Source organism: Myodes glareolus, chromosome 1, assembly GCF_982192425.1.
Source record: "Myodes glareolus chromosome 1, mMyoGla1.1, whole genome shotgun sequence".
NCBI lineage: Eukaryota > Metazoa > Chordata > Mammalia > Rodentia > Cricetidae > Myodes > Myodes glareolus.
This window is the reverse complement of record NC_142026.1, coordinates 50,467,349-50,538,316: the sequence shown is the minus strand read 5'-3', so window position 1 is coordinate 50,538,316 and position 70,968 is coordinate 50,467,349. Positions and strand designations below refer to the sequence as shown.

Here is a 70,968-nt window from a genome sequence, read left to right as displayed (position 1 = left end):
CTGGGGCTGCATGTGGTCGGCCAACATGGCGAGGCCTGCTGCTCCTTGAGCAATGAGGTGACAGGGTGCCTACTTCCCCAGCAGTCTAGAGGCGGGCGCATGCCAAACCGTCGAGATCGTTTCCGCCTGGGTGTGGTGGAGACACCGCGGTGGCCCAGACCCCTGGCCCACAGCGCTGCTCCCTGGACAGCCCCTCCTCCGTTTCTTCGCTCCTTTCTTCTCCCCGAGACATGCAGAACCCCCTTTCAGAGGCGACGCCCAATGCATTGGGCTCCTACCCTTCTGCCCCAAAGGGCCTCCCTTCTCTCCTCTCCTCGTCCTCCTCCTCTCCCATCTGTGCCGCGTGACCGGGGGGAGGCGCCGTACAAGGCGCAGTCCAGGCGTGGGGCCCAGCCAAGCTGTCATCCCGAACTGGCAGGCCTGAGGAGGCCTAAAAGGGGGACCCGAGTACTCGGGACTGGTAGGAAGCGTGCTCCAGGCAGAAAGGTTGAGTTGCCAAGAGTCCTGGGAGGAATGAGCGCCCCCTGCAGGCTTAGGCTGCTAGGTCCTGCGGTCTTGAAAACCCGTACCTGAGCCCCTTCCCAATTTTGGGTTTGGGGGTTCAGGAACTTTTAAATAGGACATTCCATTAATCCGGCCGAGGCTCCCAGGCAGCTCAAGGTAGCAGCAGGCCCTGAAGCCAGGCTCACTGTCTGACCTTGGACAAATTGCTGAACCTCCCTTATTTTCTTAGTTTCTCCAGATTCATTTACCCATATACCAGCCTCTGTATATCTCTTTCTGACGATGCCTTTGTCTTTCCTTGTCCTCTGACCAGCACCCCTACACATTCAGCCACGTGTCTTCTCGCTGTGCCTCCCGAACAGCCATGGGGTGTTGGACTCATCCCGTGGAGTTTGCTCCATGGCGCACAAAGGCTTTCGGTAGAGAAATCCTAGCTTGCAGATTTGGCTAGGGAAGATCCTCCCGGCCTGTCTCTCCTGAGTGAAGTTGAGGAAGAGGAATATGGAAGCCAAAAACAGTGGGAGCCCCAAGACACAGCAAAAAGGAAGAACCTTGCTGGGATGTACCCAGCGCTGAGACTAGGGGGTGGACAGGCTTTTCCCCCAGTCCAGTCTGAGACCAGCATAATGGAGCTGTAACTCCTGGGGAATGAATGGGTGACTATGGCTTCCCAGCTACAGCAGTGAAATGCGGGATGCAGCTGTTCACAGGTTCATCACCGCTGCTGCTCAGGCCTTAACCAGGTTCTGTGCTATTTCTGTATTTGCTGCTTTTGCCAGCCCGCTGACAGCCCTCCACCCCACCCCCCACCCCCTGTGGAATCAGGTAGTTCTGATGGGCTGACTCCAGCTCTGCCCCAGGGACTGATGCATGCCACAGGCCTGTCCAACCCCAGCTCTGCATTCCTTGGCCACAGTGATTAGGGACCCTTCAGCTAGAGATTCTGAGAAGGAAGTTCTGGCTGGCAGGAATGTCAGCCTTAAAGATAATGGAAAATACCAAGTGGAGAATGAAGTCGGCAGAGAACAAAGCCAGGCTGGACAAGGGGGACCACCTCTCAACACTCAGATGGAGCCGTTCCTGAAACTATTTTGAATTATACCTCGGCTATTTCTCATAATTCATTCATTTCTAATTTCTCCTCCTGGCAGTTGTTACACTTTAATTTTATCTCATCTGACTCTTTAAAGACCAAAGACCCCAACTACCACTTCTGAATGAAATTTGTTTGGTGTTTCAGGTCACATGGTCCACCAGAATTGAGACTGTCTGCATGTACAGGGCAAGGCTCTTGCCTGCTCTGACTTTTCCCGATCTCTTGATCAGTGATGACCCTGAGAGACTCTTGCTCTCTGGGCTTCTGTCTGGGTCTGTCTTGATCCATAGCTATAATCTTGGGGCTTAGAACCTTTGTTCTCAACTAAGGGAAAGTGAACACGGCTAGCTGGGATTTGGTGTGTCATCCCCCCACCCCCACTCTTGGCATGCACTAGCCTAAATGGCAGTTCCTTCTCTACTTCAGTTGGTCATCTAACCCATTCTAACCATTCTGCCTTTCCCTTCGGCCCTCACATAGATACCATATGACCAATCTTGGGTATTGAATGAGAGGAGCATTTTCAACTCTTAACTTTACCCCTCTAGATCCCGAATCCCACACAAAGGCTCAGACACTCCGGGTACTTCTAAAAGCACGTCCAAAGGCCACAGCTGTTACCCACCAGCAAGCCAGAGGGTGGGAAGTGTGAACACACAGGAGGGGAGAGGATGCAGTGTGGTGGTACAGACGGTGCGCCTCCCAAAATGTGCTGCCGCACATCTGCCCAGAGAAAAAGGGAGGCTCAGAATCACCAGCTTTTTGTTATTTTTACTTTTTGGTGCGAGGGGCCATCTGTGCAGGTTTGAGCTTGTCTGGAGGCAACCGGGGTTGCAGATGAAATTCAGATACAGGCTTACTTCGCAGGCTGTCATGCAGAGACTTCCTCCAGGAGCTGGGGTAGCAGTGCTGGGATTTTTTTAATAGCCTCAGAGCATGCCAGGGTCCGGCAGCTGTGCACATGGAGCCTTCCACCAGCACACCAGCCACCCCAGCCACAGTCATCTCACCAAAGGCTCGGAAAGCCTCTGGTCACCAGTCCAGTGGAGGGAGCAGGCTGGCAATACCAGAGATGGGGTGGGGAAAGATCTGATGCCCCACCCTGGCACCATGGAGCGTCAAAAAAGCCTCCATGAACTGTGCTTTTGTGGCCTTGGGCTCGTCACGTGCCTATGATCTTTGCTTTCCCCTCCTTCTGTCCCTCTCTGTCTTCCTTTTTTGTGCTACTAAAAAAACTGAACCAAGGACCTTCATGCATGCTACACAGTTTACTGAGTTACAGCCCAGCCCTCTTTTTACTTTTTATTTTGAGACTTGCTAGGCTACCCAGGCTGTCCTTGAACTTTCAGTCTTCCTGAGGACTTGGGATTACAGGCTATGCCATCAAGCCCTCAGGACCCTAATTTAATTGCTGCATACTGCCTGGCACTTGGACCCCAACCCCCCATCACCCATTGCTGATGAAGTTCATATTCACTTAATAACACAGTCTCTTGTTGCTCTCGTTTAGAACACAAAGTGCTAGATGTTGGATGGATGCTTCCTTGAGGCCTCTCCCCTGCCCTGACTCTCTTTTGGGGTTCTGCCCATCTGGGAAGGAAGAGAAGCACAGGCAAGTTTGGAAGGTCTTCCATAACATTCCTGATACCACATCCTGGAGCCTGGGGTGAGAGGGCAGTGATAGGTAGCCAAATACAAATTCCTTGTAATAACAACCAAGACCAGGAGAATTAAAACTTTCTTTCCTCTTTCCCTTTCCCTTCTTCCTTCCTTCCTTTCTTCCTCCCTCCCTTCCTTCTTTCTTTCTTTCTTTCTTTCTCTCTCTCTCGTTCTCTTTCTCTCTCTCTCTCTCTCTCTGTTCTTTCTTAATCTATCTTTCCTCCTTTCTTCTTCTCCCCCTTGTACTTCCCTCCTGCTCACTTTTCTCTCTTCCTTCATAAGGAGCCCTTGCTGGCTGTGTTGGGTGCACACATTTAATTCTATCTCTCAGGAAGCAAAGGCAAGCAGATTGCTGTGAATTCAAGGACAACTGGTCTACATCGTGAGTTCTAGGAACACGTAATAAGACTCTATCTCCAATAAAAGTCCTTTCATGAGAACTAGGATTGGAGGATCGCAGAGATCTCTACCTCCTAAATGATGTTCTCTCTCTCTCTCTCTCTCTCTCTCTCTCTCTCTCTCTCTCTCTCACGCACACACGCACACACCTGCAGTTGCTCCCAGAGACAAGGCTAGATCCCAGTGTTGGAGGATTTCCATGTGGACCAGGAAACATTGCTACCTTCATTCCTAGGGTACAAACATGGCAGGGTAGAGGCATAGACAAGAGCTTCTAGGGCCTCACTGAGCTCAGGGGCCACATGGTGCTGACTAGCTGGGCAGGCAGACTTTTTCCCCAGCCAAAACAAAGATAAATCATTAGTATCAACTGGGCATGTTCAAAGTTAATTACTGAATACCATTCTTAAGAAGATAAAAGAAATATAATTGATAAGACCCACCCACCCACTTTTGTGCTTGCTTGAACTCTTACTGATGTCTGCATCTGTCACATCCTGCAGGTGGGATGCCACTTCCAGCTGCCCTGGACCATGTTGAAATGCACCCACATGGAGTTAGTCACTCTAGGTTCTAGAAGCAAGCCTCTGACACCACACCTCATTCCTAGCCTTGCAGGCTCATCTCAGATGCATTTGGCCTTCCGCTATGAGACAGAATTAAGAAGAGGGTGGTTCTCCTGCAGTCCAATACAGGATCCAGTCCAGGCAAAACAAAGCCAGCCCCAGGGTAAAGGATTTCTTCAAGAGCCCCTTCTGCCTAGGATTCTTTTACATGACCACCCGTCAGGGCAGCCAGAGGTATTAAGCTTCAGCCTTTCTGCAAAGCAGGCACCATTTTGGGGAACAGCTGTGAAGTCTGGTCTTGACATACCTTAGATGGGCTGAGGGTCAAAGATGGCTCCAAAGATCTTAAGGAGACCAAAAAGGCCAGGGAACGGTGGGGTTCACCTGCTTGCCTGGGTGACTTCTGCGCTTTGCACTGTTGTGGGCCTCAGCCCCACTCACCATGAGCTCTCTGGAGAAATGAAACTAACTTTGCATGAGAGGAAGCAGGGGAGTTCCCTGAAGTGTGATAGTAACCCCAAAATGTCCCAAACTAGTCCTTCATCACCATCTGGAAGAAGATCCCACAGGAAACAGAAATCAAGCCCTTACCACTGACCCTGAACTTCAGCTCTGGGTAATGTGCAAGAACATGCTGGGCCTGTGGAGAAACTGAGACTCAGAGCTGTCAAACAGGAGCCAAATGACAGTGGAGCCAGCTCTCCCATGAAACAGGAACTTGCAAGCTCAGGTGTTTTTTGAAAGGCAAGTAAAAGAAAGTGTCTGTCTTTTTCTGTGATGGTGTGTGTGTGTATGTGTGTGTGTGTGTGAGTGTAAGTAACTGTAAGGTTTCTCTATGTAGCTCATACTGGCCTTGAATTTGAAGCAGTCTTCTTGCCTCTGCTTCACCAATGCTGGAATCATAGACAGCTTGGATTAAATATCAGCAATGGTCGAATATGTGCATTTCTGGGAAGAAATGTATATACTTCCATTTCTTTAAAGAAAAGTTTTCTTAAATGTATTTTATGTATATGAGTGTTTTGCTTGCATGTATGGGCACCACATGTGTGTAAAGCTAACAGGAATCAGAAAAGGGTATCAGATCCAGTTTCAGGGTACAGTTGTGAGCTAGCATGTGGATGCCGAGAGTTGAACCCAGGTCCTCTGGAGGAGAGACAGAGCTCTTAACCACTGAACCACCTCTCCAGCCTGTTTTCTGTTCTATTTTTTAAGTCTCCCCCCTTCTGCTGTTTTCATTTTGAAGTCAAATTGTTTTCTCAAGGCGAGGTCTCACTATCTTCCTTAAACTCCCTGCTTCAGTGTCCAAGGTGCTGGGCTTCCAGGTGTGCAGCAGCCCACCCAGTTTGTGTTCTTTTTGAGACTCGTGATACCTGGGACATTTGTGTGTTCTAAGAAGACATGTGTGAAGATGGACAGTATTGGACCTGAGGCCACAAGTGGAGTGCGGTTGGGCTGAATTTGGGGAGGTGCTGGCACCCTGGCACAGTGCTTCCAGGATCACACACACACACACACACACACACACACACACAGAGAGAGAGAGAGCTCAGAAACCATGTCTGAATGAACACCAGCGCTCTCGTTTCTAATGGATTCTGTAGCCCGTGTTGGTCTTGAACACCTGGTCCCCTGTGGTTTCCAATAGTTAAAAGGTGATTTTAAACCCCTTAGCAGCTTAGACCCAGCAGAACCTCTAGCTACACTGCTCTGCACCGCCTGGAGGAGCAATATCAAATGCAGGACTTGAGAGACCCTAGATCAGGGGGTCACTTGCTTGGGGACTTAAGAATGGCAGAGCTTTCAGGATGGCACTGTGACTGCTGACATCTATTAACTCCGGATAGGTTTCTCCTATCTCTGCCCCAAAGCAAATGGCTTGTATATGGTGGTGTAGACTGGGTTCTTGCACCTCATCAAACCTTTGCAGCCTTTCCCAGATTTGGGGTCGCTGAGGAGTGGCTGCTTTGCTCAGCTGAAAAAGAACTAGAACCAGGGGCTTGGCTTGGCTTCTTCCATTCTGTTCATGTCTTGCTTTGCTTTCCTTCTCTCTCTCTCTCTCTCTCTCTCTCTCTCTCTCTCTCTCTCTCTCTCTCTCTCTCTCTCTCTCCTTCCCTCCTTCCCTCCCTCCCTCCCTCTTTCTTTCCAGGGTTTCTTGGGTAATAGTCCTAGCTGTCCTGAACTAGCTCTTGTAGATCTGCCTGGCCTTAAACTCACAGAGATCCACCTGCCTCTGCCTGCCTCCTTAGTGCTGGGATTAAAGGTGTGCGGACCGCCCACCTTCATGTCTTGCTTTTCAATCTTCATGGAAGAATTGTGGTGTGGAAACCAATCCATCTATCTGTCCATCTCTGGGAGCAAACTTTCAATGACTACCTATTTTGTACCAGATCCCCAGCCTGGGCAAAGAAATTAACTGCAGATGATCACTGAAAAGTAAAAACAAAAGAGAGTGCCTTAGGGTGTGTGTGTGTGTGTGTGTGTGTGTGTGTGTGTGTGTGTGTGTGTGTGGTGTGAACGTGAGCATGCATGCACACTAACACACTGAATTTCATCTATTTTTGAGACAGCCTTATTGCTTAGGGTGGCCTTGAATACCTGAACTTAAGGTATCCTCCTGCCTCAGCGTCCTGAGTAGTTGGGGCAATAAAGACCCACAGCTATGTCTACATAAACTTTTAAAACTACTTAGATGGTAACACAATAGAATGAAACAGCCTTGAAGAAAAACAGCAAATATTTTCCTTTATTAGTTTGGAATAAAATTTTGGGCCAAGGTAAAAAAAAAAAATTGGTGTTTTTTGTTTGTTTGTTTTGTCTCACTATATAGCCGTAGCTAGCCTGAAACTTGCTATGTAGACAGACTGGCCTCAGACTCGAAGAGGTCCACCTGCCTCTGCCTCAGGAGGACTGGGAATAAAGGTGTGTGCCACTTGGTGTGTGCCAAGGTGATATTTTAGCACTGCTAGAATGGCATTTCTGAGGGATTGGCACTATGTTTTCCATATTTACAATATTCTAACCTATAATGAGCACACTTTATTTTGGTAATCAGAGTAAAACCAATAAAGTCAAATAACAGGAATCTGATTTTTATTTACTTAGGCTTTTCAAGAGATGATTTTACTTTGTAGCTGAGCCTGACCTCAAATGTAGGATCCTCCTGCCTCTGCCTCTCAAGTGCTGGGGTTACAGGCAGGCACCACCACACCTAGCAAAAGAATAGTAGTTTTAATGGGAAGAGAAGTAGGTGATGTGATGCTCAGGAATGGATGTGAGGAGGTGGGAGCTTTCCCTCCTCCCTGGCTCAGAGTGTGCATTGAGATGTTGTGGAGAAGGCGTTGGTGACAGCTGGGGAAGGTTGAGGGACTTGTATCCTTTGGTGTGGCAATCCCACAAGTAGCAATGTGACCTCAAGAAACACTCAACTAATGAGTCCCATCTGAGCTCCTTACCGGGAGAGCCGAAGCAAAGACTGTACTGCAGAGCCACACTCCCAACCCATTTTCCCATGTATTCCCTGACCAGCCCTGGTTCAGTGGTCATCATTCTCAGTGCTCATGACAGAGCAGAACACTAAACTGGAAGACAGTAAGCATGGATCACTTCAGGAAGTGGCAGAGCCGGGTCCTAGCTCAAGGTGTCTGCTTCCAGAGACCAGTAGAAACATTCTTTGAGTGGAAGTCAGAAAAAGGGTGGCTTCACACAGGCAGCAAGGTACAAGCTGACTTAGAAGGGTGAGTAGGCAGACATATGTGGCAGAAATAGCTCTGGCTAGGGAGAGATGCAGGCAGTCACTTAATGCTTGTGTATAATCGTAGAGCCTAGAAAGATGGGGCAGGAGGATTATGGACTAGCCTGGAGTATATAGTAGCCCCTCCCCCCCCAGTTTTATAGGCAGGGAGCCATAGATTAGTGCATTAATGCTAGGGTGATGGCATATACCTATAGTCCTAGCTACTTGGGAGGCAGAAATAGGCAGGAACATGAATTTGAGGCCAACCTGAGCAATTTAGCAAGATCAAATTGAAAGGGGTACAGAGGACTGGGATATTGTTCAGTGGACAAAGCACTTAACGTGCGAATCTGAAGGCTGGGTTTGGAACCCTCGAAGCAATGTGAAACTCAGTGCTGTATCACACATGTGTGATCCCTGCTCTCCTACAGTGAGACGGGAGGCAGAGACTCCTGGGAAGCTTGCGGGCCAGCTAGCCCAGAGCATGCACTAGTGGCCTAGAGACCCTGTCTCAAGAAGGAAGATGAGGACTGACACCCAGGTTGTCTTCTGACCTACACACTTGCACTGTGTATATGCCCATACTTCCACACAGTACACACACACAAAAGGGGAAGTTGACAGTAAGTACTTGTAGAGCTTTCACAGCACCCTAAGACCAGAATAAAGTAAAGTGGGGCCTGCAGGTTGATCCCTGAAACCCACATGGTGGACGGAGAGAAGCGACTCAGTTGTTCTTTGATCTTCACACGCTCACCATGGTACACACTTAGATGCACACACACCAAATAAATATAGTAAGTGTGGGAGCTGTTGGTTATGAGATGTCCTGTTGCCTTCCCTTTATGGCCCTCAAATACTGCAGCTGCTTTTTTTTATTGTAGCGCAGAACCATAACTGAGCTGCTTCCCTCAATGTCTGCCTTCAAGCCTGCTCTGAGCATGTCAGTCGTCACCCTGTCCCTCCTTACTAACCCCAGCTTCCTGCAGCCCAGGCCACCACACCTATCTTCAGTTTGATGTGCAGTCTCTGTCAGGTTTTTTTTCTCATCTTCCTCCACCCCATGTTAGGAACAGTTTTTGCTGCAGACTGCCAGATAGAATTCAACAACCTAGCCTGGTACGGCGGGGCATACCTGTAACCCCAATATGTGAAACTGAAGAGAAGCATTGCTAGTTTCAGGCTGGCGTGGACTATACAGCAAAACTGTCTCAAATGACAAAACCTCAACAGCAATAGGAACAACTGTTCTGGCCTTGTCCCTGGAGGACACCCTACTCCTGGGTTGCTGTTTTTTCTGGACCTAGTCTCTATCATGGGTGATGCCCAGCACACAGTTGAGGACCCACCAGAAAGTACCTCATTCATTCAAGTGAGAAAAGCCAGCGTTAGATTTGAACCTCTTGGGCCAGTCTGATGCTACGCTTTTTAGAATTGGGATTGATGAGAAGAATGACTTAAAGGGGCTGTTTATTTAATTAGAGACATTGTCCTCCCCCTCCGAGGCTCCTCGGAAATAGTACAAGGTAAGCCAGTGAAACTGAGCACATTAGAGTTTTCTGGAGTTAAAATAGGAATTAGGACAAGGTAGGAAAAATCTATGCTCATTGAATAGGAAATGCAATTGTGTGTCAACGCAGGAACTGAGTGTCTGCAGCAAATTATATTTAGGACTCTATTGTCGCGGGTAGATTGGCTAATGCCTGGTTTTAAGTGTGGGCTTCTAATGCTGTTACTCCTGGTTAACTCTGCCTGCTAGGTAACCTTGTGGAACAAATGACTGCATTGCTTGAATAACATATTTGATCAAATAGGACAATTCTTTCAAAAATTGAGTTCTCTGTGGCAATTTGAGACCTGTAATCAGCAAATTAGATGATTACAGCAGGGATAAAAATAGTCTTCTAACAATGTCCAAGGTATAAATGTGATTTGAATTTCAAACTGCTGAACATGTGGTAGGAAAATGCACGGTTGGATAAATAGGACGAGACATTATCAGATCTGATTCCCTTTCCATCCCTGCTCTGAGCTATAGCCTAATTTTGTCCAAATGTCTTGCAGTCTCCTACGCAGTTGAGTTCGAAGGGAGGCAAGAGGTGGATCAGACACTGTGTTCGTGTCTTAAAGGGCACACCTATCTGCCTCAGAAACACAGTTCACATGACCTTATCATCGCTCATCTGTCTACTTAGCATGAAATGACCTCTATAAACCAATAAGCTGTTTTACCCCCGCGGAAGATGTCACTGGAAAGCTTTCCATGCCAACAGCCAAGGACCAATGCTTTAGGCGGTGGTTAGAGAAATGACCGAGACTCTGGTGAACTGTGAGCTGGGGAAGAGACTGTGGTGTGCTGAACCAATAGGCTACTGTGTCCCCATGTCAGATGCAAGACCCATGCTCGGTCTGCTCTTGATTCTTCAACCAGTGACTTTCCCGATGGTCACATGGCCTCAGCTGCTTTTGGCTGAATGGTAGAACTGAAAGAATGCTACCACCAGGTCTATAGAGCCAAGCCATAAGAGCAACATCTGCCACAAACTGTTACCGGAGATGGGAGCTTTGCTGAGGGATCTGTCACTCACTAGTGCTTCCCAGGATTTCATGATGGAGCCACAGGAATTATCAAGTATTATGGATCTTATTCACTCATTAGGCATTGTCCTTTGTTAGCACAGATGATGGGTTTGCTATGACAGTACCACTGTTTGATGAGCTCCATGCTAGGCATGATGGTATATACCTGCAATCCCAACACTACAGAGGCTGAGACAAGTCGGGAGTGTTGTTTGAGGCCAGTGGGGTTACACAGTGAGACCCTGTATTAAACAAATCACAAAACTACTTTTTTGTGTTGTAATATAGGGTCTTTTTAAGTAGCCCAGGCTGCCCTTGGACTTTGTCCTGCCTCAGCATCCTGGGTGCTAGGATTACAGATGCAGGCTACCATGGTAACCACTACTTTTTAAAACAGCATCTCTGCTTGAGACATTGAAATAGTTATAACACCTTTAATCTCAGCACTCAGGAGGCAGAAGCAGGTGAATCTCTATAAATTTGAGGTGAGCCTCAATTGCAAAGTGAGTTCCAGGACACCCAGGGCTATTACAAAGAGAAACCATCTCAAATAACAAAACAACAATAGAAAACTAGTTAGGAATAGTATTGTTTGGACAGATGATATTAGAGGTAGCCTTAATGTAGTCTTACATTAAGGCTGAAATGATAGCCTTAATTTAGAGTTAGCCTTAATGTAGCCTTACATTAAGGCTGTAAATGGTAGCCTTAATTTTAAAAGTCTATACAAATGTTTTGCCTGCATGTATGCCTATGCACCACACGTGTACAGAACCAAAAGAAGCCAGAAAAGGAATTAGATTTCCTGAAACTGGGATTAGAGGTGAGCTGAGAATCAAATCCAAGCCCTCTGGAAGAACAGCCAGTGCTGTTAACCATTGAGCCATCTCTCCAGTCCCAGGTGTTGGTTTCTGATACACTTAACTAGAAGACTTAAAAATGTTCAGTATTGGGGCTGGAGAGATGGCTCAGAGGTTAAGAGCATTGCCTGCTCTTCCAAAGGTCCTGAGTTCAATTCCCAGCAACCACATGGTGGCTCACAACCATCTGCAATGGGGTCTGGTGCCCTCTTCTGGACTGCAGGCATACACACAGACAGAATATTGTATACACAATAAATAAATAAATATTAAAAATAAATAAATAAAATGACCTTTGTTTCTAAAAAAAAAATTTTCAGTATTTTTTTTTAATTTTTGAGCTATATATTTTTTCTGCTCTCTTCCCTTCCTCTCCCCTCCCCCTTTCCCCTCTCTCATTACCCCCACACTCCCAATTTACTCAGATCTTGTCTTTTTCTACATCCCATGTAGATTAGATCCATGTATGTCTTTCTTAGGGTCCTCTTTGTTGTCTAGGTTCTCCTTCCAGAACTATAAAAGCAGTGTCAAAGAAATAGAATGCCTCTAACTTCATATAGATACACTATAAATCTAAAATGATCGCCTCATTTTAAGTTTTTGAAAACCAGGTTCAAAAAACAAGTTGAAAGAAAGTGGTAATTACTTGATGAATCATTGTCCCGTGTGTATACACAAACTGAAGCACCATGAAAGTGAAATATAATGACCAAGATGACAGAAATGTACAGTAGGTCTAACGTGAACAGTGACCCAGTGATCAGCACAGGGCTCCGAGTGTTTCTATACAGCCCATCATCTGATACACTGCACTAATGCCCTCTCCTTCACTTTAGCTGCCATCTAACTTCGCACCCCACCACACTCCCTTTCTGTCTTGAGGCAGGGCCTTCCTAAGTGGCTTAGGGTAATGAAAATCTTCGGATTCTCCCACGTTGGCTCTACAGGTGTACACCAGTGTGCCTAGGTTTTCTTAGAAGCAGTTTTGTTAAGCATACTAAATTGTTTAAACAAAATCTCTCACATTCTTTAATTTGGGTAAGGGTGAAGAACATGAATTACAGCTCTGTAATGACCTTTAACTAGCCTGGAGAGTAGGTGACACTAGTGAAATTCCCTGGGTGTGGAAGGGCTTCACTAGCACAGCCTAGCACAACTGATGACTTGGGTGTGAATGCCCGCCTATGTAGGGCGCTGTGGGAGAAGAATCTCATGGAGGACTAGGCAGGTATGAGTTACACTGCAAGACTGTCTCAAAAATCATGAAACCAAGAGAACTTGGTCAAGCCATTCTGAAAGATAACTGTTAGCTTCTATTACCAGACAGAGTAATAACAGCTGCTCCAAAGATATTATCTTTATTAAAAATTGATAGACATAGCAGCACTTACAAGAGTTCATAAAAGGCAGGACATGCTGTCAGCTGACAGTGGAAAAGGGCGGCCTAGTCCGGGTTGTGGGCTCTGCATCCCATGCTTGCTCACAACTACCTGTCCCACCCAACACAACAGCAACCCAGAACACCCGAGCAGAGGCCAGCAACAGCCGTGGCCTCCTTAATTTCAAGCTTTTGTCATGTGTGAAGAGTCCAGTGAGTCAAGTAGCACCTTCCTTAGCAGCTTCTGGAGCACTCAGTGGTGTTCTGGAGGTGGCTGGTGTACCTGACCCTATGGTTAAAATGCCTAGCATTCAATAAAAGCACTTCTGTCTGAGGCCACTGTGTAGACCCCTGCTGCTTTGGAAGAGATGCACACTTTTCCGCAGGGCACCTGCAGGGGCTTCCAACCTCCAAGGCAGCACAAGGAGCTCCAGGCAGCTGCTTCCACACCACTGTCTTTGGAGGCGATGGCAGGTTTGGTCATTCTGTCTCCTGCTCACTGCTCTGCTTCTTACTGCTGTGTGGGGGTGTCAAGACCCCACTGGGAGGAGGAGAAATCCTGTTTTGTTCTGACAATATGGCTTTCTTTGCTTGGGCTTTGTCCTACATGGAATAAAAGGGAAAGTTGTCAACATTAAAGACTTGTTTCACTTTGATATACCTTCTTAATACGAAGGCAAGAGGGAAAAATAACATAAATAAAAGTAAAAGCTAATGAATGTAAAGTTAGGCATGGTGGCAAACTTGTAATCTTACTACTTGAGAGAAGAGGCCAAAGACTTGAGTTCTAGGTCAGCCTGGGCTATCTAGTAAAACAACCCCTTCCACCTAAAGTCTATGGTCTGTAGTCACCCAGACACAGGATCTGTGCACCAAAACCATTCATAATGGAATTGGAACTGGCTTTTCCTAGACTCCCTGGGGCCAGTCTGAAGAAAAGTGAGCTTGTTTAGGAAGCGCTGGTTAAGTACTTATCTGATGACCATCACTGACCAGCAAATCCAAGCTGTTGGTGTGGGTCTGGATGTTGTGAGAGTCTTCCATGGGAACTCCCCGGAAGTGCTTGAGCTTAGAACTTCCCATCTCCCGGATAACCATGGCAAACGGAACCATCCACTTGACACACTTCTCTATGTCGCACCACTGATATCCTGCCAGTAAAGGAGGTAGAGGCTCAGCCTGCAGCTGATACCTTGACAGGATACCTTGTCTACGAACTCACAGGAAAAACCAACATACCTGAGACCTTCTGCATCAGTTCTGATGAGGAGAAATGGTATAAGGCAGAAGCAGCAAGGACACCATAAGGAAATTCTAAGCAGCCAACATCCAGGACACACAGATCTAAAAGCTAAGGGGAGACAGGGTTGCTAAGACAGATGCCACGTGAAGCTTCTAGAAGCCCCTGGTGAGCTGTGGTGTGCACCCCCTCCCACACACACACGGTGGGGAAGCAGAAAGTCCACATACCTCTGCAATCTGCACAAAGACCTGCTGTGGGTATTGAGGCATCAGCACTTCACTTGTATCATTGACATATGCCACTTGGACATAAACATTCAGCCAGGACACAATGGTCATAGGGCTTAAACGCCACTTAAGGGCCTGAAGGGAAAGAGATGGTAGTTGTGAAAAGTGGTCCCTGCCACATGTCTAGCAGAGAAGACTCACTTGGTGCACCCATACCTCACATGGGAAAGATAGTTGTGTACTTAGTTGAAGTCTCTCTTACACACACACACACACACACACACACACAGAGAGAGAGAGAGAGAGAGAGAGAGAGAGAGAGAGAGAGATTAATGTGTAACCTGCCTGCATCATCATTAATTCCATGGTAAGAATTTCATCTCCAGAGCAAGCGCCATCTGTAACGTAAGCAAACTGGTGCAGCTTTGGAGGGTAGATTTCCTGAAAGGGAACAGAAGGAAGGTGCTGTTACAAAGAAACCATTCCCGGGAAGTGCATCCAAAATGATTCCAGCATGCTGAACAGAAAGGGTATACTGAAAGGCTCCACACAGGTTCACTTCACCAACCCCAAACAGTTGCAAGCTGGAGCTACACAGAGACCCTGTCTCAAAAAGGGGTGGGGGAGGGGCACTCCACAAATAAACAGACCCATGGATAAATAAACAGAACCTTAAATTTTTTGATCCACTCTATATAATCACACCAAAACAACCTTTTTGTGTTGTTTTGAGGGTCTTACCATCTAGCTATGCTGGTCACAAACTCCCCATCCTACCTCAGCTGTACAAATGCTAGGACTAGAGATGGAACCCACTATGCTACAATTTCAGTTTTTCGGTACCAAGCAACTACATTAATCCAAATGGTCTATGTAATTGCTCCTTGTCTTTACTCTTGATTGGTTCATGTTTGTCCTCCCCCCTCCCTGCCACTTTAACTTTAGAAGCCTTTGACTCAGAATTCAGGATACAATTGACCAATAGTTGACAGTTTCCCATAGAAGGGGCAGAACTTAAGACATAATGTTGATTGCATAAAGAACATTAAAGAGTTGTTTACCTCAAGTTTAGAAGCAATAAATAAGGCTGAAATCCCAATAAGCTGTAAAAGCGTTTTTATGATATTCTGTTGTGACGCCATGTAACGATCAAAGAAGTCCTGCGCCAAGTAGAACGTCTCCCTGTGAAGCTTATAGACTTCGCACACCTGGAAGAGGGTTCCATGTTAGTCCATGTTAGAACAGCTTGTTGGGCGCAGCAGAAGCAAACTTCGGAGAGTTCTGACATAGTAAGACGCTAACTGCTTTTCTGACGGAGAGCGCTACACAACAGCGAGAGCAAATCAGACAGGCTCAGTCTGCTTAAGTGGCAATTCCACAGACCAGTCCCCACCCAGCAAAGCCCACGCTAATCAAAGAATGTATCCCCTTTACAGGTGCCACTGTGACTCAGAAAGAACCTGTGTATTTCTTCACAGCTGGGCAGTACCAGTTACATTTCCTTTTTAGACAGGGAAGGTCTCACTATGTAGCCCTGGCTTGAAATGGAACTCACCATGTAGACCAGGCTGGCCTGGAACTCAGAGATCCATCTGCCTGTGCGTTCAATGTGCTGGGTTTAAGAGTGTGTGCCACCACATGCATGCAGCAGCTTATATTTCTTTTTGCAATGGTGGGGACGAAGTCATAGGATTACAGGCTTGTGTCATGAACCTGGCTTATACAGTGTTTCCAACCTGTACAACTCTACATGCAAAACATTTCTAGAAGACACTAGAAACAAGCTAGCAGATTCTGGGGCTGGAGAAACAGCCCAGTGGTTAAGAGCACTTGCCTCTTATCTACGACCCAAGTTTGGTTCCCAGCACCCGCAGTGATCGGCTCACAACTGCCTATAACTCTAGCTGAGACCCTCTTCTTACCACTGTGGGCACCAAACATAAGCGGCACACACAGAGATACATATAAATCTTAAAAACAACAACAACAACAAAAAACAAAAACCATGGTGGCAGACATCTGTAATCCTACTACTTGGGAAGTAGAGGTAGGTTACCTTTGACACCATAGCAAGTTCAAGGTCAGCCTGGGCTACAGGAGAGAGAACCTGTCTAAAATAAAACTGAGACTTAGATGTAACCAACTTGTCTGATTCCAGCACCCCTGGATGTCCACGTCAGCAGAGAACAATTCTAAGTCTGGAACCACCAGCATGCATATAAACTAGGAACACTGGGTTTTATTTTGTTAGTCTGTCATACTTTTTGTTTGTTTGTTTTGTTTTGTTTCGAGACATGGTTTCTCTGAAGCTTTGAAGCCTGTCCTGGAACTAGCTCTTGTAGACCAGGCTGGCCTCGAACTCACAGAGATCCACCTGCTTCTGCCTCTGCCTCCCGAGTGCTGGGATTAAAGGCGTGCACCACCACCCAGCAAGTCTGTCATACTTTTAAAAATCTAGAATTTTGTTTGTTTGCTGCCTGGGATGAACTCAAGGCCTGGAGTACGGAGTCAAGCTCCACTCCGGCCTCATGTACTTGCTTCTTGATCAACAACAGCACAGAAGTAGGGAAATGATTCTCAGTACAGTTAAATTAGAACAAGACAGCCTATTAAGAAATCCTTCTGGAAGCATGGCGGTAGTGGCACACACCTTTAATCCCAGCACTCAGGAGGCAGATGCAGGCAGATCTGTGAGTTCAAGGCAAGTCTGGTCTACAGAGCTAGTTTCAGGACACCAGAGCTGTTACAGAGAAACGTTGTCTTGAAATGCCCCTCCCTCCTCTCCCAAAATCCTTCTGGGAGGAAAGAATAGACCCAAGGAATTTAAAGTGATCTGTGAGATCTGACTGCTGCAGAAACCTGTTCATGTGTGCCTACAATTAATGACAGTGACCACTGCACAGCTAATATGTGAATTCCAGGAGCTATCCTTAGGAAAAACAATGAGATGCCAATTTCAAAATGTCCAAGGAACAAAATGACTTCAAAAATTTCAAGAACTCAGAGAAAAGAAAGATCATCACATTACTTATACCAGGTAGTTTCAGAGAAGCAGAATGTGCCAATGCCAATGAGCACACGCAGAGACTGCAGTAGCCCAGAAAGATCTAGCAATGGTGGTGACTGGGACAGTCAGGCTCACCTCCATTAGCCAATCCAGAAGAACTGCTCGCATCCTTGCCTGCAGGAGAGGATGGCGCTGCAGAAAGTGCTCATCTCTTAGGTAAGTCTTTTCCTTGTTTAACATGATCCTCCAAACCTCTTCTCTATTGCCCCAGCTATAAAAAGAAAAAAAAACAAGAAACGCACAAACCTCAGACAGATGTCTGTCTGCATTCATACTAAATGTAGACCAGAAAGACCATACCCAGCAGCTATGGATCAAAGTCAACACCTACTTCAAGACTGGAAGTGGGGAGGCTCTGGGCGGTCTGATTTTCCGAGGCTGGAATGCAGTCTTGGGGTACTCAAGCTCATCGTCTTCTTCTTTGTTAGGGGTGGGGATGAAAGAACAGGGGTCCTCACATGCTGAATTATCATCCCAAGGCTGCCAATAAAACACATCACAATGGGTTGGGTGCAACCCAGCACCTTGTCCATTCACGAACTGGTAGATTAGCTGGCCTTGGTACACTGCCTTTAAACTAGTTCAGGACACATGGACATCAAATGATGTATTTGGGTGGCCAGCTGGACACAAGAGAGGTCAGCTTATATTACAAAAAGACTGGTTATATACATACATACATAATTCAACAGGAACTTTCTACCTAACTCAAAACAAGATAAAGTTACTACATCATTAGAGCCAAATCAAGTTGTAATCACAGGTCAACAAACTAATGAGTCTATGGAAACGATTTTCATTTCCTAATAAGAAGCCCTTATTTTGATCTCTAATGTCATAAAACAGAGACTAGGGATTGGAGAGATGGCTCAGAGGTTTAGAATACTGGCAGCTCTGGCAGAGGATCTGCATTTGGTTCCCAGCATCCACATGGTGCTTATAATTGTCGGTAACTCTAGTTCCAGGGTTCTAGATCCAGCACCCTCTTCTGGCCTTCTCAGGCACCAACTATACACATGAAGGTGTAGTGTACAGGCATAAGATACAGGCAAGATGCTCACACAAATAAAAATAAATCTTAAAAAAATGAGAGAACAAGGGTATTAAGCAGGTAATGAATCTGTGACTGTGGACGCCCCCAATCTAAGACTTGCACCATTTTATGTACTGATTCGTTTACTGACAGGCTGTGCAGTATGGGTTGGTCTCTGATTCATGATCTTCCTGCCGCATCCTTTTAAATGCTGATCGGAAGAGCAAACCACCTACCTGGCACTAGCAAGGTACCTTATTTTAAGCAAAGGTCACTAATGTGAACCAGAGAACAAAACAGGTAACTGAGATGTCTGAGTGAACTGAATGCCCCTGGAAGCTCTTGCAGCAGCCAGGCCACTTTTGGAGGAAGACCAGATTTCCAACCAGTGGGAAGAGAGAGCAAAGTTGCATATAGCTCCTCTCTGCTCAGTGTACAAAGAGTCAGGCATGCAAATTATCCACAACAGCTCCTGACAGCTGTTCGAGAAAGGCAGCTTCCTTTCAGTTCTAGCTTTGCGTGTTTGGTAGCATCTCCGGTGCTGACTCAAAAGGTTCACATTACCACTATAGAACGCTGCTCTCCATTCAAGAAAAAGTTCTTCTGAAGGTACAAGCTAGGTGCCACCCTCCACAGCCAGATGGCTGGCACATCTGGGAGCAGGCCTTTAGAGATGAATGTAGTAGTTTCCAACCTGCAGTTCACAGACAAATTAGGGAAGCCTGCAGCAGACAAATGGGCTCCAAAGTTGCCTTTTTTAGAAGCCAGTGGATAAGGCTAAATAAGTGGATAATTAAGTCGGTTTTTGAGTGTCTATCAAGTTTCACAAGATGCCAGATCAGCCCGACTTTGAGACCGACTGCAACTATGGCTCATCACCTTTTATCCTTGCACTCCATTTCTTTTCCTTATGCAAAACAATTAGAGAAGTCTAACTTTTCTGCAGCTTCAAATAAGAAAGTTCTACCTTGCCTGGCAGTGGTAGTATCTACCTTAATCCCAGTACTCAGGAGGCAGAGGCAGGAGGATCTCCATGAGTTAGAGGTCAGTCTGGTCTACAGAGTTAAGTTCCAGGACATCTAAGGCTACACAGAGAAACCTTGTCTCAAAAAAAAAAAAAAAAAAAAAAAAACCACAAAGGGGAAAAAATATTACATTTTGCTGGGTGTAGTGGCTCATGCATGTAATCGCAACACTCAGGAGGCAGAGGCAGGCAATCTATAAACCTAAGGACAAACTGTACACAGTGAGCTCCAGGCCTTTCAAGGCCACATTGTAGGACCCTGTCTCGAAAAATGGATATGCAAAATAGATCCCCTGCCCCCCATGCCCAGACAGGATTTCTCTATAGCTTTGGAGCCTGTCCTGGAACTCACTTTGTAGATCAGGCTGCCCTCGAACTCAGAGATCCACCTGTCTCTGGGCCTCCTAAGTGCTGGGATGAAAGGCGTGTGTCACCACAGCCCGGTGCAAAATAGATTTTATCATAACGGCATTCTGTTCATTTAGATTAACTCAGGTAGTAGGGTACATGCTTCTAATCTCAGGACTCTGGAGGCTGAGGCAGGAGATCACCGAGTTTGAAGTCAGACTGGGTCACATATAGGAACTCTTGTCTCAAAAACAAAAATAGTCACTGAAGAATCAAAGAGCTTTGTGGATGTTCAATATCAGTGAATTTAATGTGACTGCTCTCACTGGCTCAAAGTTGTTGCACTGGGCTGAATGCAACTCCACAGAAACATCCTATTCAAGTAAAACAGACTAACCCCCCCACACAAAATCACCTACACCCCAAATTCTAACTTCATAAATCTTTACAGAAAAGGAGAAAACTGTGCATTAACAGTTGTTTCTAAGCTGTCTACTCTACAAACTCATGTCTAAAGAAGCGTGAAGATGCCCTTTCCCGGGGAATGATGGGACAGTCACAACTGGATTCTCGCTACTGCCCCATTCCCATGCCTCAGCTATCGTCTACGTCTCCACAGCTCAAACAAGGAGTCAGACCTTTGGTGGATACCCTAAGCACTGCTGCAGTTATTCCTGAGGGCAAAAGTGAGTCGGGATCTCCACAAAGCCAGTAAGGAGGGCTTTAGCCTCATTTTCACTTGGAAATTTCTGTCAAAAACACAGTTGGTGACATGAACAATCCTGAACTCTCCCAAGCATGGTTTATCTTATACTACTACTACTACTAATAATAATACCCAACTCTCTGAAGGCTTTAAGGGGCTATTCTTTTGTAACAGGAAGATAAACTGGCCTTTTTAATGGCTAGTGGGGTCCTCTCTGGAAATACACATTACTGCAGTTCTAGGTGGCAGGACACCATTGCTCGGAAGGCATTATTCAGAACCAGCTGCCTCTCCCTGCTCTCCAAGTCACAGCTAACCTCTTTGGGACAAGAGATGAGGTCAACAAGAATACTGTCCCTGCTCAGCTTTATCTGTGATGAAGGCTGAAGGTCTCACCAGCCACTTTGGAGATAGGCTGTTTCCCCCACTGGAGCCATAACTATAGTCTCCAGTCATTTCTGGAGGCAAAGAGATAATACAAGCTCTCTCTGCTGATATTATACCATGCTGCATTCGAAAGATCTGGCAGGCACTACACAGGAGGGACAGAAGAAATGGAGCAGCCAGTGAAATAGTGGTTGAGACATATGTCATTATAGACCCTTGGCTGAGGCCAGGCAAAGGCCAGACAGCAGTGACCAATTGAAGTTAAGTGATGGTGGAACATTCTGGGCCACAAAGACGAGAAAAGTTTTGATTTTTGTTTTTGCAACATAATCTCACTATATGGTCTGGGCTGGCCTAGAACTCAGAATGCCTGCCTTTGCTTCCCTACTGCCGGAATTAAAGGACTGTGCCATCATACTTGGCAAGAGGATAAAAGTTTGAAATCTGACCTAAAGGGATGCAAAAAGTCCATATTTGACACAATAAAAGCCTTGCATGTGGATGAGGGAGTAGTTGGGAGCCCTAGTCCCCAAGTCACTAGCCTTTGGCAATAAGGCTACAGGCCCAGCTCTGTCACGGGCTTGCAATGGGATCTGGGTTGCCTTATGAGTCTCAGTTTCCTCCTGGGTTGAGAGAGGCCCCAATTATATGATGCTCACTCTGGTCCCTTCAGGTCTCAGTACCTGTAACCTCAGAGATGCTACTCTGAGAAACATAAACCCACAACCCCAGGCCCAGCAGAAGCCAGGCCACACTGACAGGCTCCCGTGGTTCAGCCATGTGGCCTGCGGCTCTGGTTTGGGAAACTTGGAAGAAAGAAAGCATGGAACTCAAGGGACAGAACGCTCCCTAGGCCAGCCGACCTACCTGACTGCTATCCTGGCTTTTCACAGTCTTGTCAATCTTGGCAATTTCTTCATCTGGATCTTGCAAAAACTAATGAAAACAAAAAAATACCAATCCACCAAGGGAACACACGGAGCAACGCAGAGACAAAAACACGGAGAGAAAAGGGGGGAAAAAGTTTGTTAGGTTCTGAGTTACATTTAACTAAAGGAAACCTCGTCAAACTAATTCTCTTTCATTAGTAGAAGAGAAGACCCAAATTTGGTACCCAGGTATGATGGAATGGTGGGGGGGGTCCTTCCCAACCTGTGTCCTTTGTACTCACAACGGCCACATTCGCCTTCCTTTTTCTGGAGCGGACAGAGAGGTCAGGGCCACCCTCTTCTTTCATGCTGCCGTGGTCCTTCGCATCTCTGCAGAGGCATGGTGTCACGGAGGTGGGGCTCCCCAAAATCTCAGGCCGCCCCTCCCCCACCGCTACTCACCATTCCCCTCCCGCAGCAGCGAGGCCACTCACCTCTCCTTCCTTTCCCTTGGCATGGCGCAGTGCTTGGGCTCCGAACTCAGACCTGGGGGGAACATCAAACAGGCATCGTGGTGAGCACAGCCCGCAGAAGGGACCCGAGTCCGCCGGTCCGTCTCGGGCACCCCTCCCCCCTCCCGCGCGGGCGGCGGCGGCGGGAGCCTCCCGGGCCCGGAGGCCGGCCGGGAAAATGGCCGATGGGCCCGGGTGGCTTGTCACCCGCGGGCGCTGCTGGAAGTCTGAGATCCCGGGTCCGAACCTGAGGTTGGGGATGGAGGCCCAGACGCCCTCCGAGAGGACCCCTCGATCCATCACCGCCCTCGGGACTGAGGCTGCCTGTGTCCCCTTCAACACCTCTCCGTGACCCGTCTCTCACAACCACCCCGGCGGGGCAACCTGAGCCGACACCACCGGGGACCGGGCCACCCGGCCTCGCCCCACCCCCACCCTGGCCCGGTCCGGTCCGGTCCGACCCGGTCGGGACGCTCTGAAGTCGCGGGAGTCCCGGGAGTCCCGGGAGTCTAGGCAGCCCGTACCCGAAGCTGTGTTCGCCGCAGGCAGGCGCGCTCGAGCGGGCAGGCCGACGGCGGGCGGGAAGCAGGAGGCGGGAGGCGGCGGCCGAGCGCGCGGCGCTGGCGGGATCCGCGCCTGCCCCCTACACCGCGCTGGCTGCCGAGCCGGCTGCTCCTGCGCCCGGCTTCGAGCGGGACATTTAAAAATCCCAGCGCGCGGCACCGGCCCCGGCCCGCCCTCGAGCCCCGCCCCGCGGGCTGCGAGCCCCTCAGCGGCCGCAGCAAGCCCGGGGCCCGCCCCGTCGCTGCGCGGGCCAGCTAGGCGCTCTGACAGGGGCGTGGCCGGAGGGTGGGCGTGGATGGACGGTGGGCGTGGTCCTAGGAAGGGGGCAGGAGTAAATGACAAGGCCCGCGCGCCAGAGGGGCGTGGCGCGGACGTGGTGGGCGGGGCCTGCGCGGGGCGGGACGCGGGAGAGTCGGCTGGCGCGCGCGGCTGCGGTGACGCGGGAGAATCTTGGCGCGAGCGCTCTAGGTGTTCAAAGTGTGCGGGGCCACGAGAAGCCCGTGGGCCGCGCGAGTGGAATGTCATCACTGCAGATCGCAATGATCCTCTGCTGGGCTTGGCTGGAGGGATGCTCGGGAGGGTCGGGCGCAAAGAACCAGCCGTCCGCCGGTCTCCCGCGCGCGCGCACTGTCTCTCCTGGCGCGTCCTCCCCGCCCCTGAGACGCTGAGTTCCGGGCCCTGAGTCGGGGCGTGAGTGTCCCCAAGGTCATAACGGCGCGTGGCGCCTGGGACCAGAACCAGGATTCAGGTTCTGGTGTGAGGTCTCCAGTGAACCAGCAAGTCCTTTAATCTGTCAGTGCCTCTCGGTTCATTCATTCATTCATTCATTCATTCAGCTATGCAGGCACCTTCCTGTGCCTCTAGCACACATTCGCCCAACCCGCATGCAATCAGGCCTCTTTGACCCTCAGGTCCACGTGCGGTGAGACGGCTTCTAGTCTAAAACCTTACTCCAAGTGTTTTCATTGATCCAAGAATAAGCTCAAGGCTCAGAGCGTGAAGTGACCCTCACCCTCTCAGACCTGACCTTCAGTCAACCTTCCTTCCGCCTGTACTGCTGGATCCAGTGCTCTTTCTCACCCCAGGCCCTTGGAACTTTCTGTGTGTACTTTCTCCTGACCCTTACCAGCGGTTTGTGCTTCCAGGAAAACTTTGGAAAGTCTTGGGTGACCACTTCATCTCCAGTACACCTTTTCCCAGGACCTTTTCCCAGCACACCTTTTGCCAGGACCTTTTCCCAGCACACCTTTTCTCCAGTGTCTTTGCCTTGCTGTGGCAAAGTGCTTTTGTTTCCTTGAGCCTCTTGTTCACTGATCTCATGTCCCCTTCCCCCTCGTCTATTTTGTTCAATGTTGACCTCTAGACAGTGTCTAGACCAAGAGGGACACTTGCCTCATGTTAGAGAAAAACATGCTGACCCAAATCTGTGGAGCATACAGGATAGAGAGAACATTGAACAATGACTGTCAGGTGGCAAAGACCTTCCCTCCTCAACTTGTAGCACGTGTAATACCTCTGTGGCCCTTCCTTAGAGTAAGCCTGCCTGTCTCCTCTCCTTCAGTGGCTGTTGTCTGGAAGTCAAGCAGGGTGTACCCTTCCCACGGGTCCTGACTAGCACATTGGTGATGTTGCAGGCTTCTGAGATGATCTGGTCATATGCAAGCGGAGGCCAAAACCCTAGATTCTCCCAGCCCTGTTGATAACAACAGCAGAAGGCAAGCTTAACAAGATACAATTTTGCATTGAGCTCTTTAAAGTTAAAGCCCATCCTCATGAATCTAACAATCAGCCTTTCATGTTGGATCCACAACGACCCTAGTTTACAGACCACCGCTATCTACTGTCTACACTCGCTGTGCCGACTAAGGGAAGCAGATGAATCAGTACCAGGTCTGGCACACAGTAAATGCTCAATAAAGGCTGTATTGTAGCCGCAATAGTTTCTTTACGGTTTCATCAACAAAAGATGAGAGTGCCAGATACTTCATGTCCTAACAATAAAATAGATGAGTTAAAGACTACACAGTAAAAATCACAACTCACTGACCCTTCTGACAGCATACAAGCATCCCACACTCAAGAAGGCAAAATACAAGTTGGACGTGGTAGCACACACCTTTAATCCCAGCACTGGAGAGGTAGAGACTGAGGTAGGCAGATCTCTGAGAGTTCAAGCCTGCTCTACAGATCAAGTTCCAGGACAGCTGGTGCTACACAGAGAAACCCTGTCTCAAGGGGGAAAAATTTTTTGAGCCTAAACCTGCATAGTGGTGCATGCCTTTAATTCCATCACGGGGGAGGCAGAGGCAGGTAGACTTCTGTGAGTTTGAAGCCAGCCTGGTCTACAGACTGAGCCTATCCTGAGCTATGTAATTTTTTTCTGTCTTAAGAAAACAAAAATTAGCCAGGTGGTGGTGGTCTACACCGTTAGTCCTAATACTTGGGAGGTAGAGGCAGGTGACTCTCTGAGTTCAAGGCCAACCTGGTCTACAGAACAAGTTCCAGGAAAGCCCAGGACTACATAGAGAAACCCTGTCTCAAATAATAAATAATAAATCAATATGAAAAAGAAAAACCAGGAAAGGCAGGTGGTCGAATACATATGATTATGGACACAGGCCCTGGGTCCAGTTCTCAGCACTCCACAGTGGAGGACAGCAATGGTCACGGAGTAGAGAAAATAGGAGTTATGTCTGCAGTAAAGGATAATAACCAGGGAAGGGTTCGGGGAAAGTTCTGGGATCCAGACACACTTTACCTCATGATTTCAAGAAACAAGCAAAAAACTGAAACAAAACGAAATTTGTTTTATCCTCCTTGCCCAGCACTTTCTACAGCTTAGCCCAACCTTCCTAGAGCATTCTGAACATTCATATGAACTCAGTGGGACACAGTGCTCTAACATTGGCTTATTTTTATTAAGATTTTATTTTTATTTGTGTGTGTGTGTGTGTGTGTGTGTGTGAGAGAGAGAGAGAGAGAGAGAGAGAGAGAGAGAATGTACGCCACACTCGGTGTCAATGGAGGCCAGAAGAAGGCGTTGGATCCCCTAAAATTTAGTTCCAGGTGGTTATTAACTGCTCAACTTGGATCTTAACCAAATCGTCTCTTCAGTCCCTGAAAGGTTCATTTTACAGCAACATATTGCAGTGGTATGCGTTTGCATTGTGAAGTCAAGCAGTCCGCTGTGTAAGATCCAGTCAGTGACACCTATCTACCATCAGTGAGTTTTTATGATACAAATTCAAGTAGTTGTGAGCCGCTATGTGGGCAATAGGAATGAAATCAGCAGCTAGTCCTTTTAACCGCTGAACCATCTTTCCAACCCCAGTAATTGTTTTTTTTGTTTGTTTGTTTGTTTTTTTGTTTCTCTGTCTCTTTTAAGCCTGACCTGGAACTAGCTCTTGTAGACCAGGCTGGCCTCTCAAACTCACAGAGATCCGCCTGTCTCTGCCTCTGGAGTGCTGGGATTAAAGGCGTGCGCCTCCACTGGTAATTGTTTTTCAAAGATCGAAACCAAGAAAAGCCAGATTTGAATTTCAGTTTATTTAGGAAGAGAGGCAGTCATGTGGATTGGCAGTTGCTATTCAGAGCAGTAAAGACTGAGATGAGAAAATTCTGGGGGCTATGACTTCAAATGGGGACGAATGCCTAGAGGGCTTTACGGAAGAATAAACAGCCAGTGAGCGGCCCAGGGCTAGGAAAAGCAAGCCTTTAGAACTCACTGATGGCCATTCCATCCTGGGATGGTTGGCTCTGAGGTATACAAGCTCATTTCCTTTTGTCCCTACATGGGGTCCAGAGCACGTGACAGAACACAGTCTTGAGGGAGACTCTGGAAAAAGCATGGAGCCCACAGCCCTCACACACTGCCTTTGAGACAAGATCCAGCTGCTACGTAGAGTAGGTAGCACCTCTCCTCTTTCGGGAGTCTTCTGGATTGTTCACGGACTCCCTGGGCTCCCGTTATCTGCAAATGGATGTGATTCTAACTGTCCAGTCTTCCAGAGTTACTGTGAGGATCCAGATACCCATGTCTTCTAAGCTCTTCCAACAGAGTCTGACAACAGGGGCCCAGACATGATCACTATTCACAAGGCAAGCCCGAGGTCTGGGGTTTAGCTTCATATGTGGCCCAGGCCCTGATTATGGTGGAGAGGTAGAAGCAGGAGCCAGGATATGAAATTTACAGAGAAGGAAGTTCAGAAAAATATGCTATTCTAACATGGGGGCCTTGGACAGACTTCAGAGATGAAACCTTCACCAGCTCCTAAAAGGAATCTCTCTCTCAGTGTGTGTGGGGGTGTGTGTGTGAGTGGTGGGTGTGTGTGGTTGGTGTGTGGGTGTGTGTGGTGTGTGGAGGGTGTATGGTGTATGTGTGTGTGGTTGGTGGGTGTGTGTGTCTGTGGGGGGGTGGGATATGTGGTGTGTGTGTGGTTGTGTTTGTGGGGGTGTGGTGTGTGTATGTGTGGTTGGTGTGTGTCTGTGTATGTGTGAGGGTGTAGTGGTGTGGTGTATGTATGTGTGGTTGGGGTGTGTGTGGTATGTATCTGTGTGTGTACGGTGTGTGGTGTGTGTGAGAGTGTGGTGGTGGGGTGTGGTATGTGTGAGGGTGTAGTGGTGGGGTTGGGTGTGTGTGAGAGTGTGGTGGTGGGGTTGGGTGTGTGTGGGAGTGTGGTGGTGGAGTGGGGTGTGTGTACGTGTGGTTGGTGTGAGTGTGGTGTATGTCTGTGTGTGTGTGTGGTGTGTTTATGCATGCGTGTATTTCAGTACTTGGGCTGGAACTCAGAGTCTCACATATGCAAAGTAATCTCACTACTGAGGTAGTCCCCAGCCTATCTTAAATGTGTTTAAATAGAAAATTAAGAGGCTCTGCTAGTTGGAGAAGTTTACCCAGGGAAAGTGAGGCCCCAAATCTGTGATCCCCAAGGCTTCCTTGCTGTGCCTACCCAGCTCATACTGCCACACTTGAGCCTCACAGTGGGGAGACTACAGAGGTGGTCCTAGCTCTGTCCTAACTCTCTATCAGGGCGCACAGCCAGCCAATGCTGCTCTAAGGAGGACGCTAGGATCAATGAAAAATTAAATTAAAATCACCCTTTCGGCCTAGTGTAGCATAGAAGAGAGGTGACAGCTGATGCATATGGATTCTGAGCCAAGCTCTGGTTTGCGAGGATCAGAGGCTAATTTGCAGATACTTTGAGAAGTGAGGCTGTGCTAGCATGCTGAGTGTTGGGGGGCATATATGCAGCAAACCTTTACTGCCTCAGCCCAGGCAAAGGCACAAGGGTGCTTTGTTCTGTATCCGAAGTCCATATCCCCAGCTTTCAGTTAAATCTCCTCATTTTGGGCTGTCTGAAGACAGACACAGCTGCAAAGTGGAGGTGGGGCTTGAGGGAGAAGGCTCGACTCTCAGTTCTGGTCAGAGATCAACATTTTTCTCTAAGCACCACCCTCTGAGACACTTTGGTGGGAGACAGAGCCTTGGCCAATCAGAGCACCACATTCCTGGTTGTGCGATTGGTTTTTGCACAGGCCTATGGCCCAAGCTGAGCCAATGACATTCCTCAGGAGTTGCTAGGCTGGCTGGAAGTGGGCTTGCAGCCACGAGGCCATCTTGCCACATAAGTTGACCTGCTTTGGAGGAAACTCTTCCTGGAGAGCAGAGCAGGGGGAGTGCTGGGAGGCAGGTTTCCGATTTGTTGAGTCCCTGTGTCCAATCAAGCTTAAGGCTGGATTACTAGGAACTTCCTGGATGCTGGAACCAATCAATTATTTTCATGTATTGACTTAGCTAGTTGGGATTGGGTTTCTTATCTTATGCCACTAAAAATCAGGGTTGTCACGAGTGAGTGAGAGAGTGGGGAACGGTCAGGTGTTGCCGTGAGCCTCAGAGTCCCCAAGGCCGTGGTCCTCCCCGACAAGGCCCGCAAAGCCATAGACACTTTGCTTTGTGGGTGCCAGGCCTAGGTACAAAACATCCCTCGGTCACGTTGGAATCCATTTACAATCAGCCTGGCAACCGACAGAAGTCACACACAGACAGGTGCTGGCAGCCCACTGAAAAATAGCAAAATTTTGAATTCCTGTATGCATGGAAGGTTTCTGAGCCGTAGAACAATGGAATAACTTGGCAAAGTTGAGCCCACATCTGTGCAGAACAACTGCAGGAAGCCCCCCGTGTGAAAAGTTCCTTCTCTTCACATCGTTATTATTATTAATATCATCATCATCTTTTTTTCCTAATTTAGGGATCAACCTGGGCTCCTTGCTCATGTGGCTTTGAAACCCCACCTAGGAAGGAATTCAGGCTGACTCAGAGCCTGGAGGGCTGAGATTAAAGGGAGGAAGCCTGGAGGAGGAGGAGGCAGCTAGGCCTGTCCCTGAGCGCCAGTAGAGGCCATCCCAGACTCTGGAAGCCTGCCTTTGCTGTGTAAATAAATGGGTGGAAGAACAGATAGAGGACAAAGGGATGCTCTTCAGGACACCGGTCCAGGAGGTGATAGGAAGCCCAGGGAAGTCGAGCGAGCCTGTGGAGTCCAGTGCCCAGCACATTCTTTTGCTGTTATTAGAGACACAAAAGTCTATTCCACTCGTGAGGGCAGGCTTCCCCCTCCCTCCTCCACCGTTCTGGGTTCCGAGGGCCTCTCCACCTTCGACCTCTCATTACAAATTATTTTTCCCACTTCAGCCCACATGTTTGCAAAGGGAAACCTCCTGTCTCTGCCCTAAATGGAAAGCCAGCATCCCTAGACACAAGGAAAGGGAAGTAACAAGATAGTTGTGGCTGAAGTGGACACATCCAGGCAGAGCCTGCTGCCTGCCCCGGGCTGTTTAAAGCAGGAGATGATTGTGAGACGTCACTGACACAAGGTTCCTGGAATAGTCAAACTCACAGGGACAGAGAGTTGAGTGCTGGCTGCCAGTGCCTGGGGAGAGGAGAGAGGAGAGTCATTGTTTAGTGGGGATCAAATTCCAGCGGGGCAAGATGAAAAGAGATGTGGATGGACAGAGATAATAATGACTGTACAGGAACATTAAGGCCATTTAAAGACTGTGAGGGTGGCGCTGGAGAGATGGCCAGGTGGTTAAGAGCAGGTTCTGCTCCTGAAAAGGATCTGAGTTCAATTCCCAGCATCCATGCAGCGCAGCTCCCAAAAGTCAAAATGTCAGCTACAGGGACACTAGATACCTCTGGCATCTGTGGGCAGTGGCTCTCACCTGCATGAGCCTCAACACAGACCTATATACATGCACATAATTTAAAATGTGAAAATCTAGAGTCGGCTAGTCCAGGCAGTGGTGGTGCATACCTTTACTGCAAGCACTCAGGAGCCAGAGGATAGGTGAATCTCTGTGAGTTTGAGGCCAGCCTGGTCTACAAGAGCTAGTTCCAGGACAGCTAGGGCTGTTATACAGAGAAACTTTGTCTTGAAAAACAAACAAACAAAAAACGTAGGCCAGGCATGGTGGCACAAATGCCACTACTTGTGAAACAGAGATAGACTGCTATGAGTTCAAGGCCAACCTGCTTTATATAGTGAGTTCCAGGACAGCTAGGGATATATATGGGAGTATGTAGACCCTATTTCAAAATAAACAAGCAAAATTTGAAGGGGCAGGGGGCATGGCTCGGCAGCAGAGTGCTTGCTTAGCTGGGGTTCCATCCCTGACACCACATGTGATCCTGAACAACAAGCACCCCCAAACAAGCAGTAATGTGAACTTGTATGTCTACAACCTCAGCATTCAGGATTCTGAAACTGGAGGGTCAAGAGTTCAAGGCTGGCCTGGGTTACATATTGAGACCTTGTCTCAAAGGGAAACAAATCAAACATCACAAAATTGGTTATTCTGGGTTGGGTCTAAGGGAAAGGACCCGATGGTGAGTGGGGGACAAAGGGTGGGGATTCCAGAGACAGCCTGTGGCTCTGGAGAAGGTGTCCTACAGGAATGGCAGAAGAGGCTGGTGAATCCACACAGAACTGTCCCTTTGCTGTAGAGGAATGCCCCGATGTGAGCCTCAGCTCCTGCATTCCTGTTTTGTTGTGGCCTGGGGAATCACTTCACCTTTGGGGGCCTTCAATAGTTAGGAGGTGGATATTCTTCAGGGAAGCTGGGAGGAGACATCTTTAGAGTCTGTTTCTTCTGCCTACAAGGAATCTTTTCCTAGACTTGCTCTGTTCAAAATTTGTGAATTTATTTATTTTACATGTTTTGCCTGCATGTGTATCTCTACATTTCATGCATGTCTAGTACCTACAGAACCCAGAAGAAGGGATTAGAATCCTCTGGAGCTGGAGTTATAGATGGTTGTGAACTGCCTTGTAGATGCTAGGAATTGAACCCAGGTCCTCTGGAAGATCAGCCAATGCTATTAAATGCTGTTATGTCTTTTTTGGGGGCGGGGGATGAGTTTCGAGACAAAGTTTCTCTGTAGCTTTGGAGCCTGTCCTGGAGCTAGCTCTTGTAGACCAGGCTGGCCTCGAACTCACAGAGATCTGCCTGCCTTTGCCTCCCGAGTGCTGGGATTAAAGGCATGTGCCACCACCACCTGGCAAAGGCTGTTATGTCTTTAGCCAGTTGTCTGATTAATTTCTGGAGGGGAGATAGAAGATTTTATTTCTTATTTTGGGGCTAGCTAACTACATTCCTTGTAATCGTGTCCTTCACACTACTGGATTAACAGAAGGGACTTGGTGATTGTGTCCTTGCTCTGGGACACAAGTGGTCTTGCACACAGTGTTTATTTAACACATTGAGTTCTGTCCTGAGGACAGGAAGGTGATCCAGTCATCCTGCTCTCAAGATGCTATGGCAAGGCAAAGAGTCTACCATTCATGACAAGACACATACAAGACTGGCTATGGTGGTATGTGCCTATCACCCCAGCACTCAGACTTCGATGTGAGTATCATGAATGCTTGGCTAGCCTGGACTACATAGTGATACCCCGTTAACAAAACGAAACACCTGGCGCTCGAGAGATGGTTTGCTCAGTGATTAAGAGCAATTGCTGCTCTTGCAGAGGATTTGGGTTTGGTTACAAGCACCCCATCAGGTGGCTCATGCCATCTGTAACTACAGTTCTAGAAGAACACTGTTTACAAAAACAAAAAAGATGCTATTTTGACAGAGTCTCATTATGTATCTCCTTTAACCCCAGATCCTGTTGCCTCAGCCTCCCCAGCGTTAAGGTTTGGGGTATATTTCACCACACTCGGTGCTCTCTATCCCCCCCCTTTTTTTTAAGACAGGATTTTTCTGTGTAGCTCGGCTGTCCTGGAACTCTGTAGACCAGGCTGGCCTCAGACCTTAGTGCCCATAACTCCCTCTGCAGGAGCTCCTGATGCCTGAACCTCCGCCTCAGCCATGCCCACTACACATCTCCACTCACCTCTAAGCAAATCCAATATAAGATGCCCAATGATGAATGTCCTCACTACCCTGTCCCTACTCCCTCATCCGTATCCAGCGAAAGCCCTCTGCTAGCGTTCACCCAGCTGCTCAAAGCCCAAACCTGACCTTTCACCTTGGTTTGGTTTTCCCTTTCCCCAGCCCCTACACGGTATACATCAGCGTGCCCCAATGGTTCTCGGTCTCCCGAATATTTCTAGTCTGTTGGTTTTTCCCTTTCTTTGCTGCCATCATAGACCAAAGCTGCCATTCATTACCTGGAAAGCCACGTTGCCTTCCTGGCTTCGTGGCCATCCCTGCCGCCAGCTGCAATGCTGTTACCCAGCCTTTAGGATCATCCTTTTCGGAAGTAACCCACACTAGATCTGCCCCTCTCAAAACCGAGGGACAGCTCCCAGCTGTTGTAGAGCAATCACGTTCCTCCCTGGGGAGGCAGGCCTGGCGGGCAGAGCCCTCTCCTCCCGGAATCCCTCGGCTTTATTCTCCCTGACTGGCTCCCTGCCCCTTCCTTAAGCCTGTAGCTGCCTGGGGAGGTTTGCACCTGCTCTTCACTGCTACCCTCCCACTCCCTGCCTTCCCAGAGACTGGCCCCTTCTGATGGGGGCCATTCATACTTGGCTATATTTTCTGAAATTGTCTGTCTCTACCTCGGGCTGTTAGTTTTTTTTTTTTTTCACCTGTCACCAATTTTCTTGCAACACCCTACTTTTTCAATTATAAAACATTCCAAAGTGCAGGAGTAGAGAGATTGAGATAACACGATGAACCTTGCGTTAGCCTTCCTCGCGCCGTTTCCTTTTTTTTTTTTAATTTTTAAATTTTTTTTTTTTTGAGACAGGGTTTTGCTGTAGTTTTAGAGCCTGTCCTGGAACTAGCTCTTGTAGCCCAGGCTGGCCTTGAACTCACAGAGATCCGCCTGCCTCTGCCTCCCAAGTGCTGGGATTAAAGGTGTGCGCCACCACCACCCAGCTCACCCCATTTCCTTAGTAATTAAAATCTCAATTGTTTGCTGGGCAGTGGTGGTGGCACACACCTTTAATACCGGAACCTGGTAGGCAGAGGCAGGTGGATCTCTGTGAGTCTGAGGCCAGCCTGGTCTACATTTGTGTTCTGGGACAACCAGAGCTACATAGTGAGACCTTGTCTTGAAGAAAAAAAAAAGCAAAACAACTGAAAAATTGCTTGCCTATCTCTTTGAGTCAGCGCCCTATTCCCTTGTGTTAAGTATTTTAAGGCAAATTCCAAACGTGACATCATTTGACTTTCACACACTTGAGCAGGCATTCATTTAAAAGTGGGGGTGTTTGTACAAGTAAAATACCTAATAAAGCCAGGCGTGTGATCACAGGACTTGAGAGGCTGAAGCGGGAGGATCTTCAGTTCAAAAATGTAGCCTGGTATACAATGAGATCCTGTCTCAAGAAAGAAGGTGAAGACACAGGTATTGATTAGTTGAACGATTCTGGGACTGGAACTCGGGATCATGTGTATGCTAGGTGAGTGCTCTACTACTGAGCCATATCGGCCGCCTCTCACTGGTGCGTGCTGGGCAGGTGCTCTACAGCTGATTCACACCGACAGCTCTGGTGGATCCTAGGCAAGTGCTCTGCAGCTCTGCAGCTGAATTGGGCCCCTACTCCTTACCCATACATTCTAGTCAAGGACTATATGGCTGAGCTAAATCTTCAGTTCCTCCCTCTCTCCTTCCCTCTCTCCTTTCCTCCCTTCTCCCCCCTTTCTCTCTCTATCACCTTATAGATATTGCATTTCAATTTTCTTTTTCTTCCTTCCTTTTTCTTTTCTATATGTTGTGTGTGTTTGAGTGTGCATATATATGTAGTTGCAAGTAGAAGCCAGTGGTTGACATCAGGTGTCTCCATCTACCTTATTTTTATGTGTATACATACCACGGGCATGCCTGGTGTCCATGGAGGTCAGAAAAGGGCACCAGAAGAGGAAACTAAGTTATAGAGGATTGCAAGCTGTCATGTGGGTGCTGGGAACTGAACCCAGCTCTCTGCAAGGGCAGTAAGTGCTCTTAACTGTTGAGACACCTTTCCTCCCCTTCTGTTTTATTTTCTTTTTTCTTTTTGGTTTTTCAAGACAGGATTTCTCTGTGTAGCTTTGGAGCCTGTCCTGGAACTTGCTCTGTAGACCAGACTGGCCTCGAACTCACAGAAATCTGCCTGCCTCTGCCTCCCAAGTGTTGGGATTAAAGGCATGCAATACTATTGCCTGACCCATCTTATTTTCTTGAGACAATTTCAATGAACTTGGAGCTCGCAGACTGGCTGGCCATCGAACCCCCAGCATCCTTTTAAGTCTGCTTCCATCCCATCCAGCTTTTCCATCCTCAGGCTTCGGTGAAAAGCAGTTTTGTCCACTGAGCCATTTCTGCAAACACACAGCCTTCTTAGGAAGATCTCCAGGAGTCCATATGGATCTTGTTTGTTTGCTCCCTATTTGTTTTTGTTTTCTTCTTGTGCCCCAGGCTGGTCTCAAACTGGTAATCCCTCTGTCTCAGCCTCTCATGTGTTCATCTTGAACTCTCTGGAATCGGTTGTCTGATGAGGTTTTGGGCAATTTGTTTTGTTTCTTCTTCACTAGAGACATCTCCAGGAGGACGGAGTGTGGAAACCATCGACCCCATGCAGATGCGGACAGGGGATGAGGAAGGTCGAGTCTGTAATGAGCTCAGAAGCGATCATAAACAGCTTTGCAGGCTTCTGCTCTCTGTCCATTCAATGCCACTGTGAGGCTAAACTGTGTCAGTCTCCTAGCTCCTCCCAGCTTCCCACCCATTGTAGTATCCTGCTGTGCATTCAGTTGAGTCTTCTGGAAGGAAAATTTCCAGCTGTTTGGTTACCTCGAAATATAGCTCATAGCTCACGTGGTGGAATAAGTTTCATACTTTTGATGAATCTTCATACTTTTTTTTTTTTATTGAGATAGAGTCTCACTTTATAGCCTTAGCGGTCTAGAACTTGCTATGTAAATTAGGCTAGCCTTGGTCTTCCGCAACCTTGTTGTCTTTGCCTTCTAAATGCTGGGCTTGCAGGCATATACCTCTGTACTTTTCTTGTGTCAAGGTCTCACTGTATAGCCCTGGCTGGCCTGGAACTCACAATATAAACCAGTCTCACCCAGAACTCAGAAATCCATCTGTTTCTGACTCTCGGAGTGTTGAGGGTGTGCGCCACCACATCCAGGTGATGATGATGATGGTGATTACAGAGTCTCACCCTGAAGCCCAAGGAAACTTCAAACTTGTAATCCTCCTGCCTCAGCCCTAGTGCTAGGGTTCCAGGCACACCTATGATACCATACACCTGACACATCTGAATGAAGAGGGTGAGTGGACAGGGTTCCCTGTAGAGTGTGCTGAAAGAGCAGGGAAGGGAGGAGACCCTCAGCAAGCCCCAGTTAACAAAGCCTAGGAGCCCTGGTGCCCCCAGGCTGTGTTTATGGAGCAATTGGTTCCTGCCCTGGGGCAAGGGCTCCCCCCTCCTCCGCCTCCTCTGGCTCCTCACTGTGTGACTTCTTCTTCTGGGGTTTTCTTTCTGATCGTAGGAAGCATTCCCATACCTGAGCTTAGATCTCATCCACAGTCTCCTTCAGTTTTGGCCTTCCCCCGCCCCCCTCTTTCTCTAATTGATGTTTTCCTTCCACTTCACAAGTGGGTTGGCTGGTAACACTGAAGTCTGTTTTATATACATATAGATAGTTAGCAAACACAAAATGTGTGGCAAGCTACGTTCCATCTTTATGTTATTAACACACAAAAGCAAGAGCGCTCCAAGTTAGAGCCTGTGCAATTTAGCCGCTGCCAGCCATATGGCGTGAATGTGGTGCAGAAGACGATCAAGGCCTGCTGAGCCCCTCCTCTGAAGAGCCCTGGGCAAGCAGAAACAGGGACAGGCTCCCCTGTATAACCTTCACCGCCGGACCCCACGTTGCCCTGACCAGGGTCAGCTGGCCTTCCTCCCTCGCTTAGTGTCCAGATTCTTCCCACAAGTCCAGGACTGCTTCCCCATCATGACAGGCAGAGATCAATCCTCAAGATGGAAAAAGGGTCAGGCCATAAGTAAGCCAATTAATACCTGGGAAAGATAAAAATGTTTCCAGTAGCCTTTAAAACTCGCTAGTGAATGACTGGGTAATGGGATACAGAGTCAACACAGCCCGGCCTATCACTTCAGATAAGGTGGCTTAGAGAAGCCTTTCACAAGAGGCTACTTTTGACCTTTGACCTGAGGCATGAGGAAAACCCAGTTAGAAAGAAAGGAAGGAAGGGAGAGAGGGAGGGAGGGAGGGAGAGAGAAAGAGAGAAAGGAAGAAAGAAAGAAAGACAAAAAGAAATTATCCCTGGGAAGACACTGGGAAGGTATAGTAGACCCAGGGGATTGTGTGTGTAAAGGTTCAGAGGCAGGAATGTGAGAGCGTCCAGGATAGCTGGAGCGAGGTTAGAGAGGCAGGCAGGCTCACAGGCTGAACCAGGAGTCTGTGTTTTATTCAACTTCACCTCCACGCCTTGGGAGGGATTGAAGGAGGCAGTTGAGTCATCTGATTTTCAGGCTTAAAGGTCATGGTGCTGAGGGGAGCCAAAAGCATGCGGCACAAGATAGGGGATTCCATCTGTAGAGGCCAGTGGGCCAAGCAGTCAAGATAGCAGCTTGGCCAGAGTTGGACATGTGGGGTGGACTCTGGGGTCAGGCACGCTTGCAAGAGAGAGGAAGTTGACCATCTATCAGTCTTGGGCTTTCACGAGGGGTTTGGGTTGGTTCCTCCTGTAGGGCTGTAGGATTTGGGTGTGCGCTGCCCCTACATGGTGAATGGTATTTACTCTGGTGAAGTTTCCCCAGGTTTCTCTAGAGTTCCAGGTGTCCCAGCACCATGCTGGGCTTCTTAGGAGCTAGGTCATTCTGGTGTCTTAGCTCTTAAACCACTGACTTTCCTTCTGGCCTCATCCAGCATTCATCTTTATCCTTCGACGTCACATTCAAGGACTAGCTCAAGTAGCTACGAACTCTTCCCCCCCCCCCCCCGTACCGAATTCATCAGATGCAAAAACACATTTCCTGACACTTTTTTTTTTCTGAATGGGTTGTGGGGGACATTTCAAGCATGGCTGCTTCCCGATCAGGGTCCTCAACTGGGTCAGCCGCTTGGTCTTGTTGTCTGTTAGGTCATCCCTAGAAGGGAACAAGGCCGGTCAGGTATTCCAGGAGAGTCTAGGCTTGGCATCCATTAATCTGGCTGGGTCATCTGCTGTCCCTGGCTTGGTGCTGATTGGTCAGACTTGGCTCACACTCTCATTGAGGACTTGGGGTGTTCCTTTGGCCCATGATCACTCCCAGGGTGATATGGAGCAGTCAAGAGAATAGGGTGTTCCCCCACACACCACGCCCTTTTCAGTTCCCCTCTGGGCTCTGCAGGCTTTGAGGTGCCTCTCCTCTACTGTCTTGTCCCTGATGCCCCAGGGGGCAGTATCCTCCACTAGGGCACGGGGGTAAACCTCACAACACCTCTGCCCACCAACTCACCACTGTCCACGTTCCCTGTGGCAGCCAGGAAAGGTCTTCCTATAGTATAAGCCTACCACAGCCTGCCTAACACCCTCCATAGCACCCCATCGCTCCCTGGATGGAGTCTGTTCTTAAGAACATGTCTACTCTTTGATGCTTCGGTTCTGTTTCCTTCCAGACCCTCCAACCTCTACTCTTGCTCCCCTCTGGGACTTGTTCTCTGTCTGGAATGCCGTTCTTAGCTTGTCTAAATGGCAGAATTCCTCCTCAACATCCTACTCAGACACCACCCCCTCCAGGAAGGTCTCCCAGATATCACAAGCATTTAGAAGCATCCTGTGCTGGTAGCTGCCCTGAGCTGGCCCTATTTCCCAGCTCGCTCTCTTCTTCCCTGGTTATTTTGAGGGTGAAGGTGGTTCTTTGCACCCATGTGGTGCTAGACCAAGCTATGGTGCCCAGTCAGTGTATTGGCAGATTTTGTCTTGAGTGGGCTGTGCCTGCTCTGGGGAACACAGAACTTGAGCATTCGTCTCCAGGCAGCTTGCCCTGACTTCCAGCTGCCTTTTGCCTACTTATCACAGGTTCCATTCCTTCTGGCACTTAGCATAGCTGTCCTTACCCTCTTCACTTATCTGATGTCTTTCTTTCAGTTTGTCCACACTCATGACCCTGGCAGCTCCACAGGAGCAGACACTGTCAACCCCACACCCATGAAACTGTCAGCCCCACACCAATGACCCTGTCAGCCCACAGGAGCAGACACTGTCAACCCCACACCCATGACACTGTCAAGCCCACAGGAGCAGACACTGGCTAGCACTGTGTCTCCCAGCAAAGGGGTCCAGTGAAGAACAGCTCAGTGAATGACCCAGGGCTCTCCCCAGGTTGCCTGACACATTGGGATTGCCTTTGGGAAGATCTGTTGCAGTTCCCAGTGTGTGCACGTGTGTGTGTGTGTTTGTGTGTGTGTGTGTGTGTGTGTGTGTGAGAGAGAGAGAGAGAGAGAGAGAGAGAGAGAGAGAGAGAGAGAGAGAGAGAAATCATGAGAATAGAAGAATTTTGGAATTTTGTAAGGTTGGAAAATAGGATCTTAAAAAAATAAAAATATAAAACAACAACAACAACAAAAATTTAAAGCTGAACAGTGGTGGCACAGAACTTTAATCCCAGCACTTGGGAGGCAGAGGCAGATGGATCTCTGTGGGTTTGAGACCAGCCTGGTCTACAGAGTGAGTTCCAGGACAGCCAGATCTATTATACAGAGAAACCCTGTCTCTTGAAAAACAAACAAGAAACAAAACAGAACAAAACAAAGAAACAAAAAATAGGAACTTGATGGATAGAGAGATGGCTCAGCAGTTAAAAGCATTCACTGCTCTTGTGGAGGGCCCAGGTTCAGTTCCCAGCATCCACAAAGGAGAGCTCACATCCACCTGTAACTCCAGCTCCAGGGAGTTTGATATCCTCTCTAGAGACATCTGCATGTGCACATAGTCCCCAGTAAACACACACACACACACAATTAAATTTAAACACAAAAGTAAAATATTTTTAAAACAAGCCCTATTGTGTATGTGCAACTGTGTAGTTAAAATTTTTTAATTAATTAATTTATGTATGTATTTTTGTGTGTGTGTGTGTGTGTGTGTGTGTGTGTGTGTGTGTGTGTGTGTGTGTACGTCTGCACCGCAATGCCAGTGTGGAGGTTGGAGGACAACTTGAAGCAGTCAGTTCTTTCCTTCCACTATGTTGGCCCTGGCGATGGAACTGACATTGTTAGTCTTGCTGGCAAGTACCTTCACTGACTGAGCCATCTTTCGGTCCCTAGGAAATTAGGACCTAGTAAATTCTGGTTTTGCTTTGCTTTTGAAACAAAATCTTGCTGTGTCGCCAGGGGAAGGTTGGAATTTGATATCCTTCTGCCTTAACCTATAAGTACTGTGCTTACAGATGTGGCTCACACGGGGCTGAGACTGTCTGAGACCCAGCATGGCCCAGAGCTGCCCAGAAGAGCACCTGTCCCTCCTGTGTGGTGTGGTGTGGCCACCAAGCCTGGCTCCTCGCCTGACTTTGTGTGAGCTCTGGGGATTCGAACACAGGTCCTTGGGTCTGTGTAACAAGTACTTTACCCACGTCTCCCCAGCCCTCTGCTGGCACTCATTCTCAGGAGGGTTAGCTTCCTGTAGCTTCTTCAGTGTAGGCACGCACCTCACTTTTTCCACTGCTACTATTGAAGATGTTGACCATTTGATCCCCCACCTGCTGTGTTAGGATTCTCTAATGTCCCCTCAGAGAGGGCTTTGTGATGGTGACACCTCCTCATGCCACTGTGTTCCTGGGTCGTACACTGATGTGACTGTCACTTTCATGATGGTACCCTTCCTAGTACCACTGCTTGTAGCCACCAACTCCCACTCGGGGCCTGAGAAGCAGAGGCCTGGCCAGGGCTGAGTGTCACATGGAGGATCTCTCTCTGAAGTAAGGGTCCTGTGAGGCCTTGATCAGAGGGAGTGAGGAATGCCCCAGATTCTCAGGACTCCATACCCCAGAGAGGCTCCAGGCATGCTGTGACCTCAGCCCCTTGTGGCGCTGCCTGTCTGCATGGACAGCATGAAGCAAGCTGCCCACCACCTGTTCCTGTCAGCTCCGGGCTGCAAGCCTGGGGGCAGGACTGGGTGGACAGCTGCCAACTGGGGCCTGGAATGAGCGAGAGATTCTCATGGAACACAAAACCAAGGCCTGTCCCACCATCCCTGGCCCTCTGAAATCCTGCACAACCCAGGGTGGTCCAGGGCCACCTGAGAGAATGCCTGCCCCTCCTCTGCCATCTTCTCTGAACAGCATCTCAGACTGTGGCGGGCGCCACGGGTGGCATCCTCTTCCTCCGGCATGCATGCGTGCTCAGCACAGGTGCGAGCTGTTATTCATTCTCCAGCTTCCATTTCCACAGTTCGGCACCTGCAAGCCAGGCAGAGCCTGCCAACGGGGCCGCGGCTGTGTGTGTGCCCGCCAGCATCAGCCCCGGCTGCTGGAGCTTGTAGGCAACCACAAGGGAAATTTTCAGCACAAAAACCCTGTGCCCGAGAGAGAAAGGGGAATTGCTCGGCAAACTTCAGAAGCGATCAAAATGTCCTTTCTATAAAGTCCCGGCTTTAAAAATGTTAGCAGGTGCATATACAATAGCGAGCCAGCCGGGGCTGGTTCTTGCACAGCCATTTCCGCCCTCACCATGTTAGGAATTTGAAGCAGCATTTTCTTCAAATTGTCATTCTCCTCTGGTAAGGAAAGCTGGTCTTCCCCCTAAGGGGGCACTCAACTCCCCTGCGCTCCTTGGAAGAGCATCCTGTCCAGCTCCCCGGATCCTTTAAGTAACTGCCTGAGTCTCCCAGGCCACCTGCAATATTCCAGCATGGATGGGAACTTCAGCTTTGGGGGACAATAGGGAGGAGTCCTGATTGTTTGGAGGTGATGGCCCATGCTTGTAATCTCAGCAAATGGGAGCCAGAAATGAAAGGATCATGATTTGAAGCTAGCCTGGGCTACAAGGTGAACCCCTCTCAAACAAAAAAACCAAAGGACTCATGATAATGGTGCTATAAATGGGGTCTGGGAGGGCTTTATGAGGATGAGGAGCACGTGGCCAGGAGGCCGCGCATGGACAAGCCACCAGAAACTGAGTCTTTCATTAGTTCATTCACTCATTCATTCATTCATAACTCAATATGAGCTTTATTTATACGTATTTTGAGACAGGGTCTATCTATATAGCTCTGGCCATCCTGGAACTCACTGTGGAGACCAGGCTGGCCATGAACTCAACAATGATCCACTTGCCTTTGCTTGAAGGCATGTACCACCATACCCAGCTACCTTATTTTATTTTTAATCCTGTGTATATATGTGTGTCTGTGTACGGGTGTATGCACATGAGTGCAGGTGCCCTTGGAGTCCAGAAGAAGCTTCTGGTTCCCCGGAGCTGGAGTTAGGGGCAGTTTTGAGTTGTGTTATGTGAGTACTAGCAATTGAAAGTAGGGTCCTCTTCAAGAGCAGTATGTACTATTAACTACTAGGCCAACTCTCCAGCCCCAAAGATTTATTTTTACTTTCACTTTTTTTAAAAAAAGACTAATTTATTTATTATGTATGTTCTGCCTGCATGCATGCCTGCAGGCAGGAAGAGGGCACCAGATCTCATTACAGTTGGTTGTGAACCACCATGCGGTTGCTGGGAATTAAACTCATGACCTTTGGAAGAACAACCAGTGCTCTTAACCACTGAGCCATCTCTCCAGTCCCTTCTTTTTTTACTTTTAATGATGTGTATGTATTTGTATCTCTGTGCGGATATGTGCAGGGGAGTACAGGCACCCACAGAAGCAGAGAAAGTATCCCGTTTCCTGAGCTGTGGTTCCAGGCCGTTGTGAGCTGCCTGACATGGGTTCTGGGAACCAAGCTCAAATCCTGCAAGGGCAAAATACACTCTTGACCCCTCAGCCATCTCTCTGGACCTCCGACATGTGCTTTTGACCATGTATTATATAAGGCCCCCTCCCCATTTAGATGACATAACAATACCAGAAGGTCCCTTCCTTTGGAAATAAACTTTGGAAGAGAAAGCAGAGGAGGAGGAAGGGCTGTTGGAAGCAGAACCCACAGGAAGTGCCTTAGGACTCAGCCTTCAGGGAAAGGAGGAAAGAATCAGCCAGGGTAGCCAGTCAAACTTTGCATTCCAGCTGGGCACAACCTGAAGCCAGGCAGCCTGACGTCTAGTGAGAGGGAAGGCCAGATAAATCTGCTAAGTCAGAGGCGAGGACTCAGGGGATGTCCAGTGTCCAAGCCGGGACTGTTGCATTTTTAAGAATCAGTGGGTGAGTTGTAAGCATCGGGAGACATTGATGGTTTGCAGTAGTGATCCCTGGGATACATAACAAGTTCTAGGCTAGCTGAGGCGACACAGGAAGACCCTGTCTCAAAAACCTAAGGCCTCGGGACTGGAGAGAAGGCTCAGTGGTTAAGAGCGATTATTGCTCTTGCAGAGGGTCAGAGCTTAATTTCCAGCACCCAGTGGTGGCTCCCAGTCATCTGTAACTCCAGTTCCAAGGAATCTAATAGGAACAAGTACATATACATGCACTCAGGCAAAATATTCCTACACATAAAACAATTTTTTTTTTCTTTTTTGGCTTTTCGAGCCAGGGTTCCTCTGAAACTTTGGAGTCTGTGTTGGAAGTAGCTGCTACAGACCAGAGTGGCCTTGAACTCACAGAAAACCACCTGCCTCTGCCTCCCGAGTGCTGGGATTAAAGGTGTGCACCACTACCACCTGACTTCGTAAAACAAATCTTTAAAAAAAAAAATTGAGGGTTTGAGATGTGGCTCAGTCAGTAGTGGAATGCTTGTTTGGCAAGTTCAAAGGTCTTGGGGTTTATCCCCAGCACGAGTAAATAATGCTTTGGTCTCCACCACCCAGCTCAGCTGACCACACGGAAAGCTGCAGAGAAATGGACCAGGAGGCCTGAACTCAGCGTCCACCTAAGTGTGCTGGCCTTCCTGCACACTGGGCCCCAGACTCAGCTGTGGACTTCCTGAGTAGGGCCAACCCTTCAGCGACGTGGGATTGCCTAAAGCTCTAAAATTCCGTCTCTGTTTCTGATGCCCTGGCTCAGTCCCCCCACCTGGAAGAAGACGGAGGGAAGGAGTGATGGAAAAGGTTGACCACATTCCTGGCGCCTTCAGGGGCGAATGGCGCTCGGGCTGGCTCTCTGCCAGCTGCCCACTCTTTCCACTCGGGGCACAAGATCAAGTCGCCTCTTTGGCAACCACTGAGACTGTGAGGTCCTGCTCACAGGCTCTGAGCATCATTAGAAGGGCCCAGGGAACTCCAAGGTACTTTACTATTATTGACTGTAAAATATTTCCAACAAATGATCGCAGTATCTGCGTCTGAGGAGCTGCTCTTGCTGGGGATAGATTTTTGGGTGGTTTAAGAGTCTTTTGGAGCCAGGAGCCCCAGAACGGGAGGATCTCGCAGAAACCTTTAGGAGTGGGATGCTCGGGACTGGGAAGTCTTTGATTACCTTACATCTGGTTTTATGGAAACTTCTGGGAGCCGTGAGGGAAGCAGAACTGTAAACAGCGCAGTCTGAGTGGCCTCTGCACCAGACTGCTAATGGGAAATGGCCCACGAGGCTCCCCTGCCACGCGGCCTGGGGCGTATGCAGGAGTTATTAAATAATATGGCCGCGTGGAGAGCAGGATGGAGCCCCAGAAGGGGAATCAGTGTTTTATGCCCTTCGGTTCTGTGCAGTAAAAGAAAATATCCCCGTTAAGTGCAAATTAATTGGCTACCGTAATTGGTGCGTGGTGCTGCCTCTAGTCTCTGGATGGGCTGCAGCCGGGATCTGGAGACCTGGCCCTGGTCATGGCTCCGGCACCGGTGGGAGTCCGTTCGACTCACGCTGCTGATGAATAGCTTCCTGTTGTTCCGCAAGGGCAAAGGGTATGCAGAAGGCATGCTGAGCCGTCTCTCGTCTAGCACCTGGGGAGGGGCTTAACCCCCTTGTTGTAGCAGGACGTTGGGTCCCAGTCAGGCACTGTGAGCCACATGTGTGCGTGCACACACTGTTCAGTTCCAGAGAGGGGCCTTATGTCATCTAGAGCAAGAGTCCAAGAGGTCAGGCTGTTACCAACAATGGGTGTGTTGTGCGCTGCACAGGGGTGGCTGGCCAACGGCATCCTACACTGTAGGTGCTAAGTTGTGTTTGGGATGGTGCTAGCCCAGAAAAGACAGCTTTTTCCAGTTTGTTTTGATTTGTTTCGTTTTGAGACCCGGACTCGCTACTGTGGGTGCACATGTGTAGAGGTCAGAGGTCAACCTTGGCTGTCATTCCTCAGTTGTCCTCCACTTATTTTATTTCCTTTTTCTTTTTTCATGTATGTGTGTGTACGGGTGCCAGAAAAGGGCATCAGATTTCCGGAACTGGAGTGATATGTGTTTGTGAACAGCCCAAGGTGGGTCCTGGGAACCAAACTTAGGTTCTCTGAAAGAACAAGTACTCTTTACTGGAACTCACCATGTAGACTAGGCTGGCTGGCCAGTGAGTCAAAGGGTTTTTTCTGCCTCTGCCTTCCCAGTGTTGGGATCACAGACACATACCGACATGTACTGGCATTTTATAGGGCTGCTGGGATTGAACTCAGGCCCTGAGTACTTTACTGGCTGAGCCATTTCCCCAGCCCCTCAAGTCGTTTCGTTGAGAAGCCTGTCTGCAGTCAGCCACGGTTTGAGGTCCGGGACTTCAGCGGATGAATCTGGAACACTGTTCAGGCTCCAGAGGTGCTGGCTCTGCATGGCGAGTGTGTGCGAGCCCCTATCTCTCTAGTGGTCACAGGTTCCTACGAACAGGGGACTTCTGTGACGCTGACCCAAGGCCCTTAACCCTGACGTAGACATATTATTTCCCGTCCTTTCCTTTCATGCAATGTGAATCTATCTAGATGCCATCCACGGGCCAAGAGAAGTCTGTGTCTTGAGCTTTGGGCCCCCTTGTGACCATGCAAGGCATTGCATGCTTTCTACACAAAGTCATAAATTTGGGGGTCCCCTCCAGTGCCTGGTGCAATGCATCAGCACCTATGGAGTCGATCTATCCTATTTGATCCTTCCTCCTCTGCATGGCTCTGGGGGTCTCCCCTGCTCTGCCCTGAACTTCTTTCAGGCTCCCTGGGACATGTCCACAGATAATGGGGTTGGGATACCCTCATGTCCCATATTCTGCAGGCTCAAGAAAAGAAAATCGTCCTTCTTTTTCCTGCTCTCACTTTCTTTTTATTATTATTATTATTTTATTTTTGTCTACTACTCTCCGCGGATCTACGGTGGACGGTGGGAGGTGGTGTGCGGGTCGTTCTGCAGGCCGCCGGGCGGCGCTGACTGATGGTCACGGAAATACATGCGGTGCCTGGCCGGGAATCGGGTGGTGCGGTCGGGCGCTCTGCCCCCTGAGCCGTCTCTCCGGCTCTTGCTCTTACTTTTTCAGATGCCCCGAAACACCCAGCAGCTGAGACACAGAACCTGCAGGTGACCCACCACTGTCCCTCTGTGTGGCAGGGGCTGGGACAGTGGTGGCACGGAAAGCAGGGGCTCCTCTCTCTAGTGGTGTCACATGGACTCCAACAGGCCCAGCATCAACCTAAGTTTCCCAGAGAAGCAGAGACTCTTTTGTTTTAATGCCGCTTCTACCAGTTTTAGTTGTTAGAAACCGTTTCAGATTCTTTCAAAACACTGTTGTACAATAAACTTGTGCCAGTTAGGGGCAGCCCGGCCCCAGTTTGAGCACAAAGGGAAGAAATTTAAGTCTCTAGCCTGGGAAACCGGGAAACTTCTGCTGGGTAGAGAAGGGCCCAGTGTTTTACTAAGAGCTCAGTCAGGGTAATGTGTGAACACCTGTGGTCCCAGTACTTGGGACACTGAGGTAGGGGAGTCGAGGGTTCTGGGCCAGGGGTTGGAGAGATGGCTGAGCAGTTAAAAGCACTGACTGCATTGCAGAGGACCTGGGTTCAGTTCCCAATACTCACCTGGTAACTCACAACTATCTGTAACTCAACTTACAGTGCATCCGGTTCCCTTTTCGGACCTCCTTAGGTACCACGCGTACATGTGGTATTCAGATATACATATAGGCAAACACTTATACATATAAAATAATACAACCAAATAAGGAGCTCCAGGCCAGCTTGAGCTACATGTCAAGAACCGGTTCCACCTTTGCCCAAATAAACAAAACCAACCAACCAAACAGAACCAGGAAAGATTTGAGAGCAGGAATTTGGGGACACCCAAGTCATTGGGTGGTGTCACAATCCTTTTCCCTGACTGACGAGGAGCCTGAGGCGGGTTCTGTCTGACTTTGTGTCGTGACCATTTTGTGTTCAGAGCCGTGGCTCCATGTCCTGTCACAGGAGCCCAAGTGTGGGGTGGCATAGGGGTGGGGCCAAGTGGATCCTTATGGCGGACACCTCTGGGTGAGAAAGCAGTGGGATTGATGCTTTTGTGACCCCATAAATGGGGATTGAATGGAGAGATGTGTCATTGAATGCATGGAGAACCGGATGAATTGATGACTGTTAGTGAATGAATAGATGAATGACAGATGGATGAGTAAGTGATGGATGGATGTGTGGGTAGGTGGGTGGATGGATGGATGAAGACACGGATGGCTGGATGAATGGAGAGATCAGCACATACTTAGAGGGATACATGCATGCACTAATGTATGTATGTATGTGTGACTGGATGACAGATGCCTCTGATGAATGTGTGGATGAAGGGAAGGATGGATGAACAGATATGTTAATGGGTGGATTGTTGACAGATATATTTGTGAACAGGTGAGTGGATGGAGGGACTGATGGATTAATGAATGGAGAGATGAGTGGGTGGATTGATCAATATGTTGATGAATGGATGAAGAGATGGGGGATGGATGAATAAATGACAGAGAAGTGATGTAGTAGGACAGTATTTGCAAGTAGGAGTACTAAGGTCTCACCCAGGCTTGGGACTCTAGTGGAAAGCCAGAATCCATTTCTTCCCGGAAACTGTGTTTAAGACCTGAGCTGACAAATAGTATAAAATATCTCGGAGTAACTCTAACCAAACAAGTGGAAGAACTTGTATGACAAGCACTTTAAATCTTTGAAGAAAGAAATTGAAGAAGACACCAGAAAATGGAAAGACCTCCCACACTCTTGGGTAGGCAGAATTAATATAGTAAAAATGGCAATCTTACCAAAAGCAATCTACAGATTCAATGCAATGCCCAGAAAAATCCCAGCAAAATTCTTCAAAGACCTCAAAAGAACAGTATTGAACTTCATTTGGAAAAGAAAAAAAAAAAAAAACCAAAAAAAAAAAAAAAACAACCCAGGATAGCCAAAACAACCCTGTGCAATCAAAGAACTTCTGGAGGCATCACAATCCCTGACTCCAAACTCTACCACAGAGCTACAGTACTGAAAACAGCCTGGAATTGGCATAAAAACAGACAGGAGGACCAATGGAATTGAATCGAAGACCCAGATATTAATCCACACATCTTCAAACACCTGATTTTTGATAAAGAAGCAAAAAATATCAAATGGAAAAAAGAAAGCATATTTAACAAATGGTGCTGGCATAACTGGATATCAACATGTAGAAGAATGAAAATAGATCCATATCTATCACTACACACAAAACTCAAGTCCAAATGGATCAAAGACCTCAACATAAAGCCAGCCACAATGAACTTCATAGAAGAGAAAGTGGGAAGTACACTTGAACGCATTGGCACAGGAGACCACTTCCTAAATATAACCCCAGTAGCACAGACACTGAGAGAAACAATTAATAAATGGGACCTCCTGAAACTGAAAAGCTTCTGTAAAGCAAAGGACATGGTCAACAAGACAAAATGACAGCCTACAGAATGGAAAAAGATCTCCACTAACCCCACATCAGACAGAGGTCTGATCTCCACAATATACAAAGAACTCAAGAAATTGGACACCAAAAGATCACATAATCCAATTAAAAAATGGAGTACAGACCTAAACAGAGAACTCTCAACAGAGGAATCTAAAATGGCTGAAAGACACTTAAGGAAGTGTTCAATGTCCTTAGTCATCAGAGAAATGCAAATCAAAACAACTCTGAGATTCCATCTTATACCTGCAAGAATGACCAAGATCAAAAACACTGATGACAACTTATGCTGGAGAGGTTGTGGGGAAAAGGGAACACTTCTGCATTGCTGGTGGGAATGCAAGCTGGTACAACCCCTTTGGTTGTCAGTGTGGTGATTTCTCAGAAAATTAAGAAACAACCTTTCTCAAGACCCAGTAACATCACTTTTGGGTATGTATCCAAAGGACGCTCAATCGTGCCACAAGGACATGTGCTCAACTATGTTCATAGTGGTTCTGTTTGTCATAGCCAGAACCTGGATGCCCCTCGATTGAAGAATAGATAAGAAACCTAAATGTCCCTCGATTGAAGAATAGATAAGAAAAATGTGGTACATTTACACAATTGAGTAGTACACAGCAAAAAAAAAATAATAATGACAGCTTGAATTTTGCAGGAAAATGAATGGAGCTAGAAAACATTATTTTGAGTGAGGTAACCCAGACCCAGAAAGACAATTATCACATGTACTCATAGGTGGTTTTTAAACATAAAGCAAAGAAAGTCAGGCTACAAACCACAATCCCAGAGAACTTAGACAACAATGTGGACACTAAGAGAGACTTACATAGATCTAATCTACATGGGAAGTAGAAAGTAGAAAAAGACAAGATCTCCTGAGTAAATTGGGAGCATGGGGACCTTGAGGAAGGATTGAAGGGGGAAGGAAGAGGCAAGGAAGGGAGCAGAGAAAAATGTAGAGCTCAATAAATATCAATAAAAAAATAAATAGCTTACTATCAAGCAGTCAAGAAAAAAAAAAGACCTGAGCTCTGAGCTGTTTACCTTAAAATGAAGGAGGCAGCTGCGAGCCAGGTGGTTGGTTCAGACTCTTACCAGGGAATTTCAGTCAAATCCTCATGTCTCTGGCTTTTGTTGTCCTAGGCTGCTTCCTCACAGGGTGGGAGAGGTCTCACATGTTACTGCCCTGATAAGTTCGGTGTCCACTTGCAGACTTGTGGGTTTAAAACAGTGACTGAATCACATGTGCTGAAAGTCTGTGTGGCTGGAAAGACACCACAGGCCACATATGTGGATCTCTACTTCTGATACCTCATCAATCTATCTATCATCTACCAATTCATTTAGCATGTCTCTATCTATGCATCTTCCACTGATACCTATTTTGATTACCTATTTCTTAGCCGATGTTCTGTATTAATTATCTACCATCTGAGGGTTGATTTCCCTGTTGGTCCGTCTATCATCTAAATATCCCCCACAAGAGGTTCGCTCTAGGAAATAAAGCCTCAGCACTCTGCTGGGCTTGGCCTGACTGAGTCTTCATTCACTCCAGGTGGCTTAGCACAGGCATAGGTGGGGAGCTTCAGTAAACACTGCAACTCCCCTGAATCTTCTCATTTGAACCTTGATGTGGGGTGTTTGTGAAAATACCAACCCTGGTGCTAAAGTTGTGTTCCTCTGGGAGGTGAGACCTGGGTGCCTAACTCATTTGTGGGGGGAACAATGGTGACTAACGTAAGCCTTGCTACGTTAGTCTTGTGTCTCAAGAATTTTTTTCCTGGGGGGGGGCAGGTGGAGGGGACACACAAAGAAGTGCCTGCCCCCTCCTTCTAAGGTCCCAGTGACAAATCAAAGTATGATTCTGTCCAAGTTCTCCCCAGGGAACTGCTGAGTTTATTAGCCTTCCTTACACAGTGTGCGTGAGGGGTTATGGGCAGGAGTGTGGGTACCCTAAAGCAGTCACACTGAAAGGTCGGCATCCATCATGCCTCTTAGATGGAGCCTCTTGCCCTAGTCCTCCCTAGCCCAGATGCTCTAAGGCCTTCCTCAGGCCCCAAGGCTCTGTGCAATTAGAGTAAAACGGTAGACTAATGTCTGAGAGGAGTGGCTGGTACCAAAGTGAGGACCTCACGACCCTCCCAGCTCCCTCCTTATAGGAGGGAATGTCGTCAGTGGTCCATAGGACTGATCTCAGTTAACTTTTGCAAGTTGACCCTCCTACCAGGCCTAGCACAAAGTCCCTAGAGTCCACTCTGACTCTTCCTTTTTCCAGGCTTTGGTGATCCTACCTGCCTTATGGCACATACATGACACATACGTGTATTTTTTTCAGGAAATAAATGTAACAATGGAGAGGCGGTTTGTGTTAGTGCCTCCTGGAATCAACTCATGGCTCTCAGCTTCTAGGCATCAATCTGGTTTTTGTTGTTGTTGTTGTTTTGTTTTGTTTTTTTGTTTCTCGAGACAGGGCTTCTCTATGTAACAGCCCTGACTGTCCTGGAACTAGCTCCTTTAGACCAGGCTGCCTTGAACTCACGGAGATCTGCCTGCCTCTGCCTCCTGCTAGCAGTGCCGGGATTATAGGCATGCACCACCGCCCAGCTTTCTAGGCATCATCTTAAACTAAGGTTTAGCACTCTGGACCCAGCACTGCTAGCATTTGGGGCTAGCCAGTTTGGTGTTGTCTGTCTGTGTATCATAGGATAGTGATCTGTTGACTTGGCACCCACTACCAACCTTTTCTAATTGGGCAACCAAAATGTCTGCAGACATTGACACGTGTTCCTGCAGGGTAGAGCCACTTCCCCCTGTGACCCTCTGCCCGGAGGGTCAGTTACTCCGTGGAATGCTTTGGCTAAAATACAAAAGCAAACACACAAAGATGTGCTAGTATCACCTGCATGTTATTCTTTGACTTTGCTTTGTTTTATCGGTTTATTTGTTTTGCTTTTTGAGACAGTGCTTTCCAGTGTAGCTCTGGCTATTTCAGAACTCACTCTGTAGACCAGACTGGCCTTCAACTCAGATCTGACTGCCTCTGCCTCCCAAACGCTGGGATTAAGGGCGAGCGCCAACACTGCCACCACCACCCAGCACACATTGTCCTTCAGCCCATCCACCCCTCTACAAGTCCAGGGAGGTGAGGCTGGTTGGGTTTCGTTTAAGACAGGTCTCAAGTCAGGCGGTGGTGGCACCCGCCTTTAATCCCAGCACTAGGGAGGCAGAGGCAGGTGGATCTCAATGAGTTTGAGGCCAGCCTGGTCTAAAAAATCTACAAAGTGAATTTCAGGACAGCCAGAACTGTTTATCCAGAGAAATCCTGTCTCAATAAATAAACAAATAACAAAGCAAAGCAAAACAAAACCCCCCAAACCAAATATGTGGCTTGTTATCTCTGGTAAACAATAGCTTCCAGCATTATTTCAGGAAGTATCTCTCCTTGAGCAAAGGGCTTTACAGATTAGAAGCATTTTGTAATTAAGAGTTAAACCATAACTTTGACTACCTGCATCTGCCTCCTAGGTGCTGAGACTGGATGTGGGCACGACATACTGGACTTGAAGCGGACACAAAGAAGAATAAAGCTCAAAGTTGGGTCGGACTCAGTGGAAAGGTAGAGAGGGTGGTTATGGGAGGAGTTGGAGTAAATACGTCCAAATTGCACTGTATGACATTCTCAATTAATAAAAAGATTGCTTTAGCGGGAGGGAAAGGCTTGTGCCACCAAACCCAGTCACTTTTCTTTGTAATGTTAGGGCTGTGAACTTCTAGGCAAACACTCCACCACCCAGTTCTGGCTGTCCTTGAACTCCCGAACAGCGGGCCTCAGCTGGCTAAGCTTACTCTTTCAACTGAGCTAATTCCCAGTTCCTGCTTTTTATTTTTATTTATTTATTTATTTTGAGATAGGATCTAAGGCAGCCCAGGCTGGCCTTGGATCTATTAGGACAGCAGCTACACGACCTTGAACTCTTGATTCTCCTCCCTCAGCCTCTTAGTGCTGCTGGGACTATAGTTAGGTACCACTATATTCAGCACTGCCTGCTCTTTCAAAGGTCCTGAGTTCAATTCCCAGGAACCCCATGGTGGCTCACAAGCATCTTTGATGAGATCTGGTGCCCTCTTCTGGCCTGTAAGTATACATGCAGGCAGAACACTGTCTATATAATAAATAAATAAATCTTAAAAAAAAAATCTTTCCGGAGTTTAGAATGGAACTTGCAGGGCATAGGAGATGCGCATTTAAAGCATTTAAGCAGACCACTCCTAAAGCCTGACACTGTGTGACTTCCCCTGTGAAGGCAGAGGCAGCAGTTGCTAACTGCCAGAGACAGATAGCTGAGGGCAGGCCCTCCAGGATAGGCAGCCTGTGCTGTAGGAAGGGAGGTGGGGAGGATGGGTCAGGACTGACAGGTGGAGCCTAGTGCCCTGGGGGACACTGTGACCAGGTCAGCAAGGCCTAGAGCATAGGGAGCATCTGTGCTTCCAGGAACAGAGGTCTTAGGGAACCTCAAAGGCCGGGAGTCCCAGGAGAGTCTGAGCGGGGGAGGGAGAGCAGGTGCTCTGAAAGCCGAAGCAGGCAGGGTAAAGTCCCATGCTCTGAGTCTGAGGTACTACACCACTGTGGGGGCCTAGGACAGCAGGATGTGCTCATAGCTGTGGAGACTGAGGTTCAGAGTTGAGAGAGACGGAAGCAGCGAGGAAGCAGCCTTCCTGCCCATATTCCTGTTGGCAGATCTAGGCCTAGGCTTGTGGCTGCGTCATCATCATATTACCAGCATCTTACTTTTACTTTATTATTATTTTTTAAAGATTTATTTATTATGTTTACAATGCATGCATTCCAGAAGAGGGCCCCAGGTCTCATGATAGACGGTTGTGGGCCACCATGTGGTTGCTGGGAATTGGACTCTGGACCTCTGGTAGAGCAGTCAGTGTTCTTAACCTCTGAGTCATCTCTTCAACCTGACTTTATTGTCTTTTTTTAAGGTGGGGTTTTGCTATGTAGCCTAGACTAAGTCTCAAACAAACTATCCTCCTGCCTCAACCTCTTGAGTTCTGAGATCACAGGAAAGTACACTATGCCTCGACACACAGATTTCTGCTTTGGAAGCACATGCTTGTCTATGGATTTTGAACCTACCTGACTCATCCTGAGATTCCTCTCTTCATGATAGCTGCAAAAGTCTTTTAGCACACAGATTCTGGGGTTCGGATATGTCATTTCCTTCTCACCCTCCTGCTGCTCCTCTCTCCCCCACAAGGTCACCCTCAACATTTATGTTTAGATCCTGCAAATGAGAGAAAACCCCCAACATCTGTCTCCCAGGGTCTGTCTGACTTATTTCCCTTAACATGGTGACCCCTCTATCCATCTAGCCTTCTGCAAATGACATTTCAGTCTCTTTTATTTATTTTCCTTTATGTATATGAGTGTTTTGCCTTCATGTGTATACATGCACCACATGCATAAAATGTCCACAGAAGCCAGAAACCAGCCCCCTACCCAACCCCCATACTGGCATCTGTGAGCTGCCCTGTGGATATTGAAAGTCAAACCTGGGGTCCCTGGAAGGGCAGCCAGGGCTCTTAACCACTGAGTTGTCTCTTCAGTCTCTTTATGGCTGAGTAAAATCCCATTTTGTGTATGCAACACGTTTTCTTTATGCATTCATCAGCTGATGGACATCTAGGGTGGTTCCATTTCCTGGCTATTGTGAATAGAGCAGCGATTGGTTGTGTGTATTGACTTAGACTCCTTGTGCTGTTCTAGTTTTAGCTTTTGGAGAAGCTTCCATACTGATTTCCATAGTGGCTGTACCAGTCTACCCTCCCACCAGTAGTGGACGAGGGCTCTCCTTTCCCCATATCCTCACCAGCCTTTGTTGACATTTCTTCTCTTTTTTAAAAGATTTGTGTGTGTGTGTGTGTGTGTGTGCGCGCGCGTGCGTGCGTGCTCATGCACACATGTGTGGGTGACCATGGAGGCCAGAAGAGGGTTTTGGATCCCCCGGAGCTGGAATTGCAGGTGATGGTGAGCCCTTAGAAGAACAGCAATTGCTCTCAGCCTCTGAGCCATCTCTCCAGCCCATCGTCTGCTTTCTAGAAGATCTCCACTCAGACTAAAGTCAACTGAACTCTCAAAGCAGTTTAAACATGTGTTTCCCTAGCAGCTAAGGATGCTGAACACTCTTAAACTGCTGTCTGATAAAGCAGGGCATGATGGCGAACACCTTTAACCTTGGGAGGCAGAGGCAGGCAGATCTCTGAGAGTTTGAGGCCAGCCGGGTCTACAGACTGAGTTCCAGGACAGCCAGGACTACACAGAGAAACCTTGTCTCAAAAAAGAAAAGAAAAAAGAAAGAACTGTCTGTTAAATTCATTTTCCCATTTATACATTGGTTTATTTGTGTTCAAGTACTTAGTATTTTGTTTTTTGAATACTGAATCCTTCCTTGTTTATTTTCCACAGGCTTATATACCTCACTCCGAAAGGGGAGGGGAGGAATGCAACAGACTTCATTAACATGATGCAAGAAATAGACTTGAATTCTCTGACCTTTGGCCCAGGTGAAGTGGATTCACCTCTATATCCAAAATACTAATTAACCACACCCTAGGTCAGAAGCTGTCATCTGTAGCCACACCTGTTGTCAACAACTGAGAGAACAAAAATAATTTCAAACTCTGTGACATCCATTCAAGGTGGAACAGGCTCACATCTGTGGGTCCCCACAATTGTTGCAATAAAACACCAACCAAAAGCATCTTCAGGGAGGGGGTTGTATCCTAGCTCTCAGTTTCAGGGAAGAGTGCGTGCCTGCTGACGAGGGTGGAGGAGCTGGAGGGGTCTGGTTACAGTGTCTGCCGTGAGGAAACAGAACCGGAACGCTTTGCTAAGCCTACACTTCCTTCTGTGCGGCCCAGGACCCCAGCCGTGAAATGGTACCGCACTCATTTTAGGAAGGTATTGTCACCTCAACTGAATCCAGGTAATCCTCCACCGCCACGCCCGGAGGCAGCCCCCTCTTGAGACTCTAAATCCCATCAAGCCGCCATCATAGTCTCCCAGTGAGAAAGGTCTTTGATGACTGAGCTTGTAATTTATTTGCTTGATACCTAGTCTTCTGAGTTCTTTACACACTTTGGATATCAGTCCTAAGTACTTAGTATTTTAAGTTCTTCATAGATCCCAGATAATAACCTCCTTTTCATATTTACATCTAGCGAAGACTTTTCCCATTCTGTAGGCTGTCCCTTTGCTCTGCTGTTGTTTGCTTTGTAGGACAGAACCTTTTAAATTTCATAGGATCCCATTGGTCAGTTCTTGCTATTATTTTCCGACCTCTGGAGCTCTTTTCAGGAGCCCTTTTCCTGCCTACAGGATGCTTCCTCTGTATTTTGCTCCAGCAGTTTCAAGGTTTTGGGTCTTACACTGAGGTCTTTGTGAAGAGAGAGGGAGAGAGGAAGAGGGAGAGAAGGAAGAAGGAGAGAGAGAGAGAGAGAGAGAGAGAGAGAGAGAGAGATCTGGTTTCATTTTGCTCCTTGTAACTACCCAGTTTCTCCAGAACCCTGCAGAAGAGGCTGTTTTCTCCCAGTGGATTATTAGTTCTTTTGTCAAAAACCCGGTGGCCGTAGCCATGTGGTTTCATTTCTAGGTATTTTATTCTATTCCACTGGTCTATGGGCATATGTGGTGGTTTGAAAGAAAATGGCCCCCAAAGGGAGTGGCACTCTTAGGAGGTGTGGCCTTGTTGGAGTAGGTGTGCTTTTGTTGGGGGAGGTTTGTCTCTGTGGAAGTGGGCTTTGAGGTCTCAAACATGCTCAAGATACCACACAGAGTCTCAGACCACTTCCGGTTGCTTGTACGTCAAGGAGTAGGCCTCACAACTCTTTCTCCAGCACCATGTCGGCCTTCATGCCACCATGTGTCCCACCATGATAACGGACTGAACCCGTGAACTACAAGGAGGCCACCCCATGGAACGTTTTTCTTTATAAGAGTTGCTACGGGGGCTGGAGAGATGGCTCAGTGGTTAAGAGCATTGCCTCTTCTTTGAGAGTCTTGAGTTCAATTCCTGGCAACCACATGGTAGCTCACAACCATCTGTAATGAGGTCTGGTGCCCTCTTCTGGCCTACAGGCATACACATAGACAGAATATTGTATACATAATAAATAAATAAATATTAAAAAAAAAACGAGTTGCCACGGTCACGGTGTCTCTTCTTAGCAATAGAAACTAGCTATGAAGAAGCATGTTTTCTAGTCTTGGTCACCATGGCTCTGTACTGTAGTTTCAGGACAGGCATTGGGACGCCTCCAGCACTGTGAAGGAGGAACTGAATGCCCAAAGGCTGTCCAATTCCCAGGCTTGTTAATCAACCAAAGACGGAACTGGCAATCCTGGGTGACTTCCTTGATAGTTGTTATATGGTCCATAGTGCCTCATGTGCTTCCTGTAGACCTGCAGGCCTTGGCCACTGTGTGCTGGATACTGGATGGACTGAAGGCTTCCTGGCTTGCTACCTCCCAGGGCTCTCTGGGGTCCTAAGGACTACAGTGCTTGAGTTAGTACCCTGAAGTCAGCCATGTGCCATTCACAGAGAGGGTGGCCTTATGAGTGTGCCTGGGGAGATTCTACTCCCAATCTCAGTCTAGAAAGAGACCGTTAAGGACCACAGCTCCGATAGCTTCCCACCTTCTTCTTAATGTTCTCAAACATCAGGCATATAGGAGAGGGGCTACATTTTCGGATGCAAATGTCTCTCTCAATGGAAAAAGCCTTAAAGCCAACAGATGAAGTATAGAAAGAACGTGACAATTTCTTTAAGAATCTTCATTCTCTGGGTTATAACATCACGCGGGAGTATATGTGTGTGTTGTGTGTTTTTTTAATCTTGCTATCATGAGCAGCAGGTAGCAAAATGTTGATCTTTAATGTGTTAGTAAAACAGCATACATTTGAATATTGGCTTTTTCTGCCATCTGCACCAGTTGACACTGTTTTTCATACCAGCTTATTACATTTCTTGTACAAACATACTTTTGGGTGTCTGTTGATTTATGCTATAGTTGCTCTGGGATTTGTGTTAAAATAGCATTTTAAAACTTATAAAATATTGCTATTTTTTCCTTGCTTGATTCGTTGTCACTTGAAAAGCTCTGGAGTGGCACAGATTTCCCAAGGTTGCAGCTGTCAGTCCCTGTGCTCTCGAGGGGGTAGACGGTGGGGACAGGCTAACTCAGAATGTTCTAGAAGGTCCAGTCGTGCACCCCCAGGGTGCTGAACCCAGGGCCCCAGGGGGCACAGTGCAGGTTCTCCAGGGTTATTTTTAAAATCCATATGAGAACAATGAAGATGAGATGAAGTAGGGCTGGCCAGAAGGCTGAGAAGTTAGGAGAGTGCCTCGCTCTCTCTGAGGACCCGAGTTCAGCTCTCAGCACTCATGTCTGGCAGCTCATAGCTTCCTGTACCTCTAGCTCCAAAGGGATCTTACACATCTGGCCTCCTCAGGCAAGTACACATACTCACACATAGGCCCAATGCCTAGACATAATTTAAAAAATAAAAGAAATATTTTAAAAATAAAAATTGAAAAATTTTTTTCTCTTCAGGACAGGGACTTGAACCCAGGGCTTTCTACATGCGAGGCAAATGCTCTACCATTGAGGAGTCCCAGCTATTTTATTTTATTTTGAGACAGGGTGTCTCTGCGTATCTTTGGAGCTTGTCCTGGAGTTTGCTCTGGAGACCAGGCTGGCCTTGAACTCACAGAGATTCTATTTCCTCTACCTCCCAAGTGCTGGGATCAAAGGCATGTGCCACCACCTCCTGGCAGCCCCAGCCCTTTTTTAACTTTTTATTTTGAGACAGGCTGTCACTAAATTGCCCTGGCTGACCTTGCCTTGAACCCACACTGTAGTCCAGAACGACCTTGAATTTGTGATCCTCCTGCCTCAGCCTCGCAAGAGTTGAGCTTACAGGCCTGTACCACTCACTATGTCCTGGGGTCATCTGTTTTACTTCTCAGATAGCTTTCTTTAACAAAATCATAAACCAATCTCCCTAAACTGGCTGGTGTGGGGGTCATTTTGCTGATCTGTAGCCCCGACAAATCTGAGACTCCCTCACACAGAGCTAGGGGGAGCATCCTGGCATTCTGCAGTGTTGGGTTGGAGCGCAGCTGGGTTATGGTGTCTGAAATAGGATCCCTCAGAGCCCTGGGGGAGGCTTCTCCCCAGTGGATGGTGTCTGCAGCAGGCTGGTGCCGAGGCGAGGCGTTCTGACACTCTAAAAAAACCTGTGCAAACTGCCACAGATGGAGGAAGAGCCCGGATTCCAATTGAAGGCTGTTTTCCAACACTTTAAGGATTTGTGTTTTTACTCACTGCCAAGCACGGAAGCAAGACGAGTTTTCTTATTGTAAAGATTGAGCAGGCAGCAGATTCAACCTCCAAGCAACAGGGCCAGTGTTGGATGGCACGCCCCCTTCCTGTGTCTGAGACAGCCCAGGTCAAGAACTCAGGCCGTCTCCTGCTCCTGGGATTCTGTCCAATCAGACCTTCCCTAACCTGCACTCCCTTCTTGTTGCCAGGCAGATTCTGGCCCCTCTTATTAGGGCTTAACCCAGTTACAAAGACAGTGCTGGGAAGTAAGATTTGACATTCTAGCCCAGTGGTCCTCAACCTTCCTGATGCTGCGACCTTCTAATACAGTTCCTAATGTGGTGCTGACTCCAAACAGTAAGATTATTTTCATTGCTATTCATAACTGTAATTTTGCTACTGTTATGAATCGCAATGTAAATAGCTATGTTTTCCGACGGCCTTAGGCCATCCCTGTGTAAGGGTCATTTGACCGTTCATCCTCAGTGCACAGGACCTCCCCACTCCTGTGGGCTCCCGCAAGCTCCATGTTTCCATACTCAGTTCATGTTCCTTTGTCTTTCTTGAGTCCCAGGCCTAAGGAAATAGCAAGGGCTCTGTGGGTCTAAAATGAGGGGAAACATTTTTTTTGAAAAACAAAAAGGTGTGTGTGTATTGGGGGGAGGGAGTCCTCACTATATAGCCCAGGCTGGCCTCAAGTTCACATTCCTCCTGCCTCAGCCTCCCAAGTGCTGGGATTATGAGTGTATGCTGTCATGTTCAGTTCATTACCTAATTTTAATTTTTTGCGAAACGGGGCCCACGGTGAGGACCTGGGTAGGGAGGTTTAACACGTAACCAAAGTAATGGGAAAGAGTGACAGATGGAACACACACCTCAATTCTGCCAGTGCATGGTCAGCGGGAAGGCTGTCCACAGGCCTGAGGACCAGGAAGAGCCGCTTGTTTTTTCTGATGCTTGGTGCAGGCTGTCTGGAATGAAGGCTCTCTCCGGCTTGCACCTGGCCAGCCAGCCACCTTCTAAAGGAGCCTTAGGGCTAGGCGCCCTCTGCTGGCCACAGCTGGTAACGCCTGTAGAGGAACTCAAAGGCCAGTTCTAAGCAAGAAGGGTCTGGAAGAGGTAACAGGAGAGGAAGGCTCGGAGAGGGCACCTCCTCCCCTCTGAGAGTAAGGGCTGGTGTCTCCTGTCTCAAGTCAGGCCATGGAAGGGCTCTCTGCATGGTGGTTCTCCCCTCGGGGGAAATAGAACTGGGTGGTGGTGGGGGACTTCTGACAGTACAGAATATAGTCATGGCAGCCCCGGGGCACGGCTATGAAGAGCGTGTCAAGCAACCAGGGGGCCGGAGAGATGGCTCAGCAGTTAAGAGCACTCGCTGTTCTAGCAGAGGCTCAGGTTTGGTTCCCAGCACCCGCACAGCAGTACACAACCACCTGGAAGTTCAGTTGCAGGGGACCCGACCCTTTTCTGGCCCCCAAGAGCACTGCATGCGTGTGGCGTATACTCACACAGGTGCACACACGTACGTATGAATAATAACAGAGCCTGTGGGAGTGGTCGGCCCCTGCATGCCCACTGTCCGTGGCTTCCATACTCTGGACTTACAGTGTTCTTCAGAACTCTTTGAGGTTCAGACATGGCTTCAGGCAGAGGGATTCAGAGGTGCGAGGACCTGACTACCCTCTTTGGGTTCATCCTTTGGTGGATTCATAGTAGCTGACTGGGCTTGGGGAAGGGGCTTGTCATGAGAGCAAGCTCACTCTTGTCTTCTGGGCCCCTCGTGGGTAGATCTTCACTCTTTCCTGCTCCCACCATGATGCTCAGACACACAGAGCCAGCCACCAAAGCCTCTGCGACATGAACCAACAGTTATCCCTTCCCATTGAAGCAGATGTTCTCGGGAGATCTTGTGCAGGCTGGGGATCGCTCCTTCCCGCTCTGTGATACAGTGTTGGGGAGCTGTACCCGAGGAGACATGAACAAGCTGCACCTCTAGAGAGGGCCCCAGCAACAGACTAAGTGTGATCCTACCTAAGTCTAGCCTGGGAACTAAGGACTTTATCGGGTTTATTTATGGAAACGTGCCGTGGAGTTACTTAGAGGAGCATGGGTGACCCCCTAAACAGCCATACCACCCAAAAGACCTCCCCCAATATGGACAGAGACTTGCTCATAGCTAAACAGACAGAGGGTCTACCCCACTCTCAGTTAACTCTCCACCCACTGGGTGCTCTTGCACCCTGCGAGACCAAGAGACCACAGGTATGTGGGGGCAGAACTACATACAGACGTGTGGGTGACACAGGTGAGCACGGCTGGAATCCCAGGGGAGGGGCTAAGGATCCTCTCTGCTGCCTCCTCCTAGAAGGGAAGGTCAACAGGCCCCATCTTGAGGGTCTTTTGATAGGAGCCGCAGCTGCCCTCGTGAAGAGGATGTTGTCTGCCTGGTGTGCACCTCACAACCGGGCACACTGGTCATCTCCAAGGCTGTTGGGTTTTTTGTTTGTTTTTGTGTGTGTTTGTGTGTGTGTGTGTGTGTGTGTATGTGTGTGTCTCAGATACCAGAGACTTTGGGGAGGAAGACCTCGGCAATGTCCAAGGCTAGGATGGAAAGGGGAGTCCCCATGTGTGCACAGGGGACATCAGGGTCCCATGAGTCTAATGTGGCCTGAGTAAGGACCCCACAGGAGTGTGCCCTGGGCACTCAGTCACTGCACTGAAGGCTTCCAGTGACCCAAGGCAGTCATCCTCAGCGGTCAGTCCCGCACAGGTCCCTGTTGCTGACAGCGAGCATTCCCAGAGCCCAGTCAGCTGTCTACGCAGCTGGGGTTCCTCACATGCCTGCTGAATGAGCCTTGCCCACCAGACTCGGTCCCTAGCCTCCATACTACTCTCCCAACTCCCATCTCCCCTGCAAGTGGACAGGTATGTCCCCTGACCATAGCCAGATCTCTACTGTAGAAGGGTGGGGTGGGCTTCTACTGTCTCCTTTTGGGTGAGGAGAGTCCTAGCTGTGTGTCCAGATTCTTTCTCTACCTCATTCAACACAACCCTTCAGCCGTTGTGACCTGGGGCTTTTGACCTCTGACCCTGTCATTCCGCATGGCGCCGCCCTGCACGGGGCAGACTCTGTTAGCTTCTTTGGTCTGATCCAACCATATACCAGAAACACCTGTCCTTCTGCTCTGGAAACCAAGTGTCTCCAGGCCGTGCCGAATAAATGTCCCTTGGGGAGGAAGATTGTACCCTTGTCCCTACTTACCCAGAGTTGCACAATTCAGAGGCCTGTGGAGGCGCCAAGAGCCGGGTCTGGAATGCTAGAAAAGGGGACCTTAGGTCACCAGAGTAAGATTAGGAGGAGCCAGGGCCCTCAGGTAGGAACAACCTCCTGGCCAGGGAGATATAATCCTGCCCCGGGGCAACACTGCATGCACACCAGGTTCTGGGGGCCCACAACAAAGCATTGTGATTAGCTCTGACTAGCTCAGGGCTTTCCAGCCAGCTGCAGCTGGTGTTGGTGGCAGGAACATGGAGAGTCCAGGCCAAACTGAGCTGTACAGATCAGACCAGAAAAAAACTAAACAGAAATCCACGTTTAGTACAGGAAGAGTGGGGCACAATTGCAATCCCAGTACCTGCAAAGTTCCTGCACCCCATTAGCCTCTCCGCTGATGCAACCAATCCAAGTCAGACCAAATCAAACCAAATTAGAAAAAGCCCATGTTTAATGGATAAAAAAACACTCCTGGATGATTTTCCAGCCCTGCAGAGAGGAAACAGGAAAGGAAGACTGGAAAACGGCCTGTCTGTTTTCTGGGGGTCAGTTTAAACATTCTGTGGGAGTGGTCTTGAGCATCACTGAGGGTGAGGTTATCCTTTGGTGGGCTTTCTGAGATGAGATGGTGGAGGGGGCTTGGGATGGAGCTTTCTCCCAAATATTCCAGACTCTTTGGGGATATGGATGCCAGGAACCAGGGTGAAGTTTCCACCAGAACTGTACCCAACCCGGGAATCAAAATGGGGGAATTTTGAGTTCAAAAGCAGCTAAATAAACTTCCATTCCTTATGAATGAACCAGCATCAGGCATTCAGTTGTAGCAACATCACAAAGACAAGGGTTTATTTCTCTACTTTGGAGTTTGCCCTGGAACCTCCAGGTTTGTGCCCGGGGACTCTTCACACTCAGGACTGTCTTATGGGGTCACAGGATGATGGTCATCCAGTCTTAGCAGGGTGCAGACCACTCACCCATCACTTGAGGCCTGGAGAAGAGGGGTATGATCTTGGTGTTTAGGCCACTTTCTGAGCCAAACCAGACCTCGGAGTCACGGATCACGGCTGTCTCCGGAGCAGAGCCAGGTCCTCAGGGACTTGGCACATCACAGAAGAGCCAGGGCCTCCTACAGGCAGGACACACAGAGGGGCACAAGTAGAGGCTGCTGAAGAGCAGGGAGGTAGGATCCTGTGCCTTGGAGTGAGCCCGGGGTCTCCCATACTCTCTGTCCACGACCGCACTCTCCTTGATGACACTCGTGGCTTACTGTTCCCTCTCTGATGTAGACACACGGTCAAATATGAAAGGCAACACCCAAGATCCAAACTCAAGCGCATGACAAGGCCAAGGCCAAGCATGGCAGCAGAGGGTATGCAAACTTCCATGCTGGATGCTTGGCACGGTAGCCAGTGGGGGTCTACAGGGTCACACGGGCTGACAGGAGAGCCAGTGCTTGGTGTGGTTGTGTCGACAGAAGAACCATGTAAAAGACAAGGGAGGAAAAGTCTCCCTGCCCAGTGTGGACTCTATCAAATACAGCTGAAGCCCAGGGGCTGTCTGGACAGCTGGGGAACTCACGGTGGCCACAACTCGAAGCCCCTGGTCACATTGCATCCGCAGCCAAGAAGAAGGCAGCAATGCCAGGCCGCTTTCTCCTTTTCATATAGCTCAGGACCCCAGCCAAGGGCACGGTGCCATCCATAGTGGGGAAGGTATTCCCGCAACCATGGATCTAATCAAGATCATTTCCACAGGCATGCTCAGGGGCCATCGCCCAGGTGAGTCTAGATTTCATCAAGTTGGCAGCTGAGATTGACCCTCCTACCAGGCAAGTCCTGTGCTGAAACACACCGCCATTCTTCTTTCTGCTTTTTAAAAAATTTAAGACATGGTCTCAGTAAGTTGTTCAGGCTGGCCTTCAAATTTGATCCTCCTGCCTCAGGCTCCTGATCACGGTGGTGACACACAGGTGTCACAGGCCTGGCTCCTCCAAGTGAGTTTGTCCTGTGTCTCTCTGTACCCAGAGTCCTAGGCAACGTCTTGACTTCACCCCATTCCTCATCCCCACTGGGTCCAGGGTCTGTGGGTATGGCCTCCTGGTGACTTCATCTATCCCAGGACCCTGTCAAGCCTGCTCTCCCTCCTGCCCCTTACCCCAGCAGGGGAGGACTCCAGGGTGCTCCCTATCTTGGGTTCCTTGGGCGCTGAGAGCCAAGGCCCACACAGGTGCCACCAAAGAGGGCCTGGAGAGACATGTTTGCTCTGGGGAGCCCCACCACGAGGACTCTGGGGAGAACTACAATTTCTGTTGTTTAGTTAATTTTCAAGCAGTTGGGAAGTGTGTTTAGAGAGCTCAGATATTTGTTTTAAATTGTTGTCCTCCCGCACAACTGAAAGGGAGTGGGTACCTATTCCAGATAGGAGACATAGATGGAGGGTTGGACAAGCAATGGGACAAAAACTAGCACCCTGAGCCAGAAAGTCAGGGCCTAGACCACTCAGCCCTCAGCCCATCCTCTAATCTCCAACCTTGACCCCATAACCCTTGACCCACGGCCAGGTTTAGGTGTGCAGGACAGAGAAGGGCCACATTATTCCTACTGACCCACAACCCAGTCGGCAGGCAAAGCCTTATGTTGGGACACGTGGGGACTGAACCTCCTCAGTGCTACTCTCTCTAAGAGATTCATGTTATTTTTAAAGACTTATTTTACTTTTTTAATTTGTAGGGGGCATATATACATGTGAGCGCAGTGTCCTTGGAAGACAGAAGAGGGCATCAGACCCACTGCAGCTGAAGCTGCAGACCACTGTGGTTTCATAAGGATGCCGAGAGCTGATCCGTGTCTTCCGTAAGAGCAACAAGTGTTCTTAACCCCTGAGTCATCTCTCTAGTTCTTATTTTCTTATTTGACTTTCCTTCTTTTACCTACCTTACCCCTTTTGGAGGGTGGTGAACAGGGTCTCCTGTGAATTTCCTAGGTGAGCCTCCAATTCCTGGTCCTCCTGTCTCAGCTTCTTGAGTGCTAGGTTCACAAGCAAATGTCACCATGCCTAGCTTCTTGGACATCCCGGTAGCCTCCACACAAGGTACCCTTTATGTGGCAACTCTGTGTCACTTAGATGTGTGACCATATCTGATTTGGGAGAATAATAGAAATGAGGCCAGGTATGTGAACTCCAGCATGGAAATGGACTCCCTGCGAAAGACTGTCCTGAAATCTATGGCTGAGGACCCCGCTCCCTCCTGGGCCCACCGCACTGCACTCTGGGTTGCTGAGTCGGGCTCTTGCAGGCTACCTACAGCACGCTTAGCATTGACTTTGGAGCTTAAACAAAACGCGGTAGTTTCCACAGGCTTGTTTTGCTGGGTTTGATTTGAATGGATGAAGTTTTGAAGTTTGGGAGTCTGCAGTCTTCATGTCACTGAGAGGTGAGCTGATCAATGGGAACCCCACCAGGAAGTGTGGGGAAGTAAGGGGACCCCGCCAGGAAGCATGGGGATGTAAGGGGACCCTGTCAGGAAGCATGGGGATGTAAGGGGATCCCGCCAGGAAGTGTGGGGATGTAAGGGGACCCTGCCAGGAAGCGTGGGGAAGTAAGGGGATTCCACCAGGAAGCATGGTGATGTAAGGGGACCCCGCCATGAAGCGTGGGGATGTAAGGGGACCCCGCCAGGAAGTGTGGGGATGTAAGGGGACCCCGCCAGGAAGCGTGGTGATGTAAGGGGACCCCGTCAGGAAGCATGGTGATGATGTAAGGGAACCCCACCAGGAAGTGTGATGTAAGGGCACTCCATCAGGAAGCGTGGTGATGACGTAAGGGAACCCCACCAGGAAAAGTGGGGATGGTGTAAGGGAACCCCACTAGGAAAAGTGGAGATGTAAGAGAAGCAGCTGTCATCCCAGCACCTGTCCTCGGTCACTCTTTGTTTTAATGAACTAATATTATTTTGGTGTTCTGTTTCAGGTTTTGAGACAGGGTTTCGTTATGTCACCCAGGCTGGTGTTGAACCTGCCATCGTCCTGCCTGTCTCCAGAGTGCTGAGATGACAGTCACCAATATGATGTCTGTTTTACCTGAACGTCAGGTAAAATTTGGATTTTTCTAGTGTGTGAGATCATTCTGTGCTGGGCTGGTCACTGACCCTGAGGAACCTCCTTCCGAATCTTGCTGGAGCCCAGCCTCAGCTTTCTCGGCTGCAAGATGAGAGTGATAACAGGGGCTCGGCCCTGCTTCAGGGGGAGGGGAGCGCGGGAAGGGTTGCAGACCTGGAGGGTGCCATGGAAGCCTCTGCAGCCTGCTTATCTCGCCCACCATAGCTTGAGGCAGGACTCTGGAGCCAAGATGGAGAGGGAGTCCCTGGATCGGGACTGCTAAGGGTTTCCAATAATTTATCAAGAATCAAGAGCCAGATTTCCTCTGGGAAATATTAGTCCTCAGGTTTACAAAGTGCCTCGACTGTAAATACTCATAAAAATGACAATTTGTTGGGCCGTATTTATTCTGAAGCTGGTCAAAAGACATTAGCACATTGAGACTGGATAAATCTGCCAGGTCCTGAGTTCTTCAGTGCTCCCAGCATGTCCTCCTCCCTAGACACGAGCAAGTAGGATGCCCAGCTAGGCTGGCCTGGTGTTTCCCACCCAGAGGCAAGTGTAGTCCTGGAGTTGAAACCACAGTGGGAGGGCAGACGGGACCCAGACTCGGTAAAAACCGAGAGACACACAGAGGGAGGGAGGGAAGGGAAGAAGAGAGGGAGGAAGGGAGAGAGCAGACCCAGAAGACGATATTCCTGTTCCTGCACTATACCTCAGTGAGGGAGAGCTCCCCATCCGCTCTCCTCCCCTCCCCTCCCATTCCCCTCCTCCTCCCAGACACTGACTGTTGTAGATTAGCTGTTGTGCTATGACCTTAACCACATGCTGGCTCTTCAGGGAAGGTAGTTTCTAGGGTGGAGCCCTTCCTCTTTCCTTCCTGACCACAGGAGAGCTGTTTACCCTCCTCCTAGCGCCCCAGCATTGCCAGGATCCCCACCAGAGGCCCCCAAAACATACCTCCAGACCCTGAAACACAGTCAACCTTTTGTTCTCTGAGCTAATTCTCTCATGCATTTTGTTACAGTGGCAGAAAACTAGCATCGAGTCTGTGAAAGTTGCTGCCTACAGGCTTGTGGCTGGTCTGGGCTGCTGGAATGTTCTCCTCTGCTCTGTCCCTCTTGATTGATTGATTGCTCGCAACCAGGTCTCAGCCCACGCACTCGGAGAGCCCTGGCAGACACCACACACCAGTTCCTTTTTATGTTTGAGGACAAGAGCAGAGGTAGCCACCTTGAGGTGGAGCCTGGATTCAGCTCCCCCACGTCTTGGCCCACCCACAGCTTAGCTGAGCATACAGCCTGCCTGTTGGTCGGTGAAGAAACAAACAGGGTAGTGAATGGTACTACCTACCACCACCTGACGGGGTCTCCATATACTGCCCAGGTTGGCTGTGAACTTAGGGTAATCTTCCTGTTGCGAATGCAGTCGTGTGTGCACATCTTGCGGGTTCCTGAGACATCCTACCAGGAATTGAGTAGTTGCCTGCAAGGTCCACACCACAGTGAGCGCTGGATAAAGGCTTGACCAAGGTGGAGGTCAGCAGACAGTGCCCACAGCCTCAGAAAAATTGTTTGTGCTACTAGGTGGGTCAAGGGCAGAGATTTTAAGTCCAAGGAAGAGCATTGGAGAAAGCTTTTGAGGGGGTGGTAGGAACAGTGGCCCCAAAGCCATCGAGAGCTACGGCCAAGCCAGGCTTCTGCCGGATCCTCACTGGCCTCTTTGTGCTGGACTACTGAGCATCCTGCCGTCATGGACTCTGTGCTTTCATTCTACACGGCTCACAGGCAGCACTGGCAGACTGCAGATTCCCCCAATACCCATTTCCCTCACCATTTATCTCCTTTGATCAGAAACATGGAGGGCAGGGGCACCCCAGGTAAATCAAGCATTTCCTGTCTCCCAAAATGGGTTTGCAAAAGCTTATTTCATGCCATTACCATTTTTTTCTGCTTTGAACAGTAAATCAGAAAACTATCGCCCATCCATCCACTTTAAAAGTAATGTCTTTCTTATGCATAATTACTCGGACCCAGTGGAGATCCGTGCACAGTAAATTCACTCCTTTAAAAGGTTCCCTCGAAGTACATCGGTGACATTAAATTGGTGCAGAGCAAATTTATTTATCTAATAGGTTTATTCTTTTAACTGGTCTGATAACTATTACTGTTCACTGTTTGGTTTGTGGGGCGGAGGGAGTCTGTATTAATTTACCCGATGTATTTCCACGGCAGGTATTTATGTAAAAGACTTCTGGAAATAAGAGTGAATGTAATTATTGGCTTAGCACGTTGACTCTTAAGTGGCCTTCAGGGGAGCCACCTGGTGCTCAGATCAGGGGAGGGTCTTAAAATAATTTAAAATAATTGAAGGTAGGGAATGGGTGGGGTGTGCTACAAGGAGAAATGTGGGAGGCTGCATTTGGGCGAAATTTGGGTGAAACTTCCTTCCTTCCTCCTCACCATCACTTCCTCCTCCTGTTGCCTCCTCCTCCTCCTCTTCTCCTTCTTCCTCCTATAATATGAAAATAAAGGAACATAAGTCAAAAACTGGATTATGAGAAAAATAAGGAGGGAAAGGGGAGAGAAAAAAGTGTGGAGGGAGGAAAGAAAAAGGGGGGAGGAAAGAGAATGTGGCGGGAGGGAGGAAGGAGGGAGAGAGCAGTTTCAATGTCTGCCTCACAGTGTCTGGGAGAGTTGAGTTTGAAGAAAACCTGCCGGCCGGGCCTTGCAAAGTTGCTCGCTTTATGTCATCTTGTTTGTAACTCCTGATGGTGTTGGAGTGAAAGCAGACAGGCCCAGCTGGTGGAGGCGAGGGAGAGAAATGCTGAATTTTTAGCAGCTCATGTTTATTTTTAGGCGTTTAACGGTATCTTTAGCTTCCCAGTAAATGAGCCCATCAGAAGACCACATGTGAAATCATTGGAATGTAAAAATACAGGACAGAACCTGAGGCACCCCAGGATCAAACTGTGCCAATAGGCTCCCCCTGCCTGGCACAGATGGGCCGGGCAAGCTCATGGCACCCTGTTGCCCAAGCTACCCATGCCCATCTTGAGAGGGACACAGGGTCCAAGGCTTCTGCAGTCACCAAGCACCAGGTCTGCCATCTAGCAAGGGTCCTCTCCCCTTCCTGACTTCAGGACTGCTCAGACAATGAGCCTGGATTGGAGACCGGTGAGTAGTGGCCTGGGATTTGGGATCGTGGTCTGTTGGGGATAAGGGGAGGGCTGCTGGAGAGAGTGGGGCTGAGCAGTAAGGACTTGGCCGTTTTAGAAGGAAAGGCTGGTCTTGGTCATTCTTGGACTCCATCAAGACGCTGAGGTTGGCATAGTGAGCAGCATGTGGCCTTCACTCATTCCAGAGCCTTCCAGGAGGGCCCAGGCAGGCTGCATCGTCGTCTCCTGGGAGTCACAGTAGATGTGTGCCCTCTGTTCACATGTCTGTAACATTGGCAAGTCCTTTAGAACCAAAATCAGTGTTCAGAGGATTGTTGGCAGCCCCTGTGCTGACTTCTCCCTTCTTCTTCTTCTCTTTTCCTCCTCTTTCCCCTTTCTAGATCAGCCTGGGATTTCTTGTAAGTTAGGCAAGTGCTCTACCACTGAGCCACACCCCTGTCTCCTCACTGGGGGATTCTAGGCAGGGGCTCTACCACTGAGCCACACCCCTGTCTCCTCACTGGGGGATTCTAGGCAGGGGCTCTACCACTGAGCCACACCCCTGTCTCCTCACTGGGGGATTCTAGGCAGGGGCTCTACCACTGTGCCATGGCCTAGCCCCTCACTGGGGGATTCTAGGCAGATGCTCCACTACTGAGCCACACTCCTACCCCCTCACTAGGTAAGAATGCTACTGTTGAGCCCACCCCAGCCCCTGCAACATAATGGCCTTAAACTGGGCTCAGTGAGTCTCTGCCCTCAAAGTGGCCTATGCTCCAGAGGAGACAGGCAGACTGATGGTGACACGCGAGACCACCTAGCACAGGAGGCGCTGCCGCAAACATCTCTCTCGAATGTTAAATGGGAGCGGTAGCAGTGACACCCCGATTCACAAGTGTGCAGAGGGTGGCATTAGGCTCCTGAGGAAGGTCGCTTGCCAAGCAGCCATCCCAGCTGCCATCTGCCTGTAGTGCTGCCAGGCCCTGCCCTGGGGACCATAGCTGTTGGCCAGGGCCAGATCCTCAGTTGGTGTGGGACTGACGGATGGTAGTCAGCTGTTAGACATCTCCTGCCTCGCCATCTGCAATTGCTGTCAAATATTCCAAAGCCTTGGGCTTCTGTGCCTGATGACATCTTAACTAATCCCTGGTGACCTCTTAAGTCCCCCACACTGTGAGGAACCTGAGGACATAGCCCAAATTCCTCTGGGTGTCAGAAAGTGTGCATAGATTAAGTAGCCATGGCCCTGAGTGTTTAGAGGACAGTGAACCTGGAGAGTAGAAGCCAGAGGCTTGCAGGAGGTTCCAGGAGCTCCTCGGCCCTCCCAAGACCCTTGCTTTGTTCAAAACTCTGTTCTGAGGACTGTATCATTCTGGGTAGTGGCGGTGGAGGCCCTGCTTTCAGACGCTACCTTCTGACTTATCCGTTATCCCTCTGTCCATCCATAATCTGTGTGTGTGTGTGTGTGTGTGTGTGTGTGTATGTGTGTGTATTCAGAAATCAGGGTTCTCCACAGAACTGGTAGAATCTATCTATCTATTATATATGTATGTATTTGTATATATATAGATATATAAGTACATATCTATATATATGCACACAGAGAGAGAAAGAGAGGCAGGTTGTAGTCCAACAATGGCTATCTACCAGCAAGAAGTCCAAGAGCCCAGTAGTTGTTCAGTCCATGAGGACGTTCCAAATGGTCTTCAGTATATGCCAGAATCCTGTAGAAGTAGACTGTAACACCAGTAAAGGAATGAACTTGCCAGGCAAAATGAGAGCGCTTTCTTCTTCCATGTCCCTTATGTAGACCACCACCAGAATGTGTGGCCCAGGTTAAAGATGCATCTTCCCAACCTAAAAGACCCAGATTTAGGATGAGT

General features: G+C 48.5%; 1 protein-coding gene and 1 long non-coding RNA gene across 2 annotated transcripts; one reads left to right on the top strand and one right to left on the bottom strand.

Moving 5' to 3' along the window:
- Positions 1 to 12,742: 12,742 nt before the first annotated feature.
- Ccne1 (cyclin E1) lies at positions 12,743 to 22,848 on the bottom strand. The gene is made up of 12 exons (XM_085695676.2): positions 22,719 to 22,848; positions 22,177 to 22,228; positions 21,985 to 22,072; positions 21,681 to 21,749; positions 17,647 to 17,795; positions 17,391 to 17,526; positions 15,310 to 15,456; positions 14,594 to 14,689; positions 14,249 to 14,383; positions 14,018 to 14,129; positions 13,772 to 13,929; positions 12,743 to 13,381 (listed from the first exon to the last, which is right to left on the bottom strand). Exons 2-12 carry the CDS (start codon positions 22,197 to 22,199, stop codon positions 13,259 to 13,261), a joined length of 1,236 nt encoding a protein of 411 aa, XP_085551802.1. The 5' UTR covers positions 22,200 to 22,228; positions 22,719 to 22,848; the 3' UTR covers positions 12,743 to 13,258.
- Positions 22,849 to 43,188: 20,340 nt separating this feature from the next.
- On the top strand, positions 43,189 to 57,315 carry LOC125409672 (uncharacterized). Its single transcript, XR_007234865.3, has 3 exons — positions 43,189 to 43,586; positions 51,694 to 51,784; positions 54,644 to 57,315. It is a non-coding gene; the product is annotated as an uncharacterized LOC125409672 (long non-coding RNA).
- Positions 57,316 to 70,968: the final 13,653 nt, after the last annotated feature.

Excerpts from the sequence above, each read along its gene's own strand:
- Ccne1 (XM_085695676.2), bottom strand. The coding sequence starts at position 22,199 with ATGCCAAGGGAAAGGAAGGAGAG. Across the intron at positions 14,384-14,593 it reads TGGAATTAATGATGATGCAG|GCCCTTAAGTGGCGTTTAAG; the intron begins GCAGGTTACACA and ends CTTTCCCTTCAG. Across the intron at positions 13,930-14,017 it reads ACTGATGCAGAAGGTCTCAG|GATATCAGTGGTGCGACATA; the intron begins GTATGTTGGTTT and ends CTTTACTGGCAG.